At 58.4% G+C, this 68317-nt stretch overlaps 1 protein-coding gene and 1 long non-coding RNA gene across 5 annotated transcripts; both read left to right on the forward strand.

The window, feature by feature from the left end:
- The first annotated feature begins 1793 nt into the window (after positions 1-1793).
- Positions 1794-29012, forward strand: KIAA0513 (KIAA0513 ortholog). Of its 4 annotated transcripts, none has more exons than XM_076348978.1 (13): positions 1794-1922; positions 19201-19697; positions 20508-20607; positions 21054-21127; positions 21276-21346; positions 21878-22085; positions 22535-22575; positions 23167-23245; positions 23596-23673; positions 25397-25426; positions 28036-28116; positions 28436-28530; positions 28649-29012. In XM_076348978.1, exons 2-13 carry the CDS (start codon positions 19360-19362, stop codon positions 28696-28698), a joined length of 1245 nt encoding a protein of 414 aa, XP_076205093.1. In that variant the 5' UTR covers positions 1794-1922; positions 19201-19359; the 3' UTR covers positions 28699-29012. The 4 variants fall into 4 exon arrangements, with proteins under 4 accessions (XP_076205093.1, XP_076205095.1, XP_076205092.1 ...); XM_076348977.1 differs by lacking the exon at positions 1794-1922 and adding an exon at positions 10696-10915; XM_076348979.1 differs by lacking the exons at positions 1794-1922; positions 25397-25426 and adding an exon at positions 10697-10915.
- A 10571-nt stretch (positions 29013-39583) lies between these two features.
- On the forward strand, positions 39584-41227 carry LOC143165404 (uncharacterized). The gene is made up of 3 exons (XR_012996250.1): positions 39584-39643; positions 39937-40059; positions 40679-41227. It is a non-coding gene; the product is annotated as an uncharacterized LOC143165404 (long non-coding RNA).
- The last annotated feature ends 27090 nt before the right edge of the window (positions 41228-68317 follow it).

Consider the following 68317-nt stretch of genomic DNA (forward strand, 5'->3'; position numbering starts at 1 on the left):
AGCGGGATGGGTCACCCCCCCCCCAGCTACCCCGGCCGGGGGCATCCCCAAGTCCCCCCGGGGTGGATGGAGGCGTTGGGACAGCACCGCAAACAGCCAGAGCAGGGTCCCCGCTGGGGACCTAGCAGATTGAATGCTTTTCTTTAAGCTTCTTGGGCGGGATATCAGCTTCTCCAGCTGGGCACGGGTGTGAGTCCTCAGCAATCCCCTTTTGCAACCATTTCCTTGCCTGCGGCTGGGTTGTTTCACATAGGAGAGGGCTCAGGGCGGCAAGGTGGAATTACAGCATTACAGACAAAGCCTTAATATAATCTTCTCTGCATGAACGGCATTGCAGGGGGGAGACACGGAGAACGTTCTGCAGAGCGGGCTTCAAATGAGGCAAGCTGCAGTTCAGGATGTACGCTGAATTGCTTCATCACCGCTCCTAATGGCTTAACCAACAAAATCCATATTCATAAATCAAAACAGGAGCGTGAGCGACCTCTGTTCAGCTCTGCTGCCGAGCTGCGGTGCATTCAGAAATAAGGGCAGATTATATATTGCAGGCAGCAGCTCTGTATATATCTTCTGCAGCTGCCACGACTTGGCCTTGGTATTTACTGAGCCCAAGGAGAGATGATACAATCAAATCTGTCTGTCGGCGTCTGAAGGATTAGCTGAGTCAACCGGGGAAAAGCTGAGCTAATTTATCACGCTATTTTCAGTACTGAAATGCACCCTGGACGTAATTTCACCCTCAATTACAGATCCCACAGTTCTACAGAACATGATTATCAAAAATGTTCTTTTTCAATGTATTCAGTGTTTGGATTTGGGCGTTGCAGCGGCGTGGTGGCAGCTCTGCAGCCACGGCTAGCCGATGAGATCCGGGAAGTGGAACCAGCGGAGAGATAAAATGAATGTATCTGTTCTCTCTGGCCAAGGAAAGCGTGGTGCAGGAAGGAGAGCATCACAGATGTGTTGGCAGAAGGACCTGGCAGTCTCTCGCCCACCATGGAGGGCTGTTGCCAGCACCGGGTCAGATCAGCTGCGGCTTTTTCTGTCCCCCCAAGGACAGAGAATCCACCGTTTTCCACCCTGAAGCCCCTAAAGTGTCATTGCAAAGTCCAGCACAAAGTCTGGCTCTGCCCTTTTGCAGCTGCCCTTCGGGTATCTCCCCCCTGAGCCAGGCGAGCATCCCCTGCGACGCCAATGCCAGCCCCAAACCCTCTGGTAGCCCTGGCTGGACCCTCCCCAGCATCAAAACATCCCCAAACCGGGGCCCGCTCTCCCGGGACAGCCTCCCCGGCAGCACGCCGAGGGCACAGCAGCCTCCCTGCCGCAGCCAGCCCAGGCTCGCAGCATCCCCCCGGCCGATGCCCTTCGGCATCTGCAGTCAGATGCATTTCAGCCACCCTGATTTAACTCCCTCTGCAAAATTTGGGCGGTTGGTGGCAATGCCACACAGTGCCTGCCGCGGGCTGATGTGTTGGGTCTCTGCCGGGGAGATGTCCCAGGAAATAAGCCATTTCAAGGGAAAAAACCGAACGAAAAAATCAAACCAAGGTGAACTGCAAGGAATCTGCAGTCTTAACAAAAATTCTCTCTGTTTTACCCAAAGTTTAGCCATTTGCTGGTGAGTTTGGCAGCCGCGGAGGAACCGGGCTTTGCAGGGATCCCTCGGGGCTGTGGGCCTGGCTGGTTTCCCAGCCCAGTGCGGGTGAAGGCAGCGGCTTGGTGTGACGGAGGGGCCAAAAATAGAAACTTTACCGTGAGCGGAGAGGAATAATACTTTTCCCGAAGCCGTGCAATAGCCTTGAGGCTGCTAACGTGGTGATAAGCTGTTGTTTGCCTGTGCTCTGGAGCAAGCGTGTTTTCTCTCTTCCTTGTTCCAACCCTGGAGAAAAAGCCCAGCGATTTTGCTGCCGTGGGACCACCAGGTCTGTATTTTATTATTTCTCTATTCCGGCAACGCCTGGAGACCTGACTTGACTTACGTAGCGTGACATGGCTGACGGCCCCGGCCGTGCTCTTGGATTAAAAGCCAGAAGCAGAAGGTGCAGGGGAGCTCTGCAGCTTTCGGGGGGGATGAGCTGAGCAGATCTGATGCCTTAATTAGTGGGGTTTGGGGGTCTGGGGAGTCGTGGATGCTGATGCCCAGCTGGGCTGCACCCCCCGGAGCCGCGTCGAGGGGCGAGTGCAGCCGTTTCATGGCACCGGGAGGAGGAAACGTTTGCAAGCCGGCTGTGCAAACAAGAGGCCCCGAGGAGGAAACACCGTGAGCCGGGCTGGGGAAAATCCCAACCTCCTTGTGCAAAGCCCAGGGCTCGAGGAGAGGATTAAATCCCAGATAAAACTGGGATTGCCCTGTCCTTCTCCTGTCCTGCCCCAAAACTCGTGCTTTCAGGTGAGGTGATGCCACTGTCTCGTGCAGGAGCACAGTGACTGACGCCAGGCAGTTTTAGTGGTGCAGAGTTTGGTGGGTAGGAGAAAAACTTACTGACACCCTCCATAAAAGACTTCTGCTAAATACTGAGCTAATTTTAGCTATTTTATTACCAAGCAGCTCTGGGTGATAATGTCTGTAACAGTTTAGTGGCCGGTTGCCTCTTGCAGCACCAACACAGTGCAGGTTTAGATGAGTTTTTTTCCCTTTATAAAACTCTCTGCAAATCACCTCCTTGGCCTTGCATCTGCCCTGAAGTGCGGCCGATAAAACCGGAGCCTTTTCCCAGCTTCAGCCCATCTCCGGGAAGGAGGATGGTATTAAACTTGAAACAAATTACATTGTGCATTCGAGTGAGGATGCTCGAATGCGTTTTCTTTTCCTAATGACGGAGGCAGTGGGAATTGCAGCACCATTAATTTCTCCTTTTGCCTCCTGCGAGTTGTCAGCAGCTCTCCCCTCACCTAGTAACTACCTCATCCAACGGGTTGGATGCTCTGCTGGCACCTTTTGTACGAGCTCAGTGCACGCAGCAAGGCTGAAAAATAACCGGAGCAGCCCGGGAAATGCTGCGGGGCGAAGCCGGGAGCCGTGGGAGGCGGCAGGGATGCAGGGTTTGCAGCGAGCTCCGGAGGAACCAGCCCAGCCCCGGCATCCAGGGCTGCCGCTTCCCGTGGCGTTTCCTTCTGTTTTGTGCTTTTTGAACCTTTCGGGGTTTCTCGCTGTTGGTGGAGAGCGGGGAGACGGGGAGACTGCTGGGCTCTAAAGCGTTTCCAGCCTGGAGGAAGATCAGCCGTGCTGCCGGCTCTTGGGATGGGAAACCGCCGCTCGGAGGACAATAAAGGTTATTAAATGTCAGGGAGAAATAAAGCTGCCTTTTTTTTTCTTTGTTCTTTTTTTTTCCCCCCCTGGCTAAACTGGTTTGCAGGCGCTTTGTGCCACGGTCGGAGCAGTGGGAGGTGCGGACCGGGGCACGGGAGTGGCTGCCTTGGGGCATCCCATTGACTCTGGATTTGGGATGGGGGGGTTACTCCTCCAGCACTTGGGGGTCCTGGCCGCAGGTCAGGGACCCGCAGACCCAGCCTTACACAAGGGCAGAATTAAATGGGTGTATTCCCTTCGTGGGCACAGCCTCGCAGGGGGTTGCATGGCTTTGGGCTCACACTCTGGGCTGCGGGATGCATCCAGCTGCCTCCGCCGCCAGCTGCTAACGTTGCTCCAAACCTTTGCCAAGCGGAGGGGTGTCGGTGATGGCACGGGAGGCGGTGACACCGGCTTCGCTGGCCTCCGCCACACCTCTCCTTCCAGCCCCGTGCCCTCGTGGCTCGTGGCTCCGGCAGTGTGAGCAGCAACAGGTCTTTCCAGTCCACCCCGGCGCTCGCCCGGGGCCATGTTTCGGCACGCAGCCCCTTCGGGGGCTCACATCACGGCTCTCGGGGCACGTCAGGAGCAGGGCGGCACCCGGGGAGAGGGAAGAGCACCGGGTGCATCACCAGCTCACCTTGTTTATCTTTTATGTTGACAATCGTAGCTTTAATGAATCATCGTGCACTGGTAAATGCTTGCAAAACTCCCTGTAACGCTAGGCTGTATCCACCCCGGGACCAAGCTCGCCGGGGTGCACAGGGCATCGCCTTTTGCCAGCCACTTCTTGCCCGCTGGCAGGAGCAGCCCCAGGGAGCCAGCTCCCACGGATTGAAGGTAAAAAGCAAATTTTTGTGCTGCGGGGCTCCCCCGGGGAGCGATGCTGGGGCCAGAGCAGCCCCTCGGGGCTCCCAGAGGGTGGGCGTCTGCCTGCGGCACGGCTGATTCCACCTGGCAAAGCCGCTGGAGTCTGCTGGGAGAAAATATTAGGTGCTGGCCTGCACCCCACACGGCAAGAAGAAGGTGTGGAATGACAAAAGTTGGCAAATTTGATGTAGTTTGGAAATCAGGCATCTTTTCGGGCGGTGAGCAGGATAAGCCCTAGGATCAATGGCCAATGATCAAAGTGCAGCTCCCATGAGATCCCAAACCACGGCATCTCCCCTGCTCCCCCTTGGAGGCTCACCCATGGCACCGCTGCGACGCTTTCCCGGGTATTTTCACCTCCGCCGCGCCGCTGCCTAGCTCTCCATTTTAACAGATGGCTGGAGTGACAATTACTGCCTCAAAAGACTGTATTTATAAATTCCTTGTTGGGCTGTTACGCAGCATGTGATAGAGCTTCACACAAACAGAGAGCTGAGAGTCACTGCTGGCTGTTGTAACTGGAAAGGAAATTATATCGCACAAAGCACTTTAGGAGAGCGTGATGGGTTTTGCCGGGGAAGCGGCTTTGGTGGGTGTGTGCAAAATGAGTTTGGTTTGCGTAGATTTGGCGCATGTTAAGAAATAGTCGCCTGGGGGTGACTGGCACCGGCCGGCTGGCATCCCATCCCATCCCATCCCATCCCATCCCATCCCATCCCATCCCATCCCATCCCACCCCATCCCATCGGAAGGAGCACGCCGCATTACGGAGGGCTGCAGGACCGCGAGGCGAAGCTGCCTTTCATGGCTCCTGGGGTTAATTTAATTGCTTTTCTCCTCTTCCTGGTTATCGTGCTCATGAATTTGGAAGCTCTTAATGCAAAACAATTAGGGACACAGTTCCCTGGGGATGCAGCGATCTCCTGTCTGGCAATGCAACGGGTCTTTCGTCCTCCCTGTCCCTGCCCACTTGCTGCTGGGCACCGTGTGCTGCTGATCGGGAAGGTCGATGGTGATGCCCGACGTGGCAGGCTGCACATGGAGGGTTGCGGAGGATGCTGACGAAGTTAAAGTTAAATCAGCCGACCCTTGGGAAAGATGATTGGGAGAGCAGGGAGGTCTGCGGGGAGGTTACACCCAAGCGGGGTGCTCAGGAGCGGATGGGTGAGCTGGCCTGCTCGGGAATCCACGTCTTTGTCAGGATTTGGAAATAAAAGCAGAAGAATAGCATTCGGTCCTCTGCCAGCGTGTCGTGCCCTTAGCATCCACATTGCTGGGCTCGAGTAATCTGCACTATCTTGCCGGTGACCCTCCCTTTGGTGCTGCCGCCACCAGCATCTCCCGAGCATCCACTGCACTTGTCCTGAGCTGCTCACGTCCGAACAGGGACCGCGGGGCTGCCACGGGCTCCTCTCTCCCGTGCGTGGGGCGGTGATGGACCACGCTCTGCCTGGGTAAGACGGCACAGTTGGAGGTGATACTTAACCGTGGCTTGTCACCCTTTCTAGCAGCTGAGCCAGAAAAAGGAGAGGGGACATAAAACATGGGGGCTGTGCCGGGCAAGTGCTGCAGGTATCAGCGAGCGGCATGTTTTGGGGAGGCTGGTGGAGGCACCGTGGGGTTTTGCCCAGCGTTGAGGTGCAGTGCTGGGCTGCCCGCACCGCCTTTCCCTGGGAAACCAGGCGGTTTGCAGAAGCTGAGACAGAACCTGCCACGCCGAGGCCCCTTCTGCTGCTTTGGGAGCTGCCCCACGATGCTGGCGTGCTCCCCGCTGCCGCCCTGGCCCCGTGACGCTGCCGGAGCAGAAAGCTGAGCTGTCACTCGCCCGTGCAACCTTTGCACTCCTGGCAGCCCCGCGTTTGCTCCTTGCCCGTCCTGGCTGCCTCGCATGGGTGGGAGGGATCAAAACCACCTTCATTTCCCCCAGCTCCGTCGCTGCCGGCACTCCCTGGGTGGTTTGCCGTGCTCCCGCGGGCTGGTTTACTGGGCAGGGAGAGGACGAAGAGCAGCACTCGGGGGAATTATTTAAATTGCAGGTGCAGCAGGAGCTCTTCCCCGGGGCCATCTCGCCATGCAGCCAGCAATGGTGTGTATGCAACACCCGCGCGGGCCCCAGCTATTTCTGTATTAAATGTTTGATGGCGCCAAACACAATTTTGGGTGTATTTGCAGGGAAAGCACAGAGAGAGGAGCCCCGCTTGCGTTGCTCGAGCTCGTGTCAGCCTGGCCATCTGCGTCTCCCCGGGAAGGCAATATAAATAGGTTCGGCTGCTTTCCTTTTCCGTGGCATAACTTTTCGGCACTCTGCAGATTACAGGGAGGCTGAGGGTAATTATAACACCTTCATCCTAACTTGCTGACGCCTGCCTCCCTCGCTGAGCTCTTCTAACGCACGTGCTGTGGCAGATGTTTGCTAACCGAGAGGACCCCGGGGAGACACGGGAAGGCTTTTTCCTCCCTGAAGAAGTTAGCATCAAGGAGGAGTGTGTCTTTGACAGCCCGTGGCAAGCTCCGCTTTGCTCAGCGGAGATGTAAGCGGCAGCTGGCAGTGCAGTCGTGTCCCCCTGATGCAGGATCCAGCCGTGGGGTGGCCCCAGGAAGGGCAGAGCCGTGGCGGGGAGCGTGTGCTCTGGCATCTTCTGCTCTGCATGAATAATGCACCAAATCGCTGTGTTTTCAGGCTTGTTTCGTAGCCTGGATCCCAGCTGCGATTTACTGGGGCAAGCTGGAGGTCAGTGCAGGGCTCGTCCCCTCTAGCTCTTCCGCTGTGTCTGGCTAAGGTGGAGAAAACCCCGTGTTTTAAACCACATAAACACCCGGCAAAGGAGAAGCTGCTCGGCAGTGCCCGGCTGTGTTCAGCTGTGTTCAGCTCGGTTACAGTCGGCGCAGGGGAGATGGTTTCCCGTGCCCGGACCGGTGGTGTGCCACACATGGGATGTGCCAGCGGGGTGTGAAGCTGGGAGCGCAGACGGATCCTCATCCTTAGGTACTTCCACAGGTGAGGAGAAGGAAGCTCTGGTGATCTCTGCATCAGAGATTCAACCAGGAATAAGGAAACGAGAGGATTTACCCAACCATTGTACAAATAGGGGCGTTCAGTACGTGAGGGTCCAACTTAATGCCATAAACCAGATTGGATTAGGAAGGATTTGCAGAGGACCAGTCTGGAAGAGCGGCTTATTTAGGTTTTTAGCAGCCGTGTCACAACAATATGTGGTGTTGCAACACGCTCTTGCATCGTATGTTCACGCTGGGGTGTTGGGTTTGAAGGGCTCAGTGAGCAGCTGGGAGCTCCTGGGCTGGGCACAGGGGAGACGGTGCGGGGTGGCCACGGAGCGGGGTGGCCACGGAGCGGGGTGGCCACGGGAGGGTGGTCTGGGCTGTGAGAGGGCATGGGAGGACATGGCTAGGTACGCACCAGGGACCCAACATCTTCCTTGTCTCGTGAGTCTGAACCAAATCCCTCAGCCCATGAGAGAGTGGAGGGTGAATATCCTTTGGGGCTTGGATGGTTTCATACTGTTGTGGGTCTTTTTAATAATTTCTTGTTGTGCAAGTGACTCTGTGGTGTTGAAATGTCTTGTTGCCCCTGTCCCACCTCATGCGCTTTTGCTGTGCTCCGGGTGGGCACGTCCCTGCCCAGGCTGTGGCCGCAGACACGTCCAGCCGCAGCAGGGGAGCTGCCCCTCTTTCATGGGGCTCGACTCGCACCATGGGGTCAGCCCGGCCCTATGGAGTTTGCATGCAGGACCTGGGCTTTGGGGCTTTTGTCAGAGCTTTTCTCTCGTTTCTCCCTGCTCTTGCTCTGCCCCCATTCCTTACAGCGGGATGTTGCATCACATCCTTCTGTCTTCGAAACCCTGGCTCCTTTCCAGAGCTGTCAGCACCTTCCCCTGTGCCTTGTGCCCAGCCCTGCTCTCCTGGGCTGCTTTTTGCTCAAGGGCGTGAAGCCAGAAATTGCCCAATACTTTAGTAACTTCCACAAAAGAGGGGCTTCCCCTTGTAGCTGCCGAGTAGGTGGGGATGTCACCCTCTGCTCAGCACCGATTCCTCCTCTCTGCTTCCCTCCTGTTGCTGGAGAACCGGCCCCGGCAGATGTGAGCTTGGCTGTCTCGCAGCACCCGCCTGCTGCTGGAGTCGTGCCGTGTTGTGATCGGGGGAGGAAAATAGGCCACTTATCGTGTGCGACAGACACAGCCACCCCTGGAGCCTTTTGTCTGCAAAAAAGGGAATGGAGTGATGAATATCCACGTCAATCCGGGGGCAGAGCTGCAGCTGGGGCCCCAGTGCCGGTGGGTCTGTGGGTGCCCACGGGCTCCCTCCAAATGCCCCGAGGAGGGAGGTGGGTGCTGGAGGGTGGATGCGGCTGCAAGAGTCGGGGGGAGGTGGGAGATGGGTCTCGGCTGGGGATGGAGCTGGGGACCAGGGTCCCTCCATCTCGCCGAGCAGCTGCTCTCCCAGGAGGGTGCTTTTGGGGGGCACCACCACGGAGAGGTTTCCACAAGCTGCTTGGAAAGTCTCGAACATCTCATACGGGTGCAGGCGGGTTAATAACCCAACCTCAACCTTGGTGGAGGCGGGCTGCCCTGGTCCTTGGCCACTTCCAGCCGAGGCGGTGTGCCACGGCAGAGTCATGGGGCAGATGCTCTCCTGGCGCCCTGGCGAGCAGCCCAGGGCCTCTCCTTTCCTCGTTAAGGTGAATCATTCCTGGGGAGGGCTGTGAGTTAGCGAAGCAGGTGGAGCAGGCGTAAAACTGCCCGTCTCCCATCCCGGTGCCGGAGGCTGGGTTTGGTTCGGCGCCAGGAGTGTGCATGCCGGCACATCTCCGGGGTTTCCGTCTCCCGTGTTCCGGTGCAAACCCGAGGTCAGCAGCAGAACCGACAGATAAAAAACACAACCTGCAAGTCATGCTTTAAAGATCGGGCAGCCACGTGAAAACCCAACCAGCAAAAGCCAGCAAGGGGGAAGGCAGTAAAACCCTCACCATCACGTTATATAAAAACTGGGGATCTGGGATGTGTTTTTACATGTCACCAGCAATTTCTGAAATCTGACTTAATTATAGTAATCACCCTCATCAGACAGTCACTCAGAAATGCTCTTGGATTTCTGCTGAGCTCAAACTTTGTGTCACGAACGCGTTGTTTCCTCCGTGGGCTGCTGCTGATGTGTGCGGGGGGGCAGGCAGCATCCCCTCCACGTGGGGACGGACGGGGAGTTTCTCACTGATTGGCACTATCTGAGCTCTCCCTGTGAGGATGCTCCATGGCAGGAGTGACTTACCTATCTCTCTCGCTCCTGCGTGGCTCAAAAGGACTGAAAAGCCACGCGGAGGCTTTTGACTCTCTTCCTAGAGTGCCCTTGTGCGGCAGCCTCTGGGTTTGGCCAGGCTCTGCTGGGGATGCTGCAGTCCCCTCAGCACCAGTCCCAGCAATATTTCCCTGGGTTCGTAAGATGTGCTGCTCATGGGCCGTCCCTCCACAGCATCTCTTGGCGGGGGAAGGTGCTGATGTTACAGCCAAGCCTGATTTTCACTCCCCATGGGTAGCAGAGCAGGACTGGCTATTGCTGCTGGTCCTCCGGGGTGTGCTGGGTCAATGATCGCCGTCTCCCTGACCGTGGAGGGATGGTCTGATACAGGAGTACGGAAAAGGGCTCTGCTCTGGGTTGGGGTGACGCTGGAGCAGGGAAGATAAGCAGCACCAGGGATGCCATGCTGACACGGGGGTTTCCAGCCTCTCCTCGCTGTCGGAGGGTGCGTGCTACTGCCTGGGAAGTGCTGCAGAGCTGGGGGAGGCCGTTGCTCCCCCAAAACACCCCCCTTCGGAGACAGCCTGTTGGGTTAATGCGGATAGTGGCTGGCCGAGTGACAGGGTCCTTTTGGGAGGGCTGAGATGCCCTGGCAGAGGCTGGCAGGGGCGGAGGTGGAGGGGTTGGTGGCCTCCTCTACATGGTCATTTGCTTCTCTTTGTATCAGAGACTCCCTGTCGTGAGCATCCCAAAATTGCCACCCGGGCATGTAACACCCCCTCTGGGACATGCCTCCCAGGGGTCTTGCTCCCCGAGTGCTGCCCTCATCCCACCGCACGCTGCGCCGGCTGCTCTCACCTAGTTTCTCATCCCCACTAGGGCTTTTCTCCCTCTGATCTCAATTGTTGTGTTTTTTTTTTCCCCGGACTGGCTCATCTGGGGAGGAACAGAGCAGGTAACTCACAATCCTCAGGGGTCTGAGTGATGGGGAGGCTTAAAAACCAGCTAAAGGTGATGGAGAGGGCTGGCGAATTCCGCTTTGATGGGGACCCCCCTAATTTTATTTAATATTTCAGATGTCTGCGTTCACAGGGGCTTGGACAGGCTGTTTTGGGGGTGTGTGTGATGAGAATCCCCCCGCAAGGCAAGCGCTCTTGCAGGGGCTGCATGCTCGCCCTGTGCCGCAGGAAAGGGGCCGGCACGGCTCTCGGGAGACGTCCGCGCTCAGCCGGCCATGAAAACCGTGGTGAAATTACACAATAAGCTTTTTCCTTCCCCTTCCTCCGAGCCGGCGCTGCAGCCGGCAGGGCTCTGCGCGCAGCCGTGCGTGCCTGCGTGGGCACCCGGGGGGGACGCGATGTGCCTGAGCTCCGGAGGGAGGGATCGCATCGTCCCCGCGTTGCCCACCTCGGCTGCTCCCCGGCGTGCCGGCCACGCTGGACCCAGCCTCGCCGGATGCCGCTGACCCGCCGGCGAGCGAAGGTGTGCCGAGGCTCCTGGGTGCAGGTAAAAGCCAGGGGAGAGAGGGAGGGAGGGCAGCGACCGGGGGACACCGGCTCCGCTTTGACCCCACGCAAGGACAGGCCTCGGCATGGCAGCACGGTCCCCCCCCGCCGAGGTTTAATCCGTCCTCTTTCCCCATCTCATGCTGGGAGGTGATAACCCGCTTTCTTGTGGCCCAGCCACGGAGGCATCGCCATCCTCTCTTTAAACTCAACCCATCGGTCGGATGCATTCATCCTCCCCGGGCAGGATACAGCGTCCCCAGGCACCCCGTGGTTCCCCGGGCTCCATCAGCAAAAGGTTTCAGCCGTGCTGCCCTGCCGTCTGCATCTTTAACCGTGAACGCAGCAGCGGAGGCTGGAGGCAGCACCTCCCGTGGGAGTGGGGGGCTGAGTGTGTTCGGGGCAGGGGAAACCCCCCCCCGTGCCTTTCGGGGAGATCATTTCCAAAATACAGCCCGGCCCCTGGGATCCCCGGGTGAAATTTTGCTGGATGAAAATGGGAATTGCAGAATAAATACCTCTGTTTCGGGGCTCCCTGGGGATGTGTGTGCGTGGCGGGGGGGGGGGTGAAAGCTGTGCTGCTGGCAAGTGTTAAAGGAGAAGCCGCTGCTCGGCACAAAAGCCGGTCTTACGCAGCGCAGGTCTATTCAAGAGACATTTAATTCTCTTCTAAAGTCCAGGCGAACGGGGAGCTGCCATCTGGTGTCTGATGGCAGCAGGAAGAAAGGGCTCTTTGCAAAGCGGGGGCAAGTTGGGAGCTTGCTGGGCTTCAGGTTGTCTTGAAACGGCTCCGTTATTAAGGCTGAGCGAGCTGGCTTTGCAAAGTGACCCGTGTGGGTTAACGTTGGCTTTGAGAAGAGGAAGGGTCCTGCCTGCGGCTGCCTGACCCGGCAGGCAGCAGAGCCCCGCAGAGCGATGCTGGGGCCAGGAGAAGAGCCGCGGCTGGGGAAGAGACCCAGGGGACAAACGGTGTTCACATCACCTGCCAAAAATCCTGCACCAGGGGCTGCCAGGGGATGGGACCCCGGCCTCAGGCTCTCCCCCGGCTGTCCCTGTCTTGGTGCAGCGCTGGGTGCTGATTCTGACATGCACTGAGTGTGTGTGGTCTCTGCTCCGCCTGCGTGAGCACAGCTGAGCGTAGGTCTCAGCTCACAGCCGCCCTGGTGTTCGGGGAATTATTTTTATTAAGTTGCAGAGGCTGTAACTTCGCCTGCGAAGTGGCTGGGCAGTGTCTGCAGTCGGGGTAGCACGGCTGTGCCTTGGTGAGGACGCAGCTTAAGCCCTGATAAAACGGGGACCGTGTCCTCGCTGCCAGCGCAGGGAGCAGAGCAGATCCGCAGCGGGGACAAGCACGCTCAGTGTGGGGCAGTTTCAGCTTCCCTAAGTCCCAGGGCTTGTTTAAGCAAGGAGGTTTGTGCGTTTAAATGTTCGTGGGCACTTTGGGAGGAGGGGTAGGTGCGGTACCTCCGGGTTTAGGGTGGTTTGAGGGATCCGGCACTCGACGGGTCTGCGTCCCTCAGCCATGACCCCGCTGCCGGGGTGTTCGCACTGTGGGAGTGACATGGGGGAACAAGACTGACCAGTTCCTCTGGAGGAAACAGGCCGTTCCCTTTTGGCACAGGGAGTTTTCCTTGGCAGAAACAAAGCTTTGCCCACGGTGCGTTTGCAGAGCCCTGCCGGGCTGGCTCGGTGCCCGCCGGGACACTTCTCACCGCTGCAGAGGTGCTTTGCCGGGACGTACCCACGGGTGCATTGGAGGTGGGCGGCTGCATGGTCTCCCCAGGGAGTGCCGGTACCCGGAGCTGCTGCAGCGGCCACGGTGCAAGCGTTGTGCCCGTGTCGGACCCCATGGTCCAGCTGCACGGTGGATGATTGCGGGGATCTGGATGTGCTCTTGCACAGGGTGGATGAGACAAGGATGGATCTCCGTGGCGGGCTGCAGCATGGAAAAGTGCCAGCACTGAGAAATGGCACTTTGCCCTGTCCCTCCGGCAGCCATGAACTCCCCGTGTCCCCCCTGCATGGGGGCTGCGTCCTCTCCAGGGCAGGAGGAGACTCGGTGGGAGGAGGTAGCAACGCACCATCCCCCTTCTCGCAGGTTAGGGAGGACACGTCCCCTGACACGGCTGGGAAACGGAGACGTGGGATGTGTGTAAACCACCTCTGCTGCAGAGCAGGACCAAGCCCTGCCGCGGCCAGGGCAAGATGCTGCCCACATGCTGCGGGGGCATCTCTCTCACCCTGGCACAGCTCCTCCATCTCTCAGCAGCAGCGGGCAGGAACGTAGCCCTTGGCATGGCATGGATGCACTGCTGGAGATCTCGGCGGAGCTCGTGGCTGTGTCGGTGCATGGCAGCCGAAGGAGCAGAGCCGTCCCCTCTGGGCTGCCAAGCCAAGTCCTGCAAGAATATTTAATTGTGCCTTTTCCCCTTCCCCGGAGCAGCATCTCTAGTGGGGGATGCAAATGGGCTGAATGTCCCCAGGGTCTTTCAGAGCCCTTGCACTATGTGTCTGGGTGCCATCCCAGCACCCAGGGAGCCGAGGGACTGGAGGGATGTACTCTTGTGGCTACGAGAAGACAGCCAGAGGTTTCTTCGTTTTAATCGCCCCTGACAGCTCCAGGCTGGAGCACCGTCTCCATGTAGGACGCAGATGCGAGTGTGGGTTCGAGCGCTGTCATTATGCAGGATGCCGCCCACGGCCTGAGCTGATAACGAGGATTAGCTGAGTTTGTCATCCAGCTCTGGGGATGGGGCGGGCAGGGGCTTGCTGGGGGCCAAGCCCCGCGGCCGGGGACCGAGGAGAGCTGGGACACAGAATCCTGCTCCCTGCTGGGATTTCCATCGCAGCAAACTGGGATTGGATCCTGCTTCCCAGGCATGAATTGCTGAGGTCCTGCAGCATACACAACCTCAGCACCCAGCACACCTGTAAAAAGCCCCAAAGGGAAACTCCGTGCAGGGTTTTAGGGGCGCTGGGAGAAAGCATCCCATCCTGAAATCCTTGGAAAATGCAGGCTTGCATGGCAGGATGTACCAGGACACCCCGTGGCATGGGGACACACGCTGCTGGCGTGGTGAGAGAGCTGCTGCTGCGGGGGTCTGGGCGGCTGCTGGGTTTGGGTGGGCTAGTGGGGTCTGTGGTGCTGGTGGGAGGGGGATTTTTGGGTTTACCATGTCACCTTGGCCAGGCCACTCATCTTGCACCCTGGGGTGAAGCGAAAGCTCTCACCCAGGGGAGAGCATCACGCCCTCAGTGCATTGCTTGCACCAGTGCTGGCAGCAGCACGTGAGCACGGAGGGTCCCCAAAGGCTGTGCTCAAAGCCAGGCTGTGTCGTGTCCTTTATCTGTTCTCCGGTCTCGGTCCCGTGGGTGCCAGTTCAGCATCGTCCGGTGAGGCTTTGGGGGTGATTCGGGTTTTTTTGCCCCTGTGTGTCATTTCCCCAGGCTTTGTGAGGAGAAGAAGGGATTCAACTGCAACCCTGGACTGGGTGGTCCTGTCCCCCGGAAAGGATGTGCTGGGACCAGGGTGGGAGGAGGATGGCAAAGCTGCGACATTCCTCTGAAATAGGGCAGAAAAAAGGTCTGCCCTCATCCCCAGCTCCATTGCTTTCCATCCCGCCTCCTCCCTTCCTCTCCCAGCGCCGGGTTTAAACACCCCGTGGGTCCCTTCTGGGCTTGCACACGCCTGTCTCAGGGCAGAGCCGCACGACATCTCCCGTCCCTCCCTGCCTAATTCCTCGGGGCACTGACCTGCCAGCAGCCCCAGGGCTCGGAGCTGCACAAACCAACTTGGTTTCGTTCATCTCCCGGTGCTGGCAGCATCGTTACCCCTGGGTACCTGGGCACAGTGGGTCCCACATCACCCACAGTTCTCGCAGCGCCCACGTGCTGGGGGGTTGGCAGGTTTTGCCCCCTTCTTAGGTAGCTGAGACGTTGCAGGGGTTGATGCAGGTGGAGAAAGCAGCAAAACTGGGCAGTTCCCTGGTTGTGACGGGCTAGAAATGCTGGATTCAAAGGCAAATCATGGATGAAAGCTGCTTGCACACATACGTGCATCTATAGGTGCATCGTGCAGATTTTCCTCAGCATTTCTTTTTAGTAAAAACAGGCCTTTTCCAAACTTTCAGGGCACCACAGTTTTCCTGTGGCATTTGCAGGATGCCGGGAGGTCGGGGTGACAAGTGCGGCTGTCCGGTGGGTAAATGGCTGCTCGCCGGGCAGGGAGAGGTGAAAGGAAAACAGCCCAGGCCAGGAGAAGTCATGAGATTTTAACCATTTTAAAATTGAGATCCCTGCCTCAGGATGTCTCCTGCCACCCGAATATCCTCTGATGAAACCTGCAGAAGAGAGGCGGCTCTCAGAGCTGCCTGTCTGTCTGTGCATGGCTCCAGCCAACTCTTTTGTGGTTGCTGAGATTCCCAGGATGGTGTCTCCAGCGGGAAGACACGGATTTGTTGTACGCCAGCTGCCCATGGGGAATACAGATGTGCTGGAGGATGCTTGCTTGCAAGAAAGGCCATAGTCAGCTACACGCTACCTTGTCTGTCTGGTTGAGCTTCGTGGTTAAAGGCAGCCCAAGAACTGCAGGACCTGAAAGATGCTGAAGCTTGTGACACTGCAGTAAGGCTCCCGAGCAGCCAAAAAGCCCCTTTTTATTCCAGAGCCCTCATTCGCTCTCAAACTCGACCCAGCAGTGGCAAGCCAGGAGCGGGATCCCCCGGGCTGTGCCTGAGCGGTGGTAGGACGCGCAGCCGGGCTGATGTCCACGTGCGGATGGAGCCGAGTGCTCAGGCTGCGGGAGCTGGGGCTCTTGGTTTGTATTTTGGCTGTTCCTTTCCTGGATTTGTTCCGCTGGAGCAACAACTGGCTTGTGGAGTGGGTACGGGGCTGAGTTTGAGGCTCGTTTTGTTTTTGAAGCTCTTCTGGGCTCTGTGCTGAGAACCCAACAACCTTGGAGGCTGTGGAGATGCCTGGGAAGCCTGGGCACCCACAGCAGCTGCCAGCACCTTGAAACACCTTTCGTGGCCTTCATGGAGCTAGTCAGTGAGTGGTTTAACCCTTTCTGGCCCTCTGCAAGCAGAACGCACTTACTAATGCTGCCTGCAGCCCTGGCCAGGTTTCTGCTGAGCCTGCCCCGCTCCTTATACCCACTGTGGGTCCTGGGGTCTCGCTCAGCCTGCACCCCAAGTCCTCTCTCCCAGAGGGTCATGGGATGCGTGTACACGGAGAAGGGCACGAGGGATGCCGGGAAAACACCGGTCAATGTGTTTTAGAGCAGTTGTTCGGGCAGTGGAGAGTGCTGAGAGCTGTGTGCGAGCTCCTGCGAACTGCTGTGTGCAGAGCAGCCCCCGACCTGCTGCCTGGAGGAGAGGGGCAGAGGCCGGTCGGGCAGCGATGCCGTCTGCCTGCTGCCTGCTGTGCACATCTGGCAGAGAGCTCGGGGATGCCTCTCTGTCCCTCCTGGGCACAGGCATGGCCTGGAGCAGAGCCAGGGGCCACCGTTGCCCCAGCACAGTCCAGTTTTCTTTCAGGTGACGTTTGGAGAAATATGTGGCTGTCTCTTCCCTGTGCCGCTGGCGTGCAGGCGCAGGACAGACCTGCCCAGAGCCAGAGCTGATGTCTGAGCAATGCATCTTCACTCATATTTGTTTTCTAGAGCTGGAACTCCCTAATCTTGGCTATGTCTTGCTCTTAAGCAGCGTGTTGCTGGGGGCAGCTTCTGCAAAGCTCTCCGCTCGGCCGTGCGCAGGGTGGGTGGCAGTCCAAGGGCAGGCTGTGCACGGGAAGGGGCTGATCAGCGGCTCTGGGGTGGGCTGTGCCCCTCCCCGTTTGCAAAGTACCGGTGCAGAAACGCTGTCGTCTCCGAGTAGCTTAGTGGGAGCAATTCTGATTTGGATGGATACTTATAAGGATGCCCATCTGGTAGAGGAATTTCTGCAGTTTCTTTACAGGCTGCACATGAGAGGGGACATCTGGGACTGTCACGTACCAAGGAATGCCCAGCTCATAGGTTACCTGCACAAAGTCTTTTGCACGGGACATTGTTGGGTGTCACATCCACGCAGTGGCTGTTATCTGGGCAGGCGGATTTGTTGTCCCCACCAATTCCCTTCCATTAAGCGTAGAACTGAGAAAATAGTCTCAAAAAGTTCCGACAGCTCCGTTTGCAGATCTGCCTTCTTCTGCTTCCAGGCATGCTCCCGAACGCGGTGCAGGGGGTGAAAAGCAAGGTACAGCTTAGGGAGGGAGGCACATGCTGCAAAGCATGGCTGCGTGAAGGTCCATCGCGTGCATCCTGGCCTGCCCCCTGTTAAAATACAGCCTGGGATGGTCGGAAACGAGCTTGCACTGCCAGCGTTGTGAGGAGGCAGCTCTGAGCCCAAACCTGCAGGTGCTGGAGGGGCTGGCGGAGGAGGTCCCCACTCCATCCCTGCAAAAAGGGACTTCGCAGCTGCCTTGGGAGCGGGAAGAGCCGGGGGCGGATGGATGAAGAGCAGCGTGGTCCCTGCAGCTGGAGGGGCTGGTTGGAGGGGGTTGTGCTGCCCCGGGGCGGGGGGCCGAGCCGGGCTGCAGCTGGCTGGCTCCCCGTGGGCACGCCGCCAGTCCCTCCTGTGCCGCAGCCTCTCGGCTGCTCCTCTCCGCCCAACGGGCGATGCTCTCGGCGGCTCGCTGACTGCAGCGGTGTCCTTGCGGCTCTCCCGGGACCCGGGTTTAGGTGTGTGCGGGGGGAGAGCGGGGCTTGGTGCGAGGGAGAGTGGGAGAGCGGGGTGCCAGCGGAGGGGGGAGGTGACCGCTCGGTGTTGGGTGCATGTGGGTGCACGAGTCTCTGCCACCCAAGGCGACTTTCCTTTCTGTCCCTGCTGTCTCTCAGCCCTGGGGACCCAGGTGACAGGGGCTTTTCCCAGCCAGGGTGATGAGCTGTCTGATGCTCAGGGAGGGTGCAGTGCTGTGCCTCCCTCTCTGACCTGTGGGTCCCAGCACCTCCAGCACCCCACTGACCCAAAGGGGCCCTGGGGAGGAGGAGGGCACTGCTGGGAGAGCTGCTTCTCCGGCAGCTGATGGGTTATTTTCCCAGCCCCTGAGCTGGGACAATGTGCTCTGCGTGGTGAAACACTTCAGATTTGGTTTCGTTTTGAACTCTTTTTTGTCTGATGAACTGAACATTGGTCCTTTGGGGTATGCTAGTCTTTGAGCTGAAAGAAATCTGCGGGTTTTTTTTTGCTCTGGGGGTGGTTGCCTGTGTCCTGGGATCAGTTCCCTCGAAGGCAGTGGGGCTGTGGCAGTGCTGCCGTTGTGCTGCCCTGGGGACGTCACTGCTTTACCTGTACTGCTGTCCCTGCTCCTGTGCCGTGCTGCCTTGCCCTGCGCTGGCCCCGGGCCCGCCTGCTGCAGCTGAGCCGCTCGTACCGGGCTCACTTCTCAGAAGGAATCACTTGCCATCTCCCGGGGCAGAAACATGCTTGCCGGGGACATGAGTGACTCTCTGACGAAGAGGCAGCTTCAGGGCAGCCCCTTCTTTGCCCCTTTTTGCTGCATAGCAGCTGCTGAGGTACCGTCCGGGATGCGTGTGTGCCGGAGCATCGCAGTCCATCGCCGGCCGGTTCTCCCCACGCTCTCCGGAGAGCAGAGCTGCCTGGGGCTGCTGTACCTGCTTTGCGGGGCCTTTGCAATCTGGGTTGGATGCCAAAACTAATGAATCTAATTGCAGTCCAGAGCCCTACGTCCACATCCCATTACGGTTTCTGTTGCGTTCAGCACCCCCTTTCCATTCCCAATTTAACCAAGTCAGTGCATGTTTAACACTGGGATTCTCCGCCCCGGAGATGGTCCCATTTCCAAAGGGGGTCAGGCGGACCCGTGAGCAGAGAGGAGGGAAGGGCAGAAAAGGATGCTTCTCTGGGGCTGTCTTGGAAAATCACCAGTGTGTTTGCCAGCTGCTGGCTCACGTCGGCCCGGTTTGGCCCGTCAGGCTGTGAGATGTCACATCCCAAATGTGGTATATGGAGCTTGGGCTCAGGTTGTCTCTTTTCTGGCCTAAAGGATGAAAAAAACCACTTGAATGGTGCAGAAAGCACACGAGCACTGCATGGTTTTGCTTATTCATGTGGCTGATGGAGAGCAGCCAGCTCTGCCTGCCCCGTGTGCCCGTGTCCTGTCCCTCCCCGCTGCTGATGGGCAACCTGGGGACATCATAGGTGGTGGCCTGTGGTCTCCTCTCCCAAGGCCTATGGTGGCCGTTCCCAGGGGTCCTCTCCTCACTCTTGTCCTCCCCCTGTCTTTCAGATGTCCTGCGGTAACCTGGTGCCCCACAGAAGGGCCTGCCTGCCTTAGCCAGCCCGTCCTCCCAGGCACCCCGCTGGCGATGGCCTCGACGCCCCAGTGAGGGGTGAAAGGACGAGGACCAAGTCCCCCTGATACTGCCACGTCCCCCCCGGGAGAGCCATGGAGGCCCCCCTGGACGTGCCCGTAGGGAACCTCATTGACTTTGATGCCGAAATGCCTGCCTGCATCCCCTCGGAGTCCTCTCCTCCCGCTGCCCCCAGCGGCAACGGGCACCTGGGGGACGCAGGGGACACGGTCGGGGAGGAGAGCGATGCCACCGAGTCGGCGGACAGCGAGAACGACATGGGTGACTCTCCCAGGCACTGGGGTGGCTACCGCCGCTCCTCCTCCAACGAGTCCTTCTCCTCCAGCCAGAGCACCGAGTCGGCCCGGGACGAGGCGACGGCCGAGCGCCGGGAGTTCATGCGGCGCTACGTGGAGAAGATCTTCACCGGGGGGTAAGCGAGCAGGGCCAGCCAGCACCACCAAGCCTGCTGCCAGGAGACATCCTGCGGGATGGGATCTGGCTGCTTTCCCACTCCGGGAGCATCGGTCTGTGTCCTTCCCTGTGCTTGGCTAGCGCAGCTTGTTGCTCCCCGCCGTAACACAGCATTGGAGCTAAGGGGGGGATGCGGGCTCTGACTTGCACCCCTCTCTCAGGCACGTTTCAGCTCATCTTTCACCCCCAACTTCCCTCCCCTCTTCTTTCTCCCCTTTCCCATGCTGGGGTCTTGCCGTGGTGGGGGTCTCCAGCTCCTCTCCCCCGCTGGGCATCTCTGCTGCTGCTTGTACAAATGTCAGCAGCTTGTGCGTGCCCCGGGGCCCCGCGGCAGCCCCCGGCTTCCCCCCCCAGCCCTGCATCCCTCCCAGCTCCCATCGCTGTGGTCTCCGTAACGCTGCGGCTCAGCGTGTCAAGCAGGATTGAGCAAACCGAGCGTGATGAGCAGCAACAGGGGTTGTTTTTGCTCTGGGGCAGAGTGCCTGTCTCTGGAGCTCAGCTTCTGCTCGGGCTGTCCTTGGCTCTTCCCTTTTCCCTCTGCCTTCGGTTTTCCCCCCTGCCAGGGAGGAACAAAAGAGCAGCGTGAGCCGGAGGATGACAAAATGGATGCTCCCCTTCCCCTCTTCCTCTGCCTTCCTCCCAACGTCGCAGCACCAGGATGCTGCCGCCAAGAGGGATGACGTGGGGGAGCTGAGCTGTGCTGGCTGGATAGGGGATGCCAGCCACATCCTCAACTTTAATGGTGTTTTTTTCTTTTTCCCCATTTCAGAGATGATTTGGACCAAGAAGAGAAGGCCAGGTTCGGTGAGCTGTGCAGCGGCGAGAACGGGAAGGGCAGGGAGTGGTTTGCAAGATACGTGAGCGCCCAGGTAAGGGGAGAGGTGGGCGAAGGATCGGCGATCCTGTACCAGGGCTTTGGAGCAGCCTGGGCAGGAGGCTCAGGCCAGGGGAATTTAGCAGTGGCCCAAAGCAATGTTTTTGGAGGGCAGGAACTCAGGGAAAGGGAGGAACTTCAGTACAGGGAGATACAGAAGTGAATAAATGCATCTCGAGGCAATGTGCTTGTTGCAATGTGGGGGAGAAGTCATCTGTTTTATTTAAGATGAAACCCCATCAGCACTCAGAAATGTCCTGTTCCCTAGAAAAACAATTCAGAGAGGCAAACGCTGTCTCAGAGAGGGAGGCCCGACTGCCTGTGCTCTCTGCCCACCTCCCTGCGGCGGGGGGTGCTGGGGGGGGCTGAGGTTGCCCTTGCTGCTTGCGGCAGGCAGCTGCCCCACGGGGCTGTGTTAAACCCTGGGCTTTGTGCCTGCAGCGCTGCAACTCCAAGTGCGTCTCGGAGCAGACCTTCTACCGCCTGATGCAGTCGTTCGCCCTCGTGCTGTTCGAGTAAGTTGGGGGGGGAGGGGGTTGGGGTTTTGTTGCAGCCACCAAAAGCCCCTGAGATCAGAGCCACGGCTCGAGGAGGGGCAGCAACCACGAGGCTGCTTGGGTTGCCATCGCTGGCTATCTTCACCGAATCCTCCCCCCATGTCAGGTGTCACCAGATGGATGACTTCAGCCCTGCCAAGAACCTCATGACCATGTGTTTCACCTACTACTACGTGGGTAAGAGGTGCTTGCACCCTGGGGCTTTGCTTGTGCTGGAGACCGGTGGTGAAGTGTGCCCTGTGCGTGGGAAGGGTGATGGATGGGTACCCAAGCTTACTCTGGCTGACTCCGATATTGAGCAGAAAAGAGCCTCCATGGCCCAGAAGCTGTGCAAACCTGCTGGAGACCCTCACTGGGGTGGTACCTCACGCTGATGCTGGTTTGTCATTGCTTCTAGCCAGGGACGTTTGTATGTGGTGATCCCCAGATGTTCCCCAACCCCGGGGATGGGATGTGAAACCCCCAGCCCAGAAGCACCTTGGCTCATTGCTTGGTGTGTGGTGGTCACTCCTCCACGGGGGGCTGGATTTTCTATCCAAAATGGGGGGAGAATAAAGACCTACAGGAATTGGGATGGGATGGGGTCTGGGCCGTTTCTGTCTGGCTCCTGGTCTCCACAGTGCATCTTGTAGCTGGGAACAGGTCCCCCAGGAGCTGGCAGCACCCAGGACCATGGGGCCAGCTGAGCTCCTGCCACGTTGCCCGCAGGCAAGACCCACGCGCTGCCCTTGGAGGCCAAAGAGAAGCCCACGGGCAGCATCGACTCGTACCTGAAGTCGGCGAACAGCTGGTTGGCAGAGAAGAAGGACATCGCGGAGCGGCTGCTGAAAAACACGTCGGCCAAGACGGAGAACGTCAAAGGCTTCTTCGGCGGCCTGGAGACCAAACTGAAGGGTCCTACCACCAAAAAGAGCGAGTGGGTACCGCTCCGTTGGGTGGGCAGGGTGGGCTGAGGCAGGCACTCGTAACGTGACCAAGCCAGAAACCTCCTGGGTGTAGGGCCACTGTAGAGCCAGGGGTTATCACGGCCATGGGAAGACGGTCTCTAGCCTGGTCCCACGCTTCATACTTCGGTCATTTGGCATCTCATGGTCTAGGGGTCCTGCGTCCCTCGGGCACGGAGATATGTGGTTTCAGGAGACAATGCTGTTGCTTTGTGGTGGTCTGCATCATCTTTGTACTGGGTCCGACTGGGATGGACATCACAGTCTCTTAGCCACCTTTCTGGCCCCGGGGACAGTGGCATGGGAGCAGGGGGTCTTTCAAATGAAGGTGCTCCCCTCTCCAAGGGGGGCCAGAGCTTTGCCGCGTGGGCTGTCAGGGGAACAGACTTTTTGGGAGCTGATGCTGATTTCTGTGCCACAGCGAAGGTGAGGACAAACCAAAGGAGAAGCTGAAGAAGACGGGTGAGTGGAGCCAGCGTTGCTGAATCAGGCATGGTCAAGGCATCTCTGGGGAAGGAGCGAGCGTTGGAAGTGGTACAAGATGCCCGGCATTGTGGGAGGTGTGGGGTGGGGAGAAGGGCAAGAGGGACTGATGCTGTCTCCTCTGAGCTCCTAGAGAAGTGCTCCAAAGAAACCTTCACAGCTCCTTGCTTTGGAGCAACCACAGCTCTTGTCCCGCAAGGACATCTTGTGGCATCTTGTCCTCAGTGGCACCAGTTTGCAGAGATTTGGGCATCCACCGCCTCTGAGCTTTCGTGCTGCTCCAGTCGCTACCCTGGTAGCCGCATGTGCTGTCAAACCAGAGGTCCAGTCCCTCGAGCATCCTCCTGGGACATCCATGCCTTGATCAGAGCTAATATCTGCCCACAAAGGGCAGCCAAAGCTCCTCTCCACATTGCTGGGGATGTGTTGGGGATGAGTATTTGGTTTGCAGACCTTGCCATCACGGCTGCTTGGGCACCGAGCTTGGGGGGGGCGGGGGGCAAAAGTCTGTGCCTGGGTGGCAAGGTGGGAGTCATCCAGACCTCGGCATGTAACTGTGTGTCCCCACAGTTTCCGTGCAGAGCCCAGAGGAGGAGAAGAAAGGAGAGAAGGTCTACCTGTACATGCACCTCAAGCAGCAGCCGATCTGGTAAAGCCTGCCCAGGGCGAGCTGGCTCCTGCCCGGCATTGGCCTCCCCGGGGAGGGGATTTGTCCTCCTTACCCACACATTCCCCAGACTTTCATGTGTGCTTTTAAGCTGCTGCTGCCCCTAAAAGAGGTGGCCCTGGCTTTTGCACATCCCTTGTGCTAGTGAGAGTCTGTTTGCAGACACACAAGGAGCTGGTCCAAAAATGGACCAAACCTGCCAGACTTCTTTAGCCCCCCTGGAATCATCTCCTGGCCCCTGGGAAGACGGTGAGCTTGGCCCTGGGAGGACTCGGGGGCAGGCGAGGGGAGATGGGGGTGGCCGTCCCCAACATCTCCCTCCCTCCCTGCAGGCACAACCTGCGGTTTTGGAATGCCGCCTTCTTCGACGCCGTGCACTGTGAGCGCAGGAAGCGGTCCCCCACCACCAGGTAGGACGTGTCCCCGTGGGAAAAGGAGACGCCGTGTCCCTTCCAGCCCCCGGCATTCCCCTCTGCTCCTAACAGCCCTAAACATTACTGACCATGGGGAAACGCTCCGCTTTCCACCCCTGATTGCAAAGCCGCTGGGGCCACTGGGCTGTGGGGTGGGCAGGTGAGCAAGGGAAATAATCCCTTTCCTCGGCCAGGCAGATGTGCATCCTCTTAGGGATTTGGGAGCAGGAAGGTTTTCTTGCTCATTTTGCATTGTTTTTGCAAGCCCTAGAGGCGCGTCCAGAAAACCCAGCCAGGGTTCAGGCCGTTGGTGCTTAGTTTGCAAGCAGATCTGGGAAAAGATGCTTGGTGCAGCCCTTCCGGGAGGTGCAGCGGATGGGGAGGCGATGCCCTGGGTGCCGGCTGTCCCCGGGAGGGCTGTGGAAGTGCTGCCAGCGCAGCACCTGGGCAGCCAGCAGGGACGCCGAGAGCTGGAGATGGCAGCGTGGTTGGTCCCGAGGGGTGGGAGGATCGGGATAAACCCTGCAAAGGGAAGGGGCTGCTCGTTTCGGAGGGCAGCTGTGTTCAGGGAGTGTCTGGATGCCCGGGCATGGGGACCCCACGGGGTGCAAGGGTTGGCGAGATGCTCGCCGGGCTCGTGCCCATCTCTTGCTTCACCACGGACCTGCTGTGAGGGCTTGAGCAATTCACTCCTCTCTCGACCGCAGTTTCACCCCTCCGAAGCCGGACCGTCCTGCTATGTGTCTGTGCAGTGCTTTGAGGCTTTGAGCTCTCGGGGTGAGAGCTGTTGAGCTCAGAGCATTTGAACAGCCCCTTTTCTGAGCAGTGACGGCACTTCTTGAAGCTGCCAGCCCTCCTGCATCCTCCCCAAAACCTGAGCTGAGCCAAGGCAGCCCTGGCTCACACCACGGGATGCTCTGCCAGCCTCAGCGCACCGATCAACCTCTGCTTTCTCCTCTGTTGCTTTTCTTTTTTTCCAAGCAAGCCACTGAAAGAACCTATTGAACAGTAATGTAACCATAACTGCATTTGCTTTGATTAGGCCCCAAATTAGCAGCAGCAAATGTCTCACGAGGACATACGCCACCGGCAGCTGCTCTCTGCTCCGAGTGCCTTTCTCAATTAATCTGATGGCTGAGTCTGCCTCCGCTGCAGAAACAAGCCCGACTAACAAATGAGCTTTGGGAGCTGCAGCCTGGAGTACTCCGAGTATCTCAGGGGGGTTGGAAGGTGGTGGTGGCCCCCCCTCAATCCTCTGGAGAGGATAACGGGAGCCACTGGGTGAACTGGGATGCTGCTTGCTGGACTGAGGATTGAAATCCCTGGCGGGAGGAGTTGGTTGGCGAGGGCTGGCATCCCATGGGCTGGGTTTGAAACGCCAGGGACGGTGCTTGACCATGGCAGGCGTCTGCAGGGTCCGTGGTGACTGGTTTGTGACGGTGCCCATCTCTGTGGGGTGGCCAGGGCATCGCTGGGGCAGCCGGGCGGCGTCCTCCTGGGGCTGCCGTGAGAGCTGGGGAGGTTTTTTCTCCCCTCTGTGGGAAGGGCAAGGGACAGGGGGAAGGAACCAGAACTAAACTCCTCTTTTTCTCTCTCTTTCCTCGCTCTGCCTCTAACAACCTTCTTCCGTCTCTTCTTCTCTCCTTTCCCCTCCATCCCTCTATCTTGCATGATCTTTCACGCACCACTTTTGTCGGCCCCGTTTCTGCTGTCGCTCCAGAGGGAACGCTGGGGAGGAAGAGGAGAAGAGGTGTGTCTGTCCCCATACTTCCGTGCTTTAGTGTCCAGAGGCCGACGCTCACTTCAGGTCCAAATCCTGCCCTGGGGAGGGGGGTAACACGTTTCAGGGGGGGCTCTGAAATGCCCTTCTCCACGGGGGAGGAACGGCCACCGGAGGTTTGACTTCATGTGCATCACCCTCTCAAAAGGGCCCGAAGGGTTGAGATTGGTTCCTCTTCAATGCGGCTTTTTAAAAAGAAACCTGACCGGTTTCAAGCTGTGATATTTTACTGTGGGACTCGGGTGCCCAGCTGCTGGGGAAGCCAAGGGCTTGTGCCGGGAACGGTTCCCCGGGCAGGTTTTGGACATGAACTGAGTCTCTTTGTGGAGAAAGCATCGCCGTCTACTGTCCTTCCCGCTTGTTCCCGGCTTCTGCTGCCGCGTAGATGTGCCGAGGATCCTTTGCCAGCTGTAAAAGCTGGTCCTTCTATTTTTTTTTAATGCACTCTTGTGCTGCCTTCCCTAGAGAAAAAGAAAAATGCAAACGGGGCTGCATGTCGCGATCACGAGCCTGTCCTCCGGGTTGCAAAGCTCAAAAGCAGCCACATCCATCCGCGCTCCGAGCTGGGATTGGGGAGCGGGAAGAGTCATTGCTCTCTTGCTGGAGCGTGGGATATTCGATCTTGGAGCAAATCACTCGAAGTGATGGCATTAGCAAGAGGATGAGGGCTCTTTGAAGCTTGGCAGTAAATCTTCCGCGTGGCTAAGGCATGCGCCGGCAACTGGGTAACTTAAATATTGCTCAGGTAGAGCATTGCTCAGGTTAGCTGTGCGGGGTGAAACTCTGCTGCTGAAAGACGAGCGATGCCGAGCGGCCAAAGCCACGTCTCACCGGTGCGGTTCTTGCCAGCGCCCGGCCGTGGCGAGGCTTTCCTGGGTACCCTGAAACACAGGCAAGGTGTTAGCACAGCCCGGGGGGTCACGCACCCCCCGCGCCTGCCCTGCCGTGCCGGTATAAAGATGAAAGGGTTTGAGTAGAGCCACATGTGGGCTTTCCCCCCTCCCAGGCATGTTACTGCCGAGTAACAAACCAGAAGCACGGCAAATTTTTCTTGGGCACTTTGATAATTTTTTTTTCTCCCCTTCCTCCCTCAAAAACATAAAAAGGCAGGAAAAAAATAGTTACAAACATGCTTCTTCTGTAAGTGGGCCAGTGAGATCTGTGGAGTTCTGCTTCCAGATTTCAAAGCCCCTTAATTTGATTCTTCTCCTTTCTTTTCAGCTTCCAGATTTGGATGTGGTTTTTATTTGCTATCGTAAGCTTTATCTGGGAGAAATTACACCTTTTTTTTTTTTTAAAATCCCTTTAAACATATCATATAAGTTTCCAGAGCCCTATAAATATAGGCTGCTCACCCCCGGAGACTGAATGCTTAGCTCAGCAGCTTTCGCACGCCCGGGCTGTGCTGACTTGCGTGAGGACAGGCTCCCCTTCGTGGGGTCAGCCTGACTGAGCACTCATCCTTTTCCAGTTTCAGCAGCACAAACATGCACTGGGGCTGAGCTAACCTCACCGAATTTACTGCAAGACACCCTTCTTCCCAGCCGCCGTTTTCACCCAACACAGCTCCTCCGATCCTGCTTGGCGTGCCGGCGAGCTAGCGTGAGCTGCAAGTGTGCAGTCCGCTCCTGGTGTTCTCCTCTTCCTTCTCCTCCATAAAGCTATTTTTCTTCTACCTATCCCTGTTTTTCCTTGCTTTTCCTCCTCTTATCCTTGGCTGTAACCTCACCTGACTTTTTTTCGGAAGGGGGCTGGCTTCACCCTGGAGCTGTAGTTCCCCCGGCGTGCATGCACTGAGCCCCCCGCTGCCACCACCCGAGCGTTGCACCACCATAGTGACATTTTTGTGACACAGGCTTTATTCCCAAAGACCTCCAAGTGGGACACCTGGATGGGGACTCCTGCCACCGCCTAGAGTTGGTTGCAAACATCTAGAGCTTAAAACCCCTTCCTTTAAGGCAATGCTGCGGTTGCATTTGCCAGGGAGCCGGAATGGAGCCGGAGCATCCTCAGGGCAGTGCTGTGATTCGGGATTTCAGTCCCTGAGTGGGGCCGTGGGGAGGGGTATGGGAGCCCCCCGTGCTGTCGGAGGGGGGAGGTATGTTTGGGGAGCGGCGTGCTCGAGGCTCGGGAAGTTGGAGCCCTGCTGCAGATGGGGGAGAGGTGCCTGGTAGGTTGGGGGGCTTTAGCAGAGCCCTGCTGGGACGGCCATCCCCAAGAGCTGCAAACCCCCCTGCTTCCTCACTCGTCCCCCTTGCCGAAGCGATGGCGCCGAAGCAATGGCACCAAAGGTGAGAGATGGAGAGGCCGATGCTATTTCCTAGCTCTTAATCAGGGCCTTCAGGAGAAAGCCAAGGTTGAAGAAGACTTTTTCGTGGGGTGTCTCTTGCTTTGCCCCAGGGCGAGAGATCTGCGGAGGGATGCAGGTGTGCGAGCTCATCCAGCACTGCACGCGCGGTGGCAGCCGAGGGGCTCTCAGTGCCCTCCTGTCCTCAGGCAGCGTGGCCCTGGGGAGGGGGGGGGACGCAGGCAGGGGGTCCCGGGGTGACGGCGGTGCCAGACGGGCTTGTGCCTTGCAGGGAGAAGTGGTGCCACATGACGCAGGAGGAGCGTGACGACAGCCTCCGCTTCAACGAGAACATCACCTTCGGGCAGCTGGGGTGAGCAGGGCACGGGGACCGTCCCTCCTGCAGCCGGGCTCCACGGTGTGTCCTCGCCAGCTGTGGGTGGGACACCTTACAGATGTTCCCCCACTGGGGACATCCCTTATGGTGAGAGGATGCCTGATGCTTCTCCCCGGGACCTGCTCCTGCCCCTTACGTTGCAAATCCGGGCACCGCAGGGACCTAGCACGCTCTCCCACAGCCGAGCATCATCCTAGCGCCTGGTACAAGGGGCTGCAGAGAGGAAGAGGAGGGTGGGGGGAAGAAAGGGCAGCCTGGCCCTTCCCTCACCAAGAGCATCTCTGTCCTTCCTCAGCACCTTCATTCACAACATGCTGGCGTTCGGCCTGAACAAGAAGCTCTGCAGCGACTTCCTGAAGAAGCAGGCGACCATTGGCAATTTGGATGAAGGTAGGGGCGAGCCCAGGGGATGCGCAGGCCCTTCACGGGGTCCCGGAGGGATGGAGCCCGCCTGTCTGGCCGGGATGCTTCAGCACCCTCCCAGCACCCTTTTCTCTCTCCTCTGCAGAGCAATACAAGCTGCTCAGCGACCACATCGAGCAGATGGCCGCCGAATAGCTGCCTGGCCGGCACGGCGACAGAGAGACGGTGGCTGGAGCGGGTGGGGAGGGGAGAGAAACCCACCTCCGGGGCTACCTGATACTGAAGCTGGGCTACTTAAAAAAAAAAATCACACACACAAGCTGCAATAAAACCTGCATGATCGTCCACCAAACTTTAGAGCTGCACCAGGGCAGCCTGTAGAAATAGAAGCCAAACAGCCCCCCCTCCCTCGCCAGACCCTCCCGCAGCTATTTTCAGAGTAGACAGTCCCAAAAGTGTATTTTGTCAGTTAAAAAAACAAAACAGAACAAGAGAAAAGCAAAAAGAGAGTGACTGCTGCAGCCCCCGGGGGTGTTTATGGGAGCTGGATCGCTGTGTCTCCAGCCCCACCGTGAAACGCTGCCTGTGGTCTTCAGTGTTTCATAGCACGACGGCGGTGGGTGCAGAGCTGCCAAATGTCTTTGCTGCTCGATGTCTTTCGGAGGCTGCCGTGGACGGTGGTAAATCCGGAGGAATCCAAGGCCGCGAGTCTCCTGCTGCCTTTCCCCGCTGGCGTCCGCTGGGCAAGCACAACGGAGGCTGGAGCTGGACCAGGGATGCGGGAGGTGATGGCAGGGACCGCATCCAGCCGCTGGGGCCGCATCCAGCTGCCGAGGGAAGCCGCTGCCGGGGGAGAGCAGCCGACTCTGCCTCTGGTTTGACCCATCTCCCTCCGTAAGGAGGCACCAGGCGTTCACAGCATGTGGGTTTGTCCTGGCAATGCAGGAGCCGGCTGCTGAGGATGGCGATGGGAGGCCCTGGGTCAGTCTGGCAACAGGTTGTGTTGTGCTGTGTATCCAGGGATGTCACCACCGGCCAGGGACGTGGGCAGCGCGGGGGGCTTGCTGGGAGCAGAGATGGGGCTGGCAGAGTGCTGCTGCCTTCCTCGGTATAAGGTTCCTTGGGAGGTGGAGGAAAATCCTTTCCTTGGGAAACCTTCCCTGCGCTGCCTGTGCGGTTTTGTGTCTCTGGGCAGAGAGAAAACACAGTTTACTCCCTATCATTAGCCTGGATCAGCAGGAAAAAAGCCATGGCCTTGGGTGGGATTGCCGGGAGAGGAGGCAGGGGAGCACCGCGTGAAAGCGGCTTGGGAGGAGGCAGCAAAGCAGCAGCGAGGCGGATTCCCCCCGCGCCCACTCCCTGCTGCATCGTCAGCGTCGGGGCTGCCGCGGGCTTGCGGCGTTTCCCGAAGCCTCCTGGCTTCCCGCAGCGGTCGTGGTGTTAGATTAATCGCCCTCCTTCCCCGGGCTGCCCCTCACTGCCCTCTCCTTCCCCAGCCCCTTCGCTCCAGCTGATCATCAATCAAACCTGAAATAGCCCTGTCTTAAGTACATCTCCTATTCTGCTCGAGTGATGGCAGCTACCCGGTATGCAGCGTATCTGGTTTTTCCCCCACGGACCTTGGCACAGCGTTTGCGGAGAGGCTGGGGACGTGGGGACGTCGCTGCTCCCCTCCGCAGGGCACAGCCCTGCTCTGACGGGAAAAGCTGCTCCTCGAGCAAGAAGAAACCCCAGCCCCACGCAGCCAAGGGTCCAGCACTCGGTCTCACCCCAAAAACATTGACCTGAAACCTAAGTCCAGGTTTCAAAGGACCATCAGTCCCTTTTTCCCCGTGCTGTCAGCTGTATCCCGTAAGATAAATAGCATAACAGGGTTTTTTTCCCTGTAGCTCCTAGTTTCTGGTGTCATTTCCTAGCATCAAAATCATGTTTTTCCCTAAGCTGGGCTTCCCTTGCTGCTTGGATTTTGGGAGCTCTGGCTCCTGCCAGCGCGGAGCCGGGACTCTGCTCCGTGCTGGGCATCGTAGGAAGGATCGGATCCAGCACTGGCCTTCCCTTGGCCATTCCCAAACCTGGGCAGAGTTATTGGAGAACGGGTTTTGTCGGGGCGAGGGGCTGCCGGAGGGGACTAACGTGCACGTTCGTGCACGTTAGTCCCCTCCGGCAGCCCCTCGCCCCGACGAACGTCTTTCTGATGGAAAGGATGTGCTGGAGCACGAGCGTCAGCAAGACCTGCATCTCGGAGCATCCCATCCCTGCGGCATCCCCGGGTCTGTCTCCGCTCGGGTCTTTCCCGAATCCTGCTTCGTTTCTTTATTATTATTTTTTTTTCCAACAGGGAAAAAAAGTTCAGCATTGAAATGTATATTATTTGCATGTGTATTTTTCTAAAAAAAATATTTAAAATACAATAAAATAAAAAATGTCCATAAACCCTTCCCGACTGCATGAAGGATGGGGTGAGAGAGAGAGAGATTGGAATAAGTTGTCTTAAAAATGACTTTCTCGCTCAGCCGTTGTCGTGTGTTTTAATCAGATGGATCTTCTCCATGCTGCCTGCTTGGCCTTGATGGTCCCTGGTGCCTTCCCCAGCTCAGCCCCCGCCGGCTTCTCCCTTTTGATGACCTCCTTTTTTAATAGGGAAAAATTGATGCACCTTTTAAAGAAATGTTAGCGTTTGCCCCGGAGCCAGCTAGGCACGCGAAGGAGATTTAATTTTTATTTTCTTTTCCCCTGCGCGCTCAATCTCTGCCAGTCGCCGCTGATCTGACGATGGAGCTGGGATCCTGCTCTGGCCTCGGGACATTTGATTTCAGTGTATTTAAAAATCAATTACTCAGTATTATCTTATTAAAAAAAGATGTTCCCTTAGATTAATGGGCTGGGAGCGTCATCCTCCACCCAGGCTTTGGAGACCACGTCCCCTCCGGTCTCCGTATGGCCAAGCTGAGCCTGTTCCCTGCCCTGCAGTGCTGGTTACTCTCTCGATTGCCCAGCGGCAGGGTTTCATGGTCACGTTTCTCTTAGGAAGGAGCTTGCCCTGCTCCTTCTCTTTTTTTTTAATTACCCTCCTTGGAGCACTCCACAGATTCACCACTGCAGGAGGGAAACCCATCAGCCCTGCAGCCCGTGCTTGGATGTCTTACCTGGGGTTTCACACGGGTACGGACTGACCAGCTACGGAAAACCAGAAGCCATGGGCCCTGGGACGGCTTTTGTTCCCACCGTCCCACGAATTACTTATTGCCTTGCCTGATAAGCCTGTGTGTATAAGAAAGGAGGTGCTTATTCCTCAGGTATTTGCTCAGCACCGGGTGCCCTTTGCGGTGGGTGCACCCTCAGCTCCTCCCAGCCGCTGATTTTGCTGGCTGGGTGCAGCCTGCGCTTGCAGAATGGTATAGAAAGGCTAGAGGGGCAGCATGCGCAGCAAGAGGGAGTAAGATCCTTGGCCACTTAACCCCAAGCTGGGAGGTCTCCTGCCCTCCCTGAAGTGCCAGGGAGCAGTGTCCCTACCCTGCTTGTTGGGTGGTGGTGGTTGTTGAGCCCATTTAGCCTTTAACGCATGAGAAACGAGGTGCATTAAACGAGGCGGGGGGCAGCTGAGGGATGGCACCCTGCCCAGGAGGGTCTTTAGCTGAGCTGAGACCGCCCTCATTTTAAATCCCCCAAGGTGGGTTAGACCGGCTGTGATTTGGGTAACTGCAGGAGGAGACCCTGGCAAAGGTAAGAGCAGCACCGGAGGAGGAAGGTGCTGTACATTACAGCCTGTGTCCCCATCAGCTCCCTGCGGGTTATTAATGACACCCTTTATGCGATGGCTTTGGGAAAGCTGATGCAGTCCTCGGATGGCGACACCCATCCGTTAAACCCAGGGGTTAGGAGTGGCCTGGTGGCTGCTCCGGCTCCGATCCTTCAAGCCTGAGCGCAGCAAGCGGCTCTCAGCCCCCTCTCCCTCCCTCGAGGGATAAAAAGGACGTTTGCTTGCTGGGCTCTGGGGGTTTTATTGCGTCTCTATTAAAGCTGTTAAAAATCTTTCCATTGTAGTAGTGTCTGGGAGTGATAAGTATTCATAACAGAGGGGATTCAAGATGGGCTTGGTTGTAAAAACACCTCTAAGCTGACTGGATTTATGGCTGTTAAATCATCCCTTTTCTCATCTGTCACAGCCTTTTCAGATGTTCATCACTGAACAACAGCGAAGTTGGGGCCATAATTCGTGCCGCAGTGTGCGGAGCAAGAGGGAGGGGAGTCCTCTCCGTCAGTAACTAGCTCATGATTTATGGGGACTGTCTCTTTTTTTTTTTTTTTTCCTTCCTCAAGCAGGAGATGCTTTGACTCTTGCTAGCTGCTCTCATCCGCATGCTGCTGCCAGCTTGCTCGGCCAGCTGGAGCCAGGCAAGGGCTGGTGGATTTAAAGCCGTGCCGGAAAGTTTGACAGCAGCGTTTGGGGAATTCAGGGCTGGCCCTTGCCCGCAGCGGGCTCCGCAATGCGGGGCTGCGCCTCTCTCGCCATGCTCGGGCTCTGCTTCGGGACTGCATCTCCCCATCCTCCCCTCGCTTTGGGCTGAAACATGGGGAAAATCCCACCAACGCCCACCGCAGCAGCCTGCAAAGAGGCAAGGGGTGAGTCGGGAGGTAGCAAGGTCGCCTCGTCTTGCAACAGCAGCGTAAAACTTAATCAGTGCTTTGCAAGGCGGTGCTGCCGGAGCTGCCCGCTGCCGGAGCTGTCCCTTTCCATCGCCGCAGTGCTTCTCAAAACAGACCACGTAAAATCTTTTGTGGGTAAAGCCTTCACCTTTGTCCGGGTGCCGGCAATCCTCACTCAGCCGCAGAGTGTCCAGGATGCGACCGAAGGCCAAAGCGAAGCTGCCAGGCGCCGGGTGCTGCTGCGCCGGGGCCAGCATCCAGCACGGGTGCTGGCAGCTACTGCAACGCCAGCCCGGTACCTGCAAAGCGGGACCCCAAAACAGCTGGCAGAGGCTGTTTTGCCCCCCCCCCCCCGTTTCTGCCAGGTGCGCCGGCAATCGGTTTCGTAGCCCCATCAAGTGTCTGCCAAGTGAACTGCATTGCTGGCTCCCAGCTTTCTGGCCCCCGGGTCAGGCAGCGCTTGGCCCAATATCGCACACGGGCGTTTAAGCAAAATATGAAGCTGTTGGTGCCTTCAAAGCCAGGACGTGTCCGGGAAAAACTCCCGGCAGATGCGGCCCCCATCTGCTCTCCCGTTGGAAAAACCTCAACTGGTGTGTGTGTGGGGGGGGTTTCCGTGCAGCGCAGAGCAGGAGTTGATTTGCTGCCAGGGGACCCCGGCCATCGCCCCGCGGTGTCCCTCGGTACCCGGCCGTGTTGCCGCAGGACGCGCGGGCAGCGGCGGATAAATAGTGAAGGTGAGTGCGAAAAAGGCTGCTTGTGGGGGTGATATGGGGGAGGGGGAACACTTCCCAAGGGGGGTGTGGGGGGGTCAGGGTCTGGGTTTTGCAGGAGACCCCCAGAAGTAATGTGCCATGCTTAGCTGGCCGCAGCACTCCCCTTTTTAGAGTCTCTGATGTCTGATACGGGGTGGCTCAGCCTTACCTCAGTGCTTTGGGGTGCTCTCCTCTAAATGCTACTGAATTTCCTAGGGGTTGTAGGAACGAGACCTGTTGAAATCCCCTTATTCCTCCCTGCAGACACAGGAGATGTTTCCTCTTGTCCTGTGGTAAGTGTCTAAGAAAACCCAGGGGACTCATCAGTGTCCTTCCATTGGGATGGGGGGGATGTTTAGCTTTTAAGTCTCTCAACTTAGAGAAGTGGATCCCACCACTAAAACATTTGATTTTTTTTTATCCTTCTCTGAATGATTTACAATTGAAATTGGAAGATTCCCATGGAGAAACATGACTTTGATTTATTTTATTTTCTTTTTTTCTCTTGCAGGAGCCTGAACTTCCCAAATCTGTTTTACGGCAGCACAGGGATGCTGCTGGGAAGAGGTGTGCCACGGCTCCTGTTTCAGAAGGGCTTGAAGGCAAGGCTGAGTCACTGCGTGCACAGACAGAGCTGCAGATAGGGCCCTGGACAGTAACAAAACACATCTGTCCTTTGCGGCCACATCCCAGATGTGAGTCACATCCTCTCGCTCTGCACTTTCAACCCGAGACACTGTGTTCAGGCAAGGTCACTGCAGCTCCTTGGCCGGCCAGAGAGGCACATGGTGGTGTCTCGGATGAATTATTTTCACCAGGCTTTCACCAGAGCACTGATTTTTTTAAAATTTATTTATTTATTTATTTTCCCACTGCTGGTTCCCCAAAGGGCATCGAGCTCAGCTGCGAGCGGTCTTTGCCATGGGCTCAGCCTAACTTGTCCCTCCGCAAGCAGAGTGGGATGTGCAGCTCTGTAAAGGCTGGATAAGCTGGAAAATCCCAGTCCTTTCCTGCCAGCGTGCTTTCTCTCCCGGCAGATCCCTCTGGAGCTGCTCGAGTACAACACTCGAGGATGCCTTCTTGGTGGAGAGGACGGAGTGCTACCGGGGGCCAAGCCCACGAGGCAGTTCCCCTCTCTCCCTCCTCCAGCAGCACGGCTGGTGCAGCAAACGCTCTGTGCCGTGCGCCGGGGGATTCGCTGTGCAAAACATCAGCCCAGCAGGTCTGGATCCTGCTGGGGCTTGTCTGTGGGCCCACAGGAGCCACCAAGCATAAGGACAGCATCGGCCAGCTGCCGAGCATCGGCGATGCACATCCTCTCGGGCAAAGCGGAGCATCAGCTGCATCACCGCTGCTCCTGGTGCTATTTCTGACAGTGCTGCGAAAGCTGTTTGCGGGTTTATTCCAGCCCTGGGGCTTTTCCACATGTTGTGGCTTCCCGCAAGCCCCAGGCAGGAGGATTGCACGCTTTGCGGGGGGAGTGGGCTCTGCAGCCCCCACCAGCAAGAAATTCCAGCCCTCATCCTGGGAAACTCTTTCAAAAGCCCAAAGCAGCTGAGCGTGTGTCCTAGCTGGGAATGCAAGCAGAGATTGAAGGGTGCTTTTCCTCTTACAAATAAGGTGGAGGCATGCGTGTTTTCCCTGCAGCACACTGTTTACCCAGCAGTGCACCGTACGGGTGGCCAATCTGCTCAGCTGCATCCCCAAGTTTCTGTCTTATGAGCCGTTCCTGCAGTTCCCCGATGAAACGGGATATTTTCGGCTGCAGTCACGGGACAGAAACCCTGGGGGGCCAGGTGGGATGTGGGGCCTCTCGTGTCACCTCTGCACGTGGGCACCTTCTCCAGCCTTTAGCAACTAATCAGAGACAAACACCTCCTCCTCCCTGGGGACCCGGCATTCGGGGTGTGAGAAGCCCTACAAATAAGAAATCCAGGGATGTGGCACAAAAAAGAAAAAAGTGAGGTCCCCGCGGGATTACTGTGGGGCTGGCAGCCAGCAAAGCCACTTTCCTCGCCTAGGGGAGGCAAAATTGAGCCGTTTTCCTTGGCTGGCCTCTCCTGCCGCTGTGCGTGCCGCTTCCAGGCAGGGTGCTTCGATGGGACAGGCAGGGCCACCACTCACTGCCTGCAGGCTCCTGGCTTTGCTGTCACTCAGACAGTGCTGGAAATGGGTCTGAAATGACCTTTCCCCATTGCAGCCCCGTGGGGCGGTTGCTCTTGCCCGTGGGTTTTAGCATCCAGCCCCTTCTGGCCCCCGCAGGGGCTCGCCGGTCCCCGCAGAGGGGATGCTTTGGAGAGGAGCCAGTCCCCGAAGCAGGCAAGGAAAAGGATGCTCGAACGTGCTTAGCTGGGAGGCCAAGTTTCCCAAGATGGCACTGTGGTGTTTTTTTATAAGCTGTCACTGCCAGCAGAAAGGGGGGGGGGGGGGGGGGGGAAGCTCCTGAATAACATGCGTCTGGTGCAACTGCGCAGGGCAAATATTTGACGTGCTGAATAAAAGAGCAGGAGGAAGACGTCAGGCTTTTGCACCAGGAAGCTCTGACTCATGTTCCCACAGCAAGCAGCACTTCAGACACCTTCCCTGCAGGCAGCTGCCAAATGTCCCTGTCCCCGGAGCATGGCACACAGAAGCGAGCGTGCCCACACCTCCGCTCGCAGCCGGGGATCCTCACACAGCTCTGGGGGTGCAATTAATACCCCAGGGTGGGCTGGGGCAGCCTCATGGGTGATGGCGAGGCAGCAGCAATGGGGGTGTCCAGGAGAGGGCTCCTGGGTTGCACCCGCTGGTTTAGCCCCCACCTCCCCTCCGTTTCCTAGGGATGCTGAGCTCTGATCCAGTCGCCTCCCAGCCTTGTTCACACTTAGGATGCTCTTACTGAACAAACAGCCTGGAGATGCTGCAGCCGCCTCGCTGTCTGCCTGGTGGGCTTCACCCCCTGGCTCTAGCTCAGGTTCCCGGTGAAAATATTGGACAATCCCCTCCCTCCCAATACGCATTTTAAGCTTGTGCTAAAGCAGCAGCGTTTTTCTGGCCAGTTACTCGCGCTTGCTCGGGTGGAAAGCTCGTTTGTGCAGCGATAGCGAGCATTTAAGCAGAGCACTGTGGTTTTTCTGCCCGTCCGATTGCAGCTGCAGGGGAAAAGCGGAAGATCTCGGCCGAGCTCTCGTTTCCCATCAGGGCAGCATTTGTTCACGGCAGGGGATGACGACCTGCAATTCAATCTCCAGCGTGAAAACCTCCTCTTCGGGTACAATACTGCCTGTGTCCTGCTGCAGACGAGCCATCCCAGGTGGCTGCGACAGGGACAGGCTGTCCCAGCCTCGTGCTCACGCTGGTGGCACTGCCTGCCTGGAGGGACAGCTTGTGCCTCTGAGGACAGAAAGTATTTTGCGATGTGCTTTGGTTTTGCAGCGTGTGTGTGACTGTGAATTGTTCTCCCCCGCCGACTGCATCCTGAGGTTTGTGGATATGAAAGTCCACATGTCTCTCTCTTCTTTTTAATTTCTATAATTTGCCTGGCTCTTACCCATGGTAAGGAGCAAGGCTTGGCTTTGAGCTCCCTCGATGGATTTATTTTGGTTTCGATGCTGTGCAAAAAAACCCCAACCCTTGTGTTGTGCCCTGTACGTGCTTCCCGTGCACGGGTAATTTTGCTCGCTGGAGTAATTTCCTTGCCCCCAGTGGGACTTCTCTTGTGAATAAAGCTATGTAGGATCAGAGTCTAAAAACCACAGCCTGGGAAATTTATGCAGAGGAGGGAAGGAGGGAGATTGTTCCTAGCAGGCGAACAGCGGGGCTGATTGCTGTTCTCATCGCAGGCGGAGGGCTGGGCTGGTGCTAATTAGCAGGCGGCTGGATGGAGGGCAGAGTGCGACAGCTCACAAATTGCCTTGGAGCAGAGGTTGATGCCTCCTGCCCTGGACACCGGGGTGGCGGGTGCCCGGGGAGGCTGGTGCTGGGCTGGCAGTGCTTCCCTGCGCCGGTGCCAGGCGTGGGGCGCTCGGTCAGGGCTCGTGCTCGGCTCCTGCCCTGGTCTTCCAGCAGCCTGGAGCCTGTGATGCTTTTTCCTCTCTTGGGTAGGAAGGGGAGCCTGGCTGTGCTGCTATTATCGGTCTCACTGGCAGCCAGTCGGGGCTTCTCCATTTGCACCGTGTCCGGGATGGAGGGAGAGGGTGAAGACAAGGGCTTGAGCAAAAGGTACAAGATCAGAAAAGGGAATAGTTGAGGAAAACGCCTGTCTCTGCTTGGAAGAGTCTGCAATCTGAAGTATCCAGGGCAGGAAAAAGTAAAGGCTGATGGTTTTGCCTGGGGCATGGGGAGAGCGCCAGGCACAGCCTGGGCTGAGCCCTGAGCTGAGCAGCGGGCACAAAGCAGCATGGACCTGGGGAAGGGACTGGGCTGTGGTGGGACATATCCCCCGGTCCTGCTCCCACAGCCACAAGCGATGCCCCCCATCCCTGTGGGACTTCCCAGGAGCTGCTTCCGCGGCCGGGCTCATCCTGCACCCTCCATGGCAGCACCCATCCCTGGGGACTGGGGACCCTGCAGCTCCCTGGCACAGGGGAGCAGCGTGATGCCCCTCCACAGCCCGCTGGCACTCGCTGCCTCCGAGCCCCGGCAGCAGCCAGCGAGCTGCGTGTCCCCACGCAGGGCCCGGCAGCAGCCCCGGGGGGCCGCCTTGCCAGCATCGCCACCCCAGGTGGCCTTGTTTTGCTCGGCAAAGGCGGATGGGAGCCACCATCTTCCAAGCGAAGAGCATTTTTAATCTCCTGCTCCCGCTCCGTGCAATTAACTTGATTCCCTCCCCTCGTTTCCTGCAGAGGTTTAATTAAAATGCATTGTTCGCCTCGCCAATTATTTGCTCTGTCCCCCGGATAACCTCTGTGCAGCGGCTGGGTTGTTGGGGCTTTTTTTTTTTTTTTTTTTCCTTCCCTTTCTCTTTTTTTCCCCTTGTTGTTATTGAGGTTTCTCTCTCTGCTCCCCCGTCGGCAGCTCCTGCAGCGTTTACCTGCCCGGGAGAGGACGGGGGGGAAGTATGCGAAGCACGGCAGCCCTGCACGCACACGGGCGAGCAGGGGGCCGCAGCATCCCCGCGGCGCCGGGGGTTGGGGGGGGGGGGGGGAGGCGCATGGAGCTCTGTGCCCCCGAGCAGCTGAAACAACAAGACCTTGTTGACTTGCCTTTGAGTTCCCCAGCACTCGGCAGCTGCTGCTCCAGCAGGTGATAATTGAAACCGGGAGCGAACCTGGATGGCGTCAGGGGTTGAGATGTAGTTCAGACTTCTTCCCCCCCCCCCTCCCCGCTCCCCGCTGCCACGGTGCAATGAAGCCACTGTCACCGGGGCTTTGCAGGGGACCCCAGGGGAGATGGGTGGGTGACACTCTGCTCTGGTCCCCAAGGAAAGGGGTGGTGGGACCGGGAGATGAACAGCTGCAGCACCGCAAGGTCATACCTTGAGGAGTGATTTCGGAGAAGAGGTGTTCAGCGCTTTCTAAAAATAACCCCGGCACAGGACCGAAATAACAAGCTGCTCTCGACCAGCGCTGTGCTTGAACCCGGGCCAAGGCAGCTGCTGCCGGGCCGGCGGCGGCCCCTCGGTGTGCCGCGCAGCTGGCCTTGGCGGGGCGGGGGGGGGGGGGGCGCCCGCCGGTAGTCCCCCCCCACCGGCAAGGGCTGGGGAAAGGCCAGAGAGGGAGCGAGCATCGGATGCGGGATGGCTTCGAGAGATGCTGATGGTCAGCGTTAAAAAACAATATGGGCGCCTGGAGGAAGGGCAGGCGACTGCTCTTGCAAAGGTCCCTTGGGAAGCAGGGGTTGATCCCCCCCAAGGAGCCAGGCTTTGGGAGGGGGGCACGGCCACGTGGTTTCCCCCTTTCCAAATGGGTCCGGCTTGGAGAGCAGGACCCATGCCTCGTCTGGGTCTGTTGGAAGACGCCGACCTCACGGGGCGTCTGCGGGTCGTTAGTGTCATCTCCTCCTGCAAGGTCTCGCTAGCACGTCCCCAAAGACTTCTCTGCTCCTCTCCCAGCAGCGTTTCCTCTCTCGCCTTTCGCGGAACCTGCTCCAGTTCTTGACTTTCCTTGCGGGGGCTCTGGCAAATGTCTTCGTGGTGGTCCCATGAACCGGGATTTACTGGCTCATTGATTTCAAGGTACGGGTCTGGGCTCGGGGTGTGTTTCATCAGGCTTTGTGCAGCTCCAGGCTGCAGCCTCTGTCCCCGTCCCCCCAGGGCCTCCCTGCTCTGGCAGCCTGGGGGGATATTTGGGGTTGTTTCACATGTGAAAACCCAGGGGATGGCATGTGCTGTGTCCTGGTGTATGATGAGGTGCTGGGAGGTCCATCCTTAACTATGGGGTGGCATCCTCTTTGGTGAGGATGCATGCTTCCCCCTCGCCTCCCGCTAAGGCAGCGGCTGGCTCCATCCCAGGATGCCTCGTCGCAGGCAGGGCTGGGGCCAAGCGTCTGGCAGGGTCGGGCCCTGCGGGAGTCGGCAAAGGAGGTGGTTTTGCACCTCTGGAGCAGCTGGAGAGGAGCCCAGGCTCTTTGTGCTGCAGCCTCAGGGTGAGCTGGCTCCAAGCCCCCAGCTCCCGCATCTCCCCGGCTCTTCCCCGGGAGCGGGAGGAGATGGGGAAAGGCAGAGGACGAACCCAAATCTGCCCCTGCCATGAAGCACATCGGTGTGTCCCCCCAGCCTGGCTCCAGCTGGGTACCGCGGTGGTGCTGCCCTCCCGCGCGGTGATGGGCAAAACCCCTGTCTGCTTTTATTTCAGGCTCAGGACCTGCTGCATGTCACGATCACCCAGTTGACAGCCTCTGCCTTCCCAACGGACTGGGAGAAGCCCGAATGATGTGGGTGGGTGATCCCGTTGGCTCCTGGCTGCTTTGGAAGACCCCCCAGCACACTAACCCCATGCTCCTATAAAGACACGCACTGGGCACAGGAGCTGTTTCCCCGCGGAGGGCAGGATTGCACCCTCTGCTTGAGGTCATGTCGCGGCTGCCGGAGCTAATTACTGCTCGGAGACGAGTCTCAGCCCCGGGGTAGTTCTGGGAAATCAGTGCCAGTTCGGTGCTTCATCCTGAGACCGATAGATTAACTTCAGCTTCGCGCTCTGCCGACTGCCGGTGCGGTGCTCGAGGATGGAGCAAATTGAACCCAGCGTGGCGTTTCCCCCTCGGGAGACCTTCCTCCGGCAGCACCGGGAGAACCGTCCTGAGCGCCAGCAAGCGGGGCCAAACCCGGCCTCACTGGAGGCTGCTCCTGGAGCTGATGGGGAGCTGCGGCTGTCACGGTTATCCAATAAATATCTCCTGTGGCCAGCTGGAAGGTTTTTCTTTGCACTTGCAATTGCCTCCTCCAGAGCGTCGTGCTCCCACGCTGTGCTTGCCGTGTGGTGCTGGGCTCTGGCGTGAAAGCTGGATGAAAATTTGGTGCAGGTGAGCCCTGGCCCAGGGGGTGGGGATGCACAACAGGGAGGATGGGAGGGAGAAACTGGGAATAAACCCTCCACGGTGCCAGGCTGGTGGGGAGAGCGGGCTCGGCAAAGGTGCTGAGCAGTGAGATGCCGGAGGGAGGAAGGCCAGGCTGTGTTTTCAAGCTCCCTGGGGCGGTTTTGGGAGCTAACGCTGCTCTTCCCGCAGGTGGTGGGTTTTGCTGACATCTACAAAGGGTTGGTGGGGGACAGGATTCAGCTGTTCGTGGACCTCTGCTCCTTGAGGTTCCAACCCAGCAACCTGGTTGAATCTTGAAGAGCTGTCCCTGATAGATGTAGGTTGAAATTACTCTTAAACGGCGTGGGGATGAGCTGCTCTTTGGGCTCCAGAGCGAGCAAGCATCGCTCCCGGGGCAGTCGCTGGGTGCTTGCATTTGAGCCCAGCAGTGCTGAGCTCCCCTCTTCTCCCACCCGCCTTTCCAAGTCCGCTGATGAAACCCGGAGCAGTTTCCAGTCTAATTGCAGCCCTGGAGCGGGAATCCCCAGCCCTGCAAGGAGGATAAATCCTCTTTTATCCCTCCAGAAGAGGGTACAGCAATAGCCTGGGGACCGCAGCCCTGCTCCACGCATCCTCCCTGGCCATCCTTCGAGGGAGGGGTCCAAACCTGCCCCACGTTCTAGCTTAAAGCCTGGCCTCAAGTTCAACCTTGGGACCTCCCCAGCCAGACCTAGAGGGCTGATTTTGGGGGAGGGAAAGGCCGGGCTCCACGTCGCAAGCTGTTGGCATTGCAGTCAGACCAAGCACGCGCACGATCCTCGTGGTCCTCCGTGGTCCGGCGGGGAACGTGGCTGGCCCCGCTGCACCCAGCCAAGCAGCAGGCGGTCTCTCCTGGGACAGTGTGTGCTTCTGAGTGCCCCTCATCTTGTTTATTTTTATTTTTTTAGGCTTAAAATCCATACGCCTGGCTGTTACTGCATTTATGTGCTTTATGTGTATGTGCTTTATAATTGAAAACTCTCAGTTGTGCGCTTCTCCCAGGCGAAGCAAAGGCTTCAAAGCAGCAGGTGGAAATTGAGCCAATATCTTTGCTGCCAAAGTGAAAATTTGAATGAAAATTTAATATTTCCTCTGCAAAGTGGGGAACTGGGTTCCTGGGGCCCCGTCCGAAAACCTGCTGTGACCTTGCCTTGCAGGGGCTGCGACGCCATGGGAGCAAGCCCCGGCTCTGCTCCAGGTATGCAGCGATATGGGCGACGCGGTGAAGGAGAAGGTCTTTCTGGAGCATGCCTTGGCCATGGAATTTCAGATGCTCTGTAACGGAAATGCAATTTCCTGATGGGTTTCAGGGTTGAGGAGAGGGGACTGAGCATCGCCCGGGCTTTGAGCATCGCCAGCGAGGCTCGGTCCCCTCCTGCAAGGAGGCTCAGCAGCCTTGGGGCAAGGCTTGAGCCCATTGATGGTGTTGAGCGGTGCTCCATGCGCAGTGAGGTCTTGGTGCTTCCAGACATCCAGGTGTACTTCAGCCAGGTGCTTTTCTGCGGCATCGAGCTGCCCTTGATCCTCTTCAGCACGCTGCTTTTCACTGCCATCAACCTGGTGGCCCAGGACTTCATGCTGGCCGCTGTTGTCACCTGCAGAAGGTAACGATGACATTGGCATCATGCAGAAGGTAAGACACTGCCGTGAGCATCTGCTCCTGGGCTGGGGGCTTTTGAGCACCCAAAGGCTCCCTGGGGCTGCAAAGGGCTGGTTCCCCCACCGAGGCCGCGGGGCAGGAGCTCCCTGTCCCCCTGCCCTCGCTCGGGGACCCCTTGGCAGGGCAGTGCCGGCAGCACGGAGGAATGGCAGCCATGGAGGGAAGCGAGGAGAAACCTGGCTGTGAAACCACTGGTGGAGAGATGCTATCGGAGCTAGAGCTGTGCTGCTGCTGGCTGTGCGAAGGAGGAGTGTTCCCCCCGGAGGGGCCGGGGCTTTCGGGGGGCGCATGGCCCCACGGGAGCATTTTCTCGCATCCCACGTGGATTTGATTTTGCAGCCCGCGGATTCCTTTCCGCTGAGCAAAGCCTGCGGAGCCGCCTGCGTGAAGGAACCGCGCGGCCGGAGCAGGCGGGTTCCTCTCGTATATTATTTTTTTGTTTGTTTTTAATTGAAAGACAAAAGGCTGCCTGCTGGAGGGAGCCTGCCTTTCCCAGAGCGGCTTTGTCTTACGTCTTCGTGGGAAGAGGAGAAAGATGTGAAGGGAGCAGGACAGTCCCCGGGCCACCGATCACCACCCATCCCTGGGGCCACCGTCCCCCATTCCCGTGGGAGGACCAGACCCCACCGAGCACCAGCTGCCCCTTTCCTGGGGAACCGGCTTGAGACGGGGGCGAAGGGGGAGCAGCTGCAGGGCGCGGGGTTACGCCGCAGGCAGGTGTGCCTATCACTCGTGCTCTCCTGAGCTTTATTTCTTTCTTTTCTTCTTTTTTTTTTTTGTTTTTAATCCCCTTGAAACAAAGAAAAAGGGGCAGCTGCACCCGGCAGAGCATCCCGCAGCAGCCTGCGGCTGCCCGGGCAGGGCTGGGCCTTCGCTCACGCGCCGGATCTCAGCTTTGCAGGTGATTCCTGCCCCATCCCTTTGCCAAAGCAAACCCTCTCGCTGGCTGGGGGGGTTTCCAGGCGGGTCAGGGCGTTTGCCAGAGCAGGGAAGTTTTTGGGAGCAGCCGCCAAGCCGAGGAAAGCAGCCCACCCCGCAGCGCCTGGGGCCGCCCAGTAAAGGGGTGGCTATTTATGGGCTGAAAAAGGAAAATTGTCCAACTGCCAAAATTGGCAGCGAATCCCAGGACTATAATAAACAGCTTCCCGGCCAAAGGCCCTGGCTATTTTCTCTCTGTTTTGGCTCGGAGAGGAAGATTTATTTTGTTTGCCGCTTGGAATTTTTTTCCCTGTCTTCCCCCCCCCCCCCCCCCTTCCTTGGGGGCATTTAAAGACAACGAACCCCCCGAGCCCAGGCTGGGGTCGCTGCTCTCCTGTGCGTCTCTGGGTCCATGGAGGTGTCGGTGCCACCCATGGCACTTGAAGTAGAGCCTTTTGGGGCGAATTCAAAGCCCACCCCTTACAGACCTGCAGGGCATTTTTACCCTCCAGATGAGCCTTGATATTAAAGATAAAATAAAATAAAATAAAATAAAATAAAATAAAATAAAATAAAAACCAAGCAGAAAAAACCCCACAGGCCTCCAGGAAGAGTTTTCCTGGCTGTGGGACCAACCGATAGGGCAGGAGGGTGGATTCTCCGTGCAGCCCTTTCCTTCCCCATTTTCCCCAGGGAGGCGTGGGCTGCCGAAACCCAGTTTGGGAGCCCCCGCGTTGCTGCACTGTCGCTGGTTGCCCCTTTCCCCATCCTTCAGAACCCCCCCCCGGCTGCCGCATCTCATTCCCGTGGGATGCAAAGGGCATCAAGCCGGAGAAATCAGGCCTAAGTGGCGGGTGCGTGTGCAGCATCTGGGTGAGGTGATGGCTCCAGCGGTGCAAGGGACCCGCAGCATCCCAATCCCCGTGCTTGCAGCAGGCTGGAGCGGCAGGGGTGAGTTACTAGGAGCCGAGACCCACGTCTCGGGACAGCCCTCGCGCTGCACACACGATGCAGCTGCCGAGGCAAGGGACCACCGGCACCCAAAGCCGGCGGGACTGAGGCAGGTCCTGGCACGGGGCTCTCCTCGCAGCCTGAGTGGGAGGACGCGGTGTGCAGCTTGTCACGGAGGGGATTTGGCAGAGGCTGCTCCCCTCTGTTTACTGATGTTAAACCTAGGTTTACTCTCTTGGAACGACTTTTTTCACCCCAGCTAATGGTTCCCATCAGTTTTCCCGCAGCACTACATGGTTTGCTCTCCAGCCTGGGGAGCAGGATAAGGTCCAGCTGTGTTTTACCTTATACCAAGCCCTCGAGGTGCTCCCAAGGACAGATTCTCACCAGGCGAGCATGAGGGTGGTCACAGCTGGGCAGGGACGGGCCAAAGGTGCTGGGGAAAGCCTGCAAAACAAACGGCCTATTTAATTGCAGCCTGTAGCTTTACTGCCTGAATATTAGCGGCACATGCATGCAAAGCAGCCCCGGCCAGCTCCCTGGGAAACCTTGCAAGATTTTAAACCCACCTTTGCACGACCAGGAGCAGCATAAATGCAGCTCGGGGGCAGCCGTGCCACGGGGCAAAGAGGTTTTAGGCAGGGTGCGACGCTGCAGGGTGCGATGCTACAGCCAGCTCCAGTCCCACAAAGCCACCACCTGCGGCAGAGGGGACTCCCAGGAGGGATCCTTTAGGATTTTGCATGGGATTTCTTTCTTTTCCTACAGGAGCCAAGCTTGCTGGCTGGCTGTTGTTACACTGAGCCTGGGCATCTCCAGGGTCTCTTCCTGGTGGAGGAGCAGCGTTTGCCCGTCGATTCTCCTGCTCTAGCACCATGTCGAATGGCAGGGATGTCTGAGCTGGTGCATCCTTGAATTAATAGGGGTCAGTCCCGGTTGGAGGTGAAGGACTGGCCGTGCCGGAGCAGGATGGGGCAGCCGGGGTTGGCAGCTTTTCCGCAGGGGTAGCACCTCCCTGAAGAGAGCCCCCGTGGGGATCATCCGGCAGGATGCGTCGGCACGACCCTCGTCTGGCCGGCATTTCTGCGAGCGCTGAAAGCCAGCTGGGAGATGCGGAGCGCTCCCGGCCCCAGCGAGCAGCTTTGCTCCCCGCACTGGAAACGGGGCCGGGCTGAAGCTGTGCAGAGCACGTGCAACAAGGAGGCCAGGTCTCAGCGCAGCGATGGGAAAGGCTCGCCGGGGCTGGTGTTTTGCTGAGCTGGCTGTGCTCCGAGCTGTGTTTTTGCCTCTGCTGCAAGTGGATACGGCGCATTTATATTGGCAGATCATCCTTGGCACCCCAAAGGCGTATCTGCAGCCCCTATAGCTGCCGGCATCGAGAAGCGGATGGGATCTCAGAGTGACAGCAAACTGGGACCCCCCCATGAAGGCAGGAGGATGAGAACTGGGGCTCAGATGAGCCCTCTCTGCCTTTGCCCCATGAAAGGGGGGTGCAGCCCCATCCTGACCCCCCCCAGCCCCTGGCTGTATCCAGCGCAGGGAGCCGCAGAGGGGCTGGAGGCTTTTGCATGGTGCACGCCTGCACCCCAGCCTTCGCTGCAGGATCAGCCCTTCCTCTGGTCTCCCTGGCCCTGGCAGCCCCCGGGGAGCCGGCGCTGACACGAGCCAGATTTCGGAGCACGGCGCAGGAGGCTGGCGAGGGCTCGCTTTGGCAGTGGCGAGGGGAACAGCTTGCGGCAGCCGCTCTCCCCCTCCGAGCGCCTGCTGGGGTGTGTTCCCTAACCTTTCCTGCCTCCATTCCACTCCTGTGTTTCTCTCTCTCTCCTCTTTTTTTTTTTTTTTTCCCTTTCCTCTAACTGTAAATGCGCCATAAAAATGGATCAAATTGCTTAAATCACTGTCATTAAATCAGTGTGGGTCCCCCCTCCGCCCCTGTGCTCGAAGCCTGGCAGAGAACATTTGTTCCAAAGGCTGAACAGCCGTCTTATTGCTCTGAAAGCATATTTGCTGCTTGATGGAAGGAGGAGAGGGGGAGAAAAACAGCCTGCAAGGGAAGGAGGAGGGGGGTGAAACCACCGGGGGCTGTTTCTCCTTGGACACGGGGCGGGGGGGGGGGGGGAGCGGGGGCCGTATCCTGCAGGCTGGGTCTTCCCTGCTGCAGGGTGGGGAGCTGCTCAGCTGTCTGTCACCGGCGGGTGATGGGGTGGCAAGGTTCAGGGGACCGTGGACACCCCTGGGGGTTGGCTTTGATGCTGGAGCGGGGGGTTTCATGCTATAGGGGGTGCTGGAGTGGGGTCGCAGGGACCGCAGAGGGCAGTGCCAGCACAGACCCGATGGCCCCATCCGACTCGGAGCAGCCTGCAATCCTGCAAACGTCGGTGGAGCTGCTCTCCATTCTGGCCAGATTGACACCCAGCAGCAAGCCGGGGTGTGCTGGCCAGCGGGCTCGCCGCGGCAAAACCCTTCAAGCTTTCGAGTGACGGGGGGGAGTTTGCCGGGGCTGGGGATGCCGTCATACGGCTCAGTCTGGTGCATGCATGGGAGAGAAATGCGTTCCTGGTAAACAAGGCAGGTCAAGCTGGTGAAGCTTTCTGAGCCCCTGGGTTGATTAAGCCCTGCCAGTCCCAGCTAAAGAGCGACTTTAGACCTGCTGGTCTGTTTGCTGTTTGCATATCTGAATAAAAAGCGTTTGCAAACCCTGACCGTGGGCCCCGCTGGAGCCGGCAGCTCGGAAGAGCTGGGGAAAAATGATTGCTTTGGAAATTCACCTTATTTTAGGGGCCTGGCTTGGCATGGGAGAGCAAGTCAGCGATGGAGGCAGAGACAAGGCTGACTTCAGGAGCTGCCGCGCGTTCCCACGCCGGCACAGGGCTGCACGGGGGAATGCAGAAATGCTTCTACCCAGGTGGTCTGGAAAATCCCTACAGAGAGAAACCTGGGCAGCAAATGCCGAGGAGAGCCAGGAGCTGGAGGCAGATCAAAGGCCGGGGCTGGGGAAGGGGCTGCCGCAGGTGGCAGGAGCCGGCAGGGCAAGCACGTCTCAAAGGCATCACTGAGCACATCTCAAAGGCACCATTACGCTGAGCCCTCTTGTTTTTACAGAGCTCCAGGCCAGCGTCTTGCAAAGCTGTTGCACTCACTAGCGACTTTCTGGACCGGTGCTAAAAGTGGCTTTGTCCCCAGGAAGGTTTCCTGGAGGACGGAGGTTCCCTCCCCATCCATCGTCCTCCACCCTGCTGAGCTGGGATGCTGCCTCCTGCCCCGGGAGCTGCCTCCTGGGCTTTGCCTGAGCAATAAGGATGGGAGTGGGGTTTTCCTGCAAGACCAAAATATGACCCCAGGGATGCTGGGCAACGGGGGGCTGCCCATGGACCGCGGCAGCGTGGACGATGGGCTGGTGGAGCGGAGCAGCCGTGGGTCGTAGTCTCCTGATGCGGCACCGACCTTTGCTCAAAAGCCCTAAGGAAAGCAGAAGGATTAGATGTGCTGGCACAGAGCCCCGTGCATGGGGCAGAGCCGGTGGGGACAGGCAGCCTTGCTCCTGCCTCTGCCCTGGATGCAGTAGCTAAAAGCCAACCGAGCCTAAATGCAAAACAGCTCAGAGGGCTGGAGAGCTGCCCAAATTTCTACAGCGCCAGATTAAAAATGCACCAGCTTGCAAAGGCTGCCCGGAGGCTGGGGGGGGGGAGCTCAGCCTTCCCAAGGCACGGCACGCTCCGGCTGCCTGCCGAGACGGCCGGCATGGGGCTCGGCTTGCCTCCGGGTATTGCTTCTGGGGAGCCAAGGTGGTCCTCCCCATGCCTTTCAAGACCCCGTACGTGGCAAGAGGGGAGCCCCCCGCCACAAGATGGGGGCTTGCTTTCAAAGGTCCGCCTTGGAAATGGGAGCGTGGAGAGGGCAACGCAGCCGTTCCCTCCTCAAGGGCTTTGCAGATTAATTATTCCCAGGGTAAGGAGCTGCTTAATGACTCTCCCCCTCCTCCCCCCTTCCCATGGGAAACTGCAGGGACAGCTTCTCCTTGTCCCTCAGGGGCGATGCATGTCAATCTTAATCCCTGAGCACCCTGCTGCTTGCTAGGGACACTCAGAGCTGATCCTTGGCCCTGGTGTAAATCAGGAATAACTCCCTTAAAGGCAGTGGCAGCGAGCATCTCCCAGCGCTGTGACCCACGAATGCTCCATGTGGGACCATGCGGGAAAGCGGGGCTGATAGGAATAATCAGGTTTTGTTTAACCATATTCGACTTTGGGGAGAGGGGCACCCCCTCCCCTTCCCGGCTTTTGGTCTTTATTTTGGTTTCTGAAATGCCTGCAGGCAGCAGACCTGTCTCGCCAAAAGCACTAATGGAAAAAAACGGCTATTAATTCAGGGGAAGCATTTTCAGGCAGGGACTCATCTCTGTGACCACCATCAAGGTACACGGGAGCCGTTCAGCTCAAAGCAGGAGCGGCGATTTTCCTTCTGGCTGCACACTGGACCACAAGGATGCTGAGGGACAAAGCTCATTTCGAGACTGTCCCCCCTGTCCTGGTCTCACCCGTGCCCTTCCCAGACCAGCTTTCCACCACGTGGAGCTGTCTCCTGGCCAGGGCTAGGCAGAGCAGCCTCGCCGGGGCTTACCCGGGTCTGCTTCAGATGGGTGCCGTAGAGCTTCAGGGGCTCAAAGACCTTCACATCCAGCCTCTCCATCTGCAAGGAAAGGGGATGTTTTTCTGCCGGGTAGAAAGGCAAGAGCAAACATGAACGGGAGCAGGCCAACAGGCAGCATGGCTGGGCCAGACCCAGACCTGGAGGTCTCCCAGCTGGTGATGCCAACCAGAGCATCTGAAAGACCCGCTTACCTCCAGGTACCACGTACCACGAGGCGGTACAGGGGAAAGGGTGGGATTTCCCCCCTCTTCACCCCAAAATGCTCTGAGAAGCAGAGATGGGTCACCATCTCAGGCAAGGTCCAACCCTTGGCTTGATTTCTCCCCAGTGGGCTGAAGGACCCAGCCGGGCATCACATGAACGGGCATTTCTGCCCACGGAGGGTGAGGGCAGGAGGGAGCACATCCCTCCCCGGTGAAGGCAGTCGCTACCGCGCTGCAGAGTACTTGCAGCTCACTTTATTGCGGGTGTGTGTTTATTGCTTCCTGATGGGAAGGCCCACATCTGGGACCTATTTGCTTAGGACCTTGTTAAGGGGTTGTGGTCTCGACCGCTCTTTACCTCGGCCTGCCTGTAATCCTGCACTTTGGCTAACTCCCTGGCAAAGCCCTTCGCGGCACGAGGCTCTCAGTGCTGGCGTAGTCTGCAAGCTGCTTCACCAGGGGGTCCACCTCGTTGCGGAGGTTGGCCACCTTCTGTGTGTAGGAAGCCGTCAGGGTGCAGAACCGGCCAAGGACCTCTCTGCGTTGGCCACCATCCTCTCCATGAGCTTCACCCAGCTGTCCCTGGGGGACACACACACGGGGGGTGGCTGGGATTGCTAGCAACACTGGTCTGGGCTGGGAATTTGAGCCATGATGTTCCTCAACGCAGGCAAGGAACCTTCTTTTGCACATCCTCAATGGCTGGGCTGCCATTCTCCTTGACCACTCACTTCCCAAGCCGCGATGTCTGTCCGTCAGATGGACTGCTGAAGCTGTAAAGCCAAGAGTCCAGCAGACCCATGCCTGGCCGAGGCTGGCAGGAGCCGTGCTCGCTCCTCCAGGCTCCCCATTGCTCCTGCCCTTCCCCAGTGCATGGGGCTGGTGGGCTGTGGGTTGATGACTAGCAGGACCTTAAATTTCTCAAGTTCTGGAGCTCCAGTGATCTGCTGCTCCCCCCTCCCTGCTTTCAGTGACCCTCTGCCAAAAATAAAGCATTTGCAAGCAGTGCTGGTGCTCCGGTGGGCTATAGTGCCCTAAGCGATGTGGGATCATGCCCATTCGCCTGGATGAGCTGGGGACCAGTGAGAGGAGGGAACTGGGACCAATAAGGGAGAGGTGGGAAGAGCTGAAAGGCAAGTGAAGGGTAAGGGAAAGCTGGTGGGGCTGAGGGCAGGTCTGAGAGGTGCTCTTGTCTCCAGAGATGAGGGGTGTTCGTGCGATCGCAAGAAGATGCTGAGCAGCTTGGGTGCTGGTGGGAGGCACTGCTTGAAGCTGTGATCTCTCGGGAACACCGCCGCAGCCAGACCTAACAGCTCTCCCCACCACAGCTACCTGCCAGGATGAAAAGGGCCTCTCTGCCGGGAGGAAGACCTGGGGGAGGAAGGAGGCTGCAGCCTGGTTGTAGCTGCCTGGGAACCTCTTGGGCCCTGGTGCTTTTTCCTGATGAGGCCCCACAAATCCCACAGTGAGATCTTGGCTCCAGTTGCACGGCGTAACGTATGGATCCAATATAGCGCAAGCCGTGTTTGTCAGAGCAGCCTCCAAGCTCTAGCAGATGCAAAGTTTCTAGGAAATTGTGGTTTCTGCATGTGTCTTTAAATGCCGTATCCAAACAGGGTCTTTCTCCTCCACCTCTTGCTCTTGCTGGGAGGTAGCAGGACAGCAGGCTGCTTCTCTCTCTGCTTGAAAGGGACGCAGGAGGGGCTGCATTTCCAAACACATGACTTTCCTCGGGAGGGTGTGCTGCCACTTATGCTGATGGGAGGAAAAAAAGCTCATGTATTTGGGGAGCGAAGCCGTAGGACAGCCGTCGTGGCAGCCAGCTTGCAGCATCGTCATGCAGGTAGCCGCGGATGGGCATGATTGCTGTGCTCGTTTCCAATTAAAAGCTGATTTGCTACAGACCTCTCCTGACCTTCAGCCTGGCAGACTGCTGTTTTGCAGAGGAAAACAGCCCTGCTCTCCACCTCCCTCCCTCCAAGCTCTCGTTTCCTTCTACTGTGCCCAAGATAACACCCTGTCTTGCTCTGTCATCATGTCTTTATCTTAACCCCACAGATTTTTTCCTTCCCTAGTGAGCTGGATGCTTTCTTAATGCTTATTGACAGGGTTTTGCAAGCATGATATAGGACCTGGGTGTAGGACGCACGGGAACCCAGGTCCTTGCTCCTGTCTTGGGGAAGGGAAAGCTATTTGGGGCATCTCCCTATAGGGTTGGTCCTGGGGGGTTCCTGGGGCTCAGCACAGCCCCCTGCCCGGGGCGACTGGTGGCAGGAGGTACCATGCACACACAAGACCCTCAACGCATCTAACTGAGACCCACGGGTGTGCCCATCCCCAAACCCTACAGCTGCTGCTGCTGCCGGTGTTGCCACATAACCAGGGTCCCAAGAGATTCCCTTTCCCCTGGGGTCCTGAGGCACCTCCCATCCCCACTGCTCCCAAAGCATCCTTCCTCCCTGTCTGCTTTGGAGATGTCGAGGCCATCGCATGGCCAGGAGCCAGGAATTGTTGGGCAGGGTCTGGCTCAGCATCCCCGGTGCCGAGCCTGGGGACCCACAGGCAGGGCAGATTTGGCCGGGCCCTCTGCCAGCACCGTGACTGCAACGACAGCTTTGAATTTAGCAAGCTGCGGACTTTGCCTTCTGGTCGCCAGCCTCCGAGGACCTCCTATTGATTTGTTTGTGAGAGGGAAAAATATTGAGCTTGGAGCAAAGGATGGAGGAGAGAGTTACCTGTTGGGATGGAGAGCTGCTGCCTGGGGGGTGGATGGAAATGGGGGTGGGAGGCAGGGTGGTCCCGGGGGCCCTGCGGCAGAGGAGGTAGGTTGCAATCCCCTGGGGATAGAGATTTGATTTATTTCCCGGAGATTTGATTTATTTCCCGCATGGGACCTGTCCCCCAGCTTGGCTGAGTGTCTCTGCAGGCTCAGCCCGTGGCAGTGCCTGTAAGAAAAAGCCTCACGTGAGAGACGACACGGACCTGGGACCAGAAAGGCTCTTAGCCGGCAAGGCGGATCGAGCAACACGAGCTTGCCGAGGCGGTGGCAGCCTGGCTGAGCACGGGTGCATTCGGCGCGCATGTGACAGCAAGGGACAGCAGGGTCCCCGCCAGCCGGGTGCCAGGCCCTGGGTGGGAGCAGGGCTGTCCCGGCTCTCCCTGTCCCTGGACCAGCAGAGGGCAACAGTGACCTTTGCAACCGGCTGTCCCCAAAAAATCACCCTCCCTGCACGGGGGCTCCTCGGCCGGTGTGTCCCGGCTGCAGGGGACAGCGGGGTCCCGGGGGGTCCTATGGCAGCGGGTAGGGGCACTGGCTGAAACACGGGCTTTCCTCATCTTCTGCTGTGCAAAGTGGTGGGGTTCGTGCTTGACCTGGCATGGTAACCCCATCGATGGGGTGACGATTCCCACCTTGGAGCCCATCGATGGGCTCCAAGGTGGGAATCGTCACCCCATTGATGGGCTCCAAGGTGGGGATCGTTACCCCATCATCAGGCTCCCAGTGGGCTATACAGCAGAGAGAGCTGCTCTGTCCCCAAACCTTGGGCCTGAGCAGGGCTGGCTCTGCTCCTGGCACTGCTGTGGAGGGTGATGGTGTTCCTGTTAGCAGAGCCACTGTGCTTCCTACACTGTGCATCCTCCAGATGGACGCGATTTCGGGTAAGCACCACTATGGTACTCCTGAAAGAAGCTTGGATGCTGCCTTGAAGCCCAAGTTGCAGCTGCGCTGCCTTGGGAGGTTTGCGGGTGCCCACGTGTGCGGGGATGGGTGGTGGGACATGGAGGCAGTGGGTGGTGGAGCAGCCCTCGCAGGGGTGCTGGAGGAGGGTTGGGATGTGGGAGATGGTCACAGCCAGACCCTGCTCAGCTGTATTTTGGAGGCTGGAGCAGGATGAGCGCTGAGGAACCTGAAACCCAGAGTGGATGTGAACCAGCAACCCCAATTCTCAGTTACCAACCCCTCTGCAATTAGCCTCCTGAACCAGCCAGCAGGCTGAAGTTGCAATTTTCCTAACGAAATAGCTCAGTACCTCGGCCCCCACGAAGGTCAAACCCAGAGCAGTTGTTAGCCGTCGCATCGACTTCCCATTAACGCCCCTGAGCTGCTGGGAGGGACAGTCTGGCAGCCGCTGTCCTTCCACCCTGGCCAGCCGGAGGGGTGGGCAGGGGGGGCCCCTTCGATCTTCCCGCAGATGTGGGAGTCCAATCCATTTGCTGAAATGAATGGGAAATGGTTGAAAGGCTAAACCTCAAATTAGGTATTGACTATCTGCCGAGCCGGGCAGCGCTACCTGCTGTAAACTGAGTCGTGTTTCCCATCGCTGTGCACGCACGTGTGTGTGTGTGTGTGTTGCATGCACGGGGCGGCTGGACCCTCTGGCCGTGCCAAGGGGCCGCTGGCATCTCATCTCGCGGCTCAAAGGGATGCTGGAGCCGGCTGGGCTTGGTATCAGGTTTTACCCTCCCCGCTGGACCCGCTCGCCGGGGAGCCAGAGTCCTCGGCGAGGCTGCGCGCTCCACGGCGAGACAGTTGGGCTGAAATCCTGCCGTCACGCTTCGGTTAATATTAAACCACTAAATGCGCTCAGCTCTTAATAGAGGGGCTGGTTGGAGCCTTAACCCTGCGCTTGCCGATCTTCTGCCTCTCCTCTCGTACGGCTGCAGGGGTGGCAGCCCCAGCCCTGGTTTGCACATCCTTGCTGCCGAGGGGTTTGCTCTGCAGGCAATTTTAATATCTCCCCCCCCTCCCCCCCCCCTATTCTCCTGCCTCCTTCCCCGGTCACAAATTCAAGGCCACCCCACAAAATATGTTTTTAAAAGTCTATTCATTCGAAATCCCGTGATACTCGCAAAAATGGTGTTTGAACAAACTTTAAGTTGTACTTTAAAGAAAACACAGCTGTTTAATTACAGCCTGGATGCAAAGCAGCCTCCATCATGTGAGTGGTAGGAGCTGGGTGCTGACTGTGTGTTTGGCCTCTGATCCCCTTTAATCTCTGCAGTCAAAGGATTTTGGTTTGATTTCCTTTTATTTCCCCACCCGGCTTGGAATCTGCAACCAATTTGTTGTTGTTGTTTGGGAAATAAACCCCAGGGAAAAGGTCTGGATCCGGCATAGCCGGGCTCGCACCGGCTCTGCCGTGCCGCCTCCTGGTTACCCCAGCGCCAAAAAAAAAAAAATCTGTTTTCCCTTTGCCCATCCCGCTCTGCTTTTTTTTTTTTTGACCCGTCTCTCCCCCGCCCTGAAGGAGCCGATGACTTTCACATCTGCTGCTGCATCTGTTTTACCCATCGGGTCCGAGCGCGGCGATAACTTCAGCTGGGAATGGGAGCCTGCAGGCGAGCCAGGGCTGGGGGAAAAAAACTTCCTCTGAGAGTCCCTCGCTCTGGGAGGAATTAAGTGCAAAGAAACGTGGGGATATGTGAGCGGCTGGGCGTCCCGCCGGGGGATCGGACCCCTTCGGAGGTGATAAATCCAACCTGGGATTTTAGGCGTTGAGGAGGGGATAAGGATGAGCCAGGCTCCTTCCAGAGCATCAATTTTTTTTGGATGGAGAGCACTTGGTGAGGCTGCCGGGCTGCTTGGCTCACGAGGACGCGGTGATGTTATTGCAGACTGTGGCCCCAGGTTCATCCCTGGTACAAATCCATTGCTTCCAGGCCTGGGCTCTGCCTCCGCCGCGGCTCTTGCCTGAGGGGGATCCAATAGCAGTTAGCAAAAAGGAAAATAAATCCCTGGCCCTGGATTAAAGCACAAAGCTCCTAAGCAAGTCCCGGGTTTGCATCACTGGTGGGGTGGCCGGGGGCTGTCCCCGAGCTGCGGTGGCAGGGGCTGGTGTCCTGGGGGATTGCCGGCTGTGGACCGGGACCCCCAAAGCAGCAGGATGAGCTCCCTTGGCTCCAGCAGCTGGTTGCTCACCCGGACAAGACGCGGTCAAGGTGGGAGGGCTGAGCATCCCCGTGATGTCTGGGGACACCAGCCACTGGGGACAGTGCGTAATGTCCTCTCTGGCTGCCTTGGCTCCCCGGGGTGAACATTTGCCACTGCATTAAGCCACGGGTGGCTTTGGCCGGGCTCTCCTGTGGCTGCGATGCTTCAAGCGATGCTTCAAGCAATGCAAACCTTTCCCCGTGCCTCTCCTTGTCCTGCTGAGCTTTACCCCGCACCACCAGCCTGGTCAGCTCCAGGCCAGTCCTGCCTGGACCCTGGACCCCTCCATGGGCTCCGAGCCGTGCTCAGCTCCAGTCGCCGCCTTTGATTTCCCCTTGGAGGCTGCACCAGCCTTTCATTTCGCTCTCCTTCGCCATGCACGGTGCCTGTGCCATAAGCCCTTTCAGGCGAACATTAAAGCCTTTGTCTGGTTGGGAGCGCGGAGCAGACCATTTAGGAGGAATTAGTGGTTACATTGAAAGGGGAAAATAAGGGCTCCTGGGTTAAATGCACTTTAAATGTCTTAATAATTGCAATTGGCCAACTCGTTCCTCCTCGGAGCCAAAAGCCTGTAATATGGGAAGCTTTTCTCTAATCAAGAGCAGCACTGATACCTTATGTAGGAAGCCACATAGGATGGAGAGAATTATTTCTCAGAGCTCAGCAAGCAGAGCTGCCTGTCTGTCATCCCCCAGCCGCCAGCCGGCCCCTCGGAACTCGCTGGTCACCAGCACAGCCGTGGTGGGGCTTGGGATGGCTGCGTGCCACCTTCATCCCAGGTGATGTGTCCCCACGGGACCCCGATCCAGCTCTCTGCTCCGAGCGAGGGGTGGCCCTTCCCTTCCCGGTGCACCCTTCCCCCCGCCCCCCCTCCCAGGGACCCCAGGTTGTCCCCCTGCCTGGGAAGCACCGCGGAGCCCCGGCAGCCGCCGCGTCGCTGGCGGGGAGCCCGTTAGTGCCATCCAGGTGGCTGGCTGAGCCCCCGCGCAGACACATCCCGGCTCCCTGGCTCCAGCCGCTGCGCGGCCACGTCATCCATCAGCAATGACAAGCTCCTTTTGCAAGGAGCCTTTGTTGGCACCCCGTACCGAGCCGGGGAGGGGGGAGAAAAAAACGGGCTCGCTGGCTTGCGGCAGACCTCCAAGGCGAGAGCATCGGCCCCAGCAAGGAGCAGCCCCCTTCCTGCCAGCGGCCCGGGGAGGGAGGTTAAAAGGTGCAGCTTGGAGGAGGTTAAAAGCAAAGCAGCTTTTAATTTATAACGTGGCCGAAAGAGAAATTGTAGCCAAAAAAGATAAAGATGCTGGAATAGCTGGAATTCTCCAGCCGCTGCGACTCCGAAGGGTAAAGCCACTGGAATGCTTGTGTGTCCGGGGGGGGGGGGGGTGTTCTGCTCTGTCTCCCCCAGGGTCTCCCCCACACCCCCTCTGCAAAAGCAGGGGTCTGCCCGGGGGAGCAGCAAGAGGCAGGAGGGATGGAGGAGGCGATGCCCGAGGGTGCATATGCACCCGCGCAGCTGCATTGGAGCTGGGACCACTGGGGTGCAAGCCTGCCCTCGCCCACCCCGGCTGCTTTCGGCACTGAACCGGGACCTGCCGCCACGCAGCCTGGGCGAGGGCAGGCTCGGAGGCTCTCGCAGGGGAGGGACAGAGGCCAAAGCGTCTCCGTATTTGGGCTCGGAGCTTGGCCCGGGGTTTCTGCGAAGCACAGGCAAAATTGAATGACTGCCCGAGGAGGATGGTCTGGGCTGCTCCTGCCCTGGAAAGCAGAGAGAGCAGGGGCTGCTGCCCAGCCTGCACCCCACCGGGCTCCTGGGGCACCCGCACTGGCAAAAGGGGTGGCAAAGAAGGGGTGCAAGCCGGAGGGGAGGTCTGCTCCTTTAGCAGTGGTGAGGGGCTGTAGGGCTGGGTCTGCCCTTTTGCAAGGTCTTTTGCATCTCAGGTTTCTCTGATCTGGGTAACCTTCAAGCAAGGCTGGCCTTTAGCACCTGGCCGCATCGCTCAGGGCTCGGGCCACTGGCCCGTGACGAGGACGAGCCCGCTCCCCATCTGCTCCCTTCCCTCTCCCCGATCCAGTTACAATAGCCCATTCACAAAACCATCCCAGGTCATGGAAGAGGGGAGGAGGGAAAGAGTCATCAAACCCCCTATAGACGGGGAAAACACCCACAAAAGGGGGTGGAAGCACTCCATCCTCCTCACTGCCACGCTTGCAGCGATGGGGCAAAATGCATCCCTGTTCGGGCGATGAAATGCATCCAGCGGGGAGGCTTGAGATGGAGCTGGTGCCACCTGTGCCGCCTCCCCGCGCCGTGCCATCTGCTCCACGGTGGGAAAGCTGGCTGGAGCCTTTGCAGGGGTTTGGGGACCAAAAGAGGACAGATGCCCCCAGCACACCACGTGCGCACCGGCGTGCCCACGGCAGCGCTGCCCCGAGGATGCTTGGTGGGAGCCGTTCGTGTCCCGGCTCCATGCTGGAGTATCTGTGGGTCTCCCCAGACCCGGCAGCATCAGCAGACGTGGCTCAGGGAGAGAAGGGGGCTGTTGGAGCTGTGCGAAGTGCAGGGCCTGGGTGGGGATTTATCTCCCGGCCCCTGGTAGAACAAGGAGCCCCTGTCTGCTGCTGGCAGCACAGGGCCGAGGCGGGTGGCTCAGCTGGAGACACCGTTTGTTTTCCTGTAAGTGGCTCCGATCTGCTCTCCTGGGTGTGAGCTGGGGAGGACGTCCATGCCCGGGCTGGTAGACGGGGGCTTAGGCAGGTCCGAGCCTCCTGCTCCAGCCTTGCCGGCTCTGCCTGCACGGATGGATGCTCTGACCCAGTTATTGGCTCTTTGCTATTGCAAACTCCAGCCAGGCATGAAAACCAGAGCTGGGGCTGCCTTGACAGAGACACGGGAGCTTTTGGGTTTTGTTTTCCATACAGGGCTGGAGCGAGGTCAGCCCCGTAGCTGGAGGCAGAGCCAGTCCTCCCCAGCCCGTTCCCCTCCCGGTACGGTACAAAATCACCCAGGGCATCCCGGGTGGTGCCGACCTGCCCAGAGCTGGTCTGGGTTGCTGCCACTTATTTCAACTCCCTGATTTTCTCCTTTTCACGGTTCATTTCCCTTCCCTTCATCTGCGAGACAGGACAAGAAGCTTCCTTGATTTTTTCCATGGTGTTTGTAGCAGCAAATTTTGCACCTGCGGCTGCTTAATGGGAGCAGTGTTAAAGCAATGGGGTTTATTTGTTGCTGCACCTCCAGGCTGCCTGGCATCCCCTCCCCAGCGGGGCTGGAGGCAAAATCCAGAGTCGGCAGCCAAATTATCCATGCTTTTGTGCGGCGATGGGCAGCAGTCCCTGGGATGGCACAACCCCGCTGTCAGGGCAGAGAACCCCGGGACGCCTCCCTTCATGATGTTGGGTTTTGCAGAAAAAAATAGCAAACGTTTTCTGCTTTATGCTCCGGTGTTCTGCTCCCAGCCTGGGTACGGGGAGCAGCGCTGACGAAATAAGGCAGCCCCTTGCTCCCATGGGTGCTTGGGGAGCAGAGGTGCTGCTCAGAGCTTTTGGGTCTGGGTGGCAGCCCCCAAAAGGCACTTTTCTCCCCTAGCCGCTCCGACGGCTCAGAGAGGGACCACGGTAGGCGTTTGGCATCGTGGCCGGGTCTGAGTGCAGCTTTGCACAGCATGACAGAGCTCCTGGGGTGCAGGAGACCCCACTATTACATTCAGGGAGGAGGGAGTGAGATTATATCTCCCTCTAGGGAGAAAAATTCTCATTTTCCAGTGCCTACAGGGGAATGTAAAAGGGGGAGTATGTATTTCTCCCCCTCCCCGCCACGCTTGCACAGATGCAGCTTCCAGCATCCTCCCGGCCGGCGAGGAGCCTCTTCCCCTGCCTCCCCTCCAGATCACAGCCGAGGTCTGCCCGGGCTGCGTTCATCCCAGGCCCGGCTTTAATACAAATAAGATCATTACCAGGAGCTAATGGGGCATGTGTGCCACGACTTCCCTGCTCCATTGCTTCACCTTCCTTATTTACTTTGAGTTATTTAGGGAGGAAAAAGAAGTAAAACAAGGGCTGAGCCCTCCCCCATCGCCACTGCTGCGTAATTAGTGTCACAGCGAAACCGCTAATATCACCGCTGGAACAGGAACTCCTCCAGCCGCTGGCCTGGGAAACAAAAGGGATTTCTTTTTCCCCCCACGGCTTTATTGTTGTGGGAATACCCAGCGCCCCGGCTCAAAGCCCTGTCAGGCAGACGTCGTCGGCCTGCCTAGGTCCCGGCTCCTGAAATCCCGTCCCTCTTGCTCCCAGGCTTCCCTAGCCTTCCCTTCTTCTCCCCACGATGGAGGTTTGCCCCTGGTTGGCAGGACGAGGATGCGGCTCCTTCCCCCTGCACCCATCCCCGGCGGCTGCTGGTCCTCAGCAGCCTGAATCGGAACAGACACCAGAGGAAATCTCCGCGGACAAGCCGGGGAAGCGGTGATGGGGAGGGTTGCTTTCCCTGCTAGAGGCTTGTTTTGCTGCTGAAAAAGCTGCGTTATTTTTCCCGGGGTAAGTAACACCTGAGAGCTTTCCTGCAGCAAAAACTCCGGCTACACCAAACCCAGCAGGTCCAGCCCCGGGAGGGTGCCCGTGGCCCAGCGCGGGGAGTTATTTCATGATAAAATTAAAGCGACTCATCTCTGTTCTGTTTTCACCCCAAGACAGCTCACAGGCACTGCTGAGCTTTTCCCAGCTTTTTAAGCTCAAGCCTAAGCTTTGAAATGGCAGCACTGTCCCTGCGCTGGGACACCGGGTAAAAATAATGCTGGGGAGATGAAAGGGGATTTGCCGTTTTTAGTTTAACTGCTGAAGTTCTGCTTTTTGCCATGTCGTCAGGGCATTGCAAGGGGGTGCAGTTCCTGGTATTCCCCCCGGCGCGGGCTGTTGGCTTCGGCGTGGTGCAGGCATCGTGCGTGTGGAGCTGCCTTAGCAAAAGCGAGCGGTTTTGCCAGATGGGAAACATGTCATTTTGCAGCCTATGTTAAGTAATTTCCAGTCTGTTAACAAATAAGAGCTCTGTGGTATAGGGTAAGGCGATGCGCCGGGTGTCGCGTCAGGAACCGCCCAGGTGCTGCTCTGCTGAGCATCGCTCCTGCATTGCAGCGTGCCCGCGGGCTGCGAAAACCTGCTCCGAGGCTCCTCTCTTATCAAATTGAGCAAACCTGCTGTTTTTCCAGTGGTTGGGTATCAGGATGGCGGCAGGGAAAATTTACCTTCAGATCTGAGTGGATTATGGTTCTACAGCCTGAGATTTCCTCTACTGTCCATGCTTTTTATCACAATAAATGTACCCACAGATGCTCTTGCTGTCCATATAACTGCCTAACAGATATTTATTTGTTGAAAAAGGAATTAGTCCATGACTTTAATCCCATTGAGCTTCTAGCTTTGCTGCTGTACAGCGGTCAGGAGTTCCCCAGGTTAGTGCTGAGCTCTGTTTGGGGGACAAAAGGGAAATAATTTTCTTTCTGCGGGCCGGCTCTCCCTGCTTAATATTTCCTCTGCAGCTCTTCTGGTCCCTCTTAACCCCATCGCCCAAGGGTTTCTTCTTCTTTTCCTCCCTGCTTTTGCATTTCTACACTCGGCTTCGCTGGAGGAAGGAGCAGCCGGCAGCGTTGGGCGGCAGACCTGCCTGCTCTGCCTGCTCTGCCCGCTCCCCTCTGCCTGCTCCAGCCCCTCCTCCTCCTCCTCCATCGCCTTTGCTTCCTTTCTGCTTGTGCCTCTCCCCGCTGGCGTGCAGCGAGCCGAGCGGTTTGCATTGATCAGTCTGCCGCCACGCTTAGATCTCCTTCCCGAGGGATTTCAGCTTGTTTCGAGCCCGGCAGCGTGCAGGAATCGCTCGCTCCATCTTTCATGTGCCTTCCTCGGTGCTGAAACTCATCTGCTGCTGGCTCGCCCAAGGCCCTTTCCCCAAAACCCCCCAAACGTGCTCGGTGCCGGCCCCACGGCCCCCTCCAGCACGCTCCTGCGTGCTTGGCTGGATCAGGCCTCCATTCCTTCCCTCTGGAGTTATTTGCAGCCCTCTTGGATGTCGCTGACCTCCGTGGAGGCTGCGGCAGCATCTGACAGCGCTCTGCATCCTTTCCCCTTCACCCGCCTTGCAGCCTCCCGCCCCCCGTGCCCCCCACCATGCACCGGCTGCGGCGTCTCCCTCTGTGCACACATCCTGCTCAGCCCCTGGCGAGCTCCCGTGCCAGGAGCCGTTAGGGGGAATATCTTGGCTTGGCCAACCTCCCTAATTCGAAGGTTCGCATCCAACACGCCCGTGTTGGCGCCCAGCGCTGCGTCTGGGCTGCTGCGTGGGTGGTGGGGAGCAGGTTCAGATAATTTCCATTTACGGGGGGGGGGAGGGGGGAAGGCTTTCCCGGGGATTTTTCAGCCATAAAGCTGCTATTTCTTTTCCACGCACTCTCCAGCGCTAACGGAGCTTGGGGCATCCTGCTCCAGTACAGCAGCAGTGAGTGATGGGGGAGAGTGGGGCCCCCAGAGCATCCCCCTTTCTGCAGCCACCCAAGCACCCTCTCCCAGCTGGCGATGGTGGCCTGAGGTCCCTAAACCGGGGAGGGGGAGCCTGGACCACGTTTATCCAGGCGTTTCCGGAACGTGGAGGGTTTGCCTACGCATCCCAGCCTCCCTCCCCGGGTGCACTGCCGCCTTCGCCTCCCTCTCCGGGCGTCCTGGCCCTGGGGGGATGCTGGCGGTTCCCAGCGGGGAGGGGTGGCTTGAGGTCTAGGGGTCCCCTCTGCCCCGGTTGGGGTGAGGGTGGCTGGAGGGTTTGGGCTGATATTTATAGGACCTGGCTGTCTCAGCGCCGGTTTGAAAAACCCCACGTAGGGCCGGGCTGGATCCATGTTCTCCGGGACTTTCCCTCCTGCATTTGTCAGTGTCAGCAGGAGTAATTTCATAAATATGCTGGGAGCAGGGGTGGGGACTTCACCCAGACTTTACGTCAATGTAAACAGCCCTAATTGGTGCTGGAGCCTCATAATTCCAGGATTTCCCCCCCTCCTTGCCCGCGTGCATCGAGGAAATTTGCAGTGCCAAGGCGAAGCGTGTTTTCATTCATAAATCCCGGGGGGTGTGGGGGGGTGGCGGAGCAGGGGCTCGCCGGCATTTCTTGCCTGGGGGTGCTTTTTATCCCCCCCGCCACCCTCCCAAATCTGACTTATCACTTTCTTAAAGCGGTGGCGGAAACGCATGCATGTTTAATGGTGTGAGTGCTGGGAAGAGAATATAGCCATTTACTGCTCAAAGGCCGTGCCGGGGGCTGCTTTACGGCCCCTGGGAGTCTTCCTGCCTTCTCACAGTTAGTCATTTGATGGCGTACGAGCTGGTTGTATGACTGTAACCATATGGTCTTTGTTGGGAGGCAGACCGGCCTGCCTGCACCCAACCTGGGGGCTGCGGGGCCGGGATTGCTGCAGGTCGGTCCCCAGGAGCGGGCAATGAGCCCCGTTTGCTCGCTGGCGCGCATCGCCCGGGGGCTGTCTGTATTTGCAGTGGGGGCTTAATGCATCCTGCGCTGGGAACCAGCCGGGATGGGGGAGAGGTTGGTGGCTGCGTCTAGCAAGGGGGTCACAGAGCTGGGAGCATCCGCCTCCCGCCCGTGTCCAAATCTCTCTGCCCTGGCGCGAAGGTGAAGCCACCCAGGTCATCTGCACCCGTGCACGGGCTTGGAAAGTCAGGTCAGGGCTGTGCACGGGCGTTTGGCTTGCAGGGCACTGGCCGGCCGGAGCTGATGCTGCATGGGAAGGTGCTGGGCTCGCTGGCGAGGGCAGAGCGGAGGGCACTGCTGCTGTCCCCCACCAAGCATCTTGCAGTGTTTTCGAGCTCCCGAGCACCAAACCAGGCAAGCTGGGCAGGTCCTGGCACGAGCTCAAGCAGACATCAACTGCCCACTCCTCCTCTGCGTCTGGGAGGGCACGGGGATGCAATTTGCCTGCGATTCCTGTGGGATCCAGCTTTTTCCATGTGTGGGCTGTGTTTTTTTTCCGAAGGGCTTGGAGGAGGAACTTTTTGGCTGAGCAGTCTCCCCACTTGCATTTCTCGGCCTCCGCCGTGCAGGATTTGCAACCTGGCTGAGCTGGCGGCGGCTGGATGGGGAACTGAAGCAGAGAAAGGGGCTGGGGGGGGGTGGGGGTGGTTGGGGGGGGTCCTTCTTGGCAGCCCCCAGCCCAGGGTTCCCAGGAGCCAGCTGCCAATCCGCACTTGCATTAAAGGCTCTTTCCTTCCTATGAAAGTAGGCTCATAAAAGAAAAAAAAAAACAAAAAACTTGGCAGCAGCCAGGGCAGAGTTATGCTCGGCTGCAATCACACCCAGCGGCTGCCACATCCCCCTGACCCGCAGCGGGGGTCGGCAGCCTCGGGATGCAGCTTTGGTGCGATGCTGCCCGTCTGCTCTGCTGAACCGGGGGTAGGTGTGAACGTGGTTTTTGGGGGTCCCATGGACGGCAGCATCGCCCCCGCTTCTCCTTTTGAGGCTGGGAGACTGGCTCGGCAGGAGCAGCGTGGCACGCAGGAGGGATTGCGGTCCCTTTTCTACGCTGCTGTTTCACTTCTGGTGCCCAGAAATAGACTTAAATCCTTCCCCCCGCTGCCCCCCCCCCCCCCCCCCCCAAAGAGCTGAAGTGAAATTCAGAGGAAATCAGCCCTCACGGCCACATCTGTGGCCCAGCGCTGGGGGCTGCTGCTGAGACCCTCCATCCCCCGAGCCTGGTCCCATCACGGCTGCCCTGCCGGCGCGGGGCGAGCAATGGGGATGCAGGGAGGGATGCTGGAGCAGGGGAATACACCCCAAACCCCCCCACGGGGATTTTGCTCTGGATGCACGCCCAGCTTTCAGCATCTCTTAATACTGGGGCAGAGACGGGCTTTGCTCCCTGTCCCTCCTTCATCCCAGGGTGAAGGACCTGCCCGCTCATGCAGCAGGTCTGAGTGGGAGCAGATTGCCCCCTCCAGGGTCTCTTTTGGCTTTTGCAGCCTGAACAGCCCCGTGCTGACATGCAGCGGGGGAGCTCTGGGTCTCCTGTAGGACACCGCAGGGTCACCTTTCCCTCCGGGTGCCAAGAGGAGAAATGCTGGCTCTGCCAAGGAGTCCCCGAATGGGACAAGGTGTTAATGCCACTGCAGAAGCTGAAGATACCATCTCGCAGACCAGGACTGGTCCTGGCAGGGCTGCACCGATGCTGCAGGGAGGTACCTTGTACCCTGGCAGGCTGCTGCTTAGGAGGCAGTTGGGTCCAAGCTGTTTTGTTGAGGATGTGGAGGAGGGATGAAGCTCACAGTCCTTCTGGGATCGAGTGGGTGGGATGGGAGCTGACTGCAGGTCTGGACAGGAGATCCCCTGGTCCCCTGCGGCCAGACTCGTCCTTAGCTCTGCCCCCAGTGTGATGGGGCCCGGCTGAGTGCGTGCTCAGGTTATAGCCATGCCTTGTACAAGGTGCTTGCACACACCGTTAGCAATGGAGAGGAGATGCTGGTGCATTTGCACAGCTGGCAGTCAGGCCCAAAACGCTGTCCCCAGCCTGGGACACCGGCACCTTTGTCCTGGTGCACTGCTTCTAGCAATAGCCAGGACCTGCTTGCACAGAAAAATCCCATTTCCATGGTGGGATTCACTATTTGTTCCCCACGGCGGTGGCTGCCCTGGAGCCAGGGGTCTGTCCGTCCCACAGCTCCATCGCTGGTGTGAAGCGATCCCGCTCACCTCCCGCATCCCAGTCCCCGGGGACCGTGATGGATGGCAAAGCCATGCAACCAAGGTGGGGGACCCCAGCCAGCCCCGGGGGGCTGCGCGTGGGTCAGACCCCTCCGTTGGCAGCACCTGCCCGGGGCCGGCGCCGGGCGGGTGCGGGTGCAGCTGAGATGTTTCCAACCTGCTCTCAACATCTGGGATGCTGCTGCGGGTGTTGGATTTGGCTGGAGCGGGAGGGCTCGTCGGAGCCAGGACTGCGAGCCGGGGGCTGCCAGGTAGGCTCCCACCCACGCTCGGGGCTTGCCAGGGTAAATCCAGCTTAAGCAGAGCTGGGCTCCATCCCCCCTAACTGGCTCTGGTGGGAAAGGCAGCCTGTTTATTTAAAGCATGTTTTAGTACCTCTCAGCTCCGCTGCTGGAGGGGAAAGCCCCAGGAAGGGCAGCGGGCAGGTTCCGGGCATCCTCGAGTGGGACCGGCTGCTCTGGCTGAGCCCACGGCTCCTGCCCCGGCTCAGCCGGCGCTGGGCACGGGGACGTGCTGGGACTCATGTCGCCCTGCCCTCCGGCACACACGCCTATTTACGCCTTCGTCCCTCTCGCTGACTTTGACGTATTGCAGATGTTTTCTTTACGGGCTGGTCAGTGGAAGAGGAATGGCTTCGTATACATCGGAAGTGCCGTAAATCACCGCGATGGGTTTCTCAGAAGGGCTTCCAGCCAGGGCCATAAACATATTGCCTTCGGCCAATATGACATCCGTGGAGCTCCCCGGCCATCCACCCGGCCGGCGTGCAGCTCAACGGCTCTCTCGCATCCAGCTAGCACTCAACAGCTGATAACTATTTTCCCCCCCCCGTTTTCCTCCAAGAGTTGAGCCGTTCTTCGAACTAAAAAGCTCAAAAGGGCCTCCAGCCAAGAGCTTAAAACCCAAGATGTAGATTTTGTGAGCTGGGTGGTTTAGCAGTTACAAAACGTATGCACTGGTGTTCAGGTTGCTCCGGGACCCCCATCATGGGCCAGGTCCCCCCCAAGCAGGAACACGGTCCCTCCCCAGCGAGCAAAGGGTCTGGTGACTCCGGAAAAGGCAATTTATTTCTACTGGCCGCAACAACTCCCACTTCTTTGGGGGAAAAGGTAAAAAAAAAAAAAGATATCTTTGAGCACAATTAATTTTTTTAAACCATAGTCATCCCCCTCTGTTCTTCACAGTGTTTTCCCACCGGCAGGGTTAGAAAATCGTGTTTTACGTCGCTTTGGCTGCTGACCCTTGCGAGAGATGCTAGATTTCAGACAAAAGAGCTGGAAGGGGTCTTCTGAGCTCACCTCAGCCTGGGGCAGGAGGAGTCGTTTCATAAAGAGGTTTAGTAAGCAGCTTGGTCTAAAGAAAATGTCATCGAAAAAATTCCTGGGCAATGGATGCCCTGGTCATGTTGTGGAATGTGAAGTCTTCTGCTGGGGAGAAGGTGCTTCCCTGCGAGCGCTGCTGCTCCATGTTTTGGGGCCACCAGGTCCTTTGGGACCTTCAAGGAAGGGTCACCCTTCCAAAAAGCTTGCAGCGGGTGTGGTCCGGTGTGGAAAAGAGCAAACTGGGGATTTCCGTTTCAACTTGTCAATGTTTAATCACTGCAAACTTGGTGTTTTCATCCACAGGTTGCAGCAGCCTCAGCAGGATGGCCGGGGGCACAGGGGATGTGATGGGGCTGGGAACACCATGGGAGCAGGAGGGTTCTCCAACCCCCTTTTCTGGGTGTCTCTGGGCCCCGCTGGTGTTTGCGGCGGGGTCCAGCTGGGATTTTATCCTGGCTCCCCAGTGGGTCTTTCCATATGTGTGGCTGCTTGGCATAAGCCCCTGTGCGTAGTGGAGCCGCCCGCCCTCGGGATGCTTGTGAGAGCCATCGCTTGGCCCCTAGACAGGTATTTGCTGCCCTTTAAAGGCAGGATACTGGCTTTGATGCTCCGTCCCTCTCTCCTGCAGCTTCTCTGTGTGCGCTGACCCTGCGGGGTTTGGGGACCCCTCCACGCCCAGGGGCTCTGGTTGGCGGGCGTTGCACGCAGCATCCTCACCGCTGCTGCCGGCAGCCTGGACCACCGCTGGCGCAGGTGAGCTGCTGGCGGCAGAGCAAGCCAGGAGCTGCTCCCCCGCCTCCTGCTCTCCCTCCCTCCCTCTCCCCCCGCGGAGCATTTGGACAAATAAAGTTCGGAAAAAATCCGAGCTGGATCTGCTGACTCCTTGTGCAAGCGGTTTAAAATAGGCCACTCTGTTCCAGCCCGGCGGCAGCCAGCTGGCCCTGCGGCCTCTCTGCTGGAAAACAACCGGGAACAATAACACGGGAGCCCCGCGCAGAGCCTGTCACCGCGGCACAGGCAGCGCTGGGACGTGACCCGCTGCCACCCTGCCTCCCTTGCAAGGCCTCCTGCCCAAATGCGGGGCTGTGGGTCCCCGGGGGCACCGCGGGGCTGGCAGGAGCAGAAGGGCTGCTTGTGAGGGGGGTGTGTGTGTGTAATTTGGTGACATTAATGAGACATTTCCCTTTGCCGTGCAGGTGGGACGTCACTGGGAGGGGGAAAGCAGAGGAGCATCCCCCGCCGATAGCATCTCCCCCCACCTTGCACCAGCTGTGCCCGTGTCTCTGCCTCCAGTGGGGTCCTGAGCAATCAACCCTCTGCTCCTATTGTATTTCTGTATTTTTAATACAAAGCGGCGCTGCTGGCCGGGAGCCCGGGGGGAAGCGGGCCCCAGGTGGGCTGGACAGCGAGGTGCCTTGGGGTAGGACCGCGTCCCCCTGGGGCCGGCCGGTGCCGTCAGCCCGCGGTGCCTTTTCCGTGCTCGGCGGTCCTTCGGGGACAGGAAGGACTGCATTGTAAGACGACCTTCCAGGATTTCCTCCGGCAGCCCTCGGAGCAGGAT

The sequence above is a fragment of the Aptenodytes patagonicus genome, chromosome 11, assembly GCF_965638725.1.
Source record: "Aptenodytes patagonicus chromosome 11, bAptPat1.pri.cur, whole genome shotgun sequence".
NCBI lineage: Eukaryota > Metazoa > Chordata > Aves > Sphenisciformes > Spheniscidae > Aptenodytes > Aptenodytes patagonicus.

What these genes read in the sequence shown, in the direction of transcription:
- KIAA0513 (XM_076348978.1), top strand. Translation starts at nt 19,360, where the DNA reads ATGGAGGCCCCCCTGGACGTGCCCGTAGGGAACCTCATTGACTTTGAT. An exon ending in GGAGAAGCTGAAGAAGACGG is followed by an intron (nt 22,576 to 23,166) that starts GTGAGTGGAGCC and finishes GTGTCCCCACAG; the next exon opens with TTTCCGTGCAGAGCCCAGAG. An exon ending in AAGCGGTCCCCCACCACCAG is followed by an intron (nt 23,674 to 25,396) that starts GTAGGACGTGTC and finishes CTGTCGCTCCAG; the next exon opens with AGGGAACGCTGGGGAGGAAG.